This window comes from Scomber japonicus, chromosome 10 (assembly GCF_027409825.1).
Source record: "Scomber japonicus isolate fScoJap1 chromosome 10, fScoJap1.pri, whole genome shotgun sequence".
Taxonomy (NCBI): Eukaryota; Metazoa; Chordata; class Actinopteri; order Scombriformes; family Scombridae; genus Scomber; species Scomber japonicus.
In genome coordinates, this window is record NC_070587.1 from 28011528 (window position 1) to 28083384 (window position 71857).

The 71857-nt window shown below is 39.2% G+C and overlaps 5 protein-coding genes across 5 annotated transcripts in view; 3 read left to right on the forward strand and 2 right to left on the reverse strand.

Moving 5' to 3' along the window:
* The first annotated feature begins 3979 nt into the window (after positions 1-3979).
* On the forward strand, positions 3980-20115 carry wdr26a (WD repeat domain 26a). Its single transcript, XM_053327448.1, has 14 exons — positions 3980-4626; positions 5630-5729; positions 5901-5957; positions 8673-8809; positions 9361-9458; positions 11612-11768; positions 11946-12084; positions 12194-12334; positions 13985-14104; positions 15243-15388; positions 15890-15968; positions 16078-16207; positions 17856-18050; positions 18908-20115. Exons 1-14 carry the CDS (start codon positions 4334-4336, stop codon positions 18928-18930), a joined length of 1815 nt encoding a protein of 604 aa, XP_053183423.1. The 5' UTR covers positions 3980-4333; the 3' UTR covers positions 18931-20115.
* Positions 20116-24029: 3914 nt separating this feature from the next.
* Positions 24030-26786, reverse strand: cnih4 (cornichon family AMPA receptor auxiliary protein 4). The gene is made up of 5 exons (XM_053327457.1): positions 26714-26786; positions 25101-25169; positions 24836-24948; positions 24610-24750; positions 24030-24515 (listed from the first exon to the last, which is right to left on the reverse strand). The coding sequence occupies exons 1-5, from the start codon at positions 26780-26782 to the stop codon at positions 24488-24490; spliced, it is 420 nt and encodes a 139-aa protein (XP_053183432.1). The 5' UTR covers positions 26783-26786; the 3' UTR covers positions 24030-24487.
* A 1002-nt stretch (positions 26787-27788) lies between these two features.
* Positions 27789-37333, forward strand: gprc6a (G protein-coupled receptor, class C, group 6, member A). The gene is made up of 7 exons (XM_053327651.1): positions 27789-27991; positions 28855-29149; positions 31821-32582; positions 33474-33689; positions 33977-34100; positions 34503-35561; positions 37287-37333. Exons 1-7 carry the CDS (start codon positions 27789-27791, stop codon positions 37331-37333), a joined length of 2706 nt encoding a protein of 901 aa, XP_053183626.1.
* Positions 37334-42218: 4885 nt separating this feature from the next.
* On the reverse strand, positions 42219-58328 carry kpna5 (karyopherin alpha 5 (importin alpha 6)). Its single transcript, XM_053327449.1, has 14 exons — positions 58250-58328; positions 54891-55024; positions 50083-50184; positions 49473-49572; positions 49108-49202; positions 48848-48979; positions 48589-48677; positions 48402-48501; positions 48110-48273; positions 46494-46572; positions 46261-46386; positions 46050-46177; positions 45665-45843; positions 42219-44281 (listed from the first exon to the last, which is right to left on the reverse strand). The coding sequence occupies exons 2-14, from the start codon at positions 55017-55019 to the stop codon at positions 44094-44096; spliced, it is 1611 nt and encodes a 536-aa protein (XP_053183424.1). The 5' UTR covers positions 55020-55024; positions 58250-58328; the 3' UTR covers positions 42219-44093.
* Positions 58329-59339: 1011 nt separating this feature from the next.
* The window catches only part of zufsp (zinc finger containing ubiquitin peptidase 1), a 12812-nt gene continuing 294 nt past the window's right edge, over positions 59340-71857 (forward strand). The window contains exons 1-10 of the mRNA XM_053327458.1: positions 59340-59373; positions 60884-61412; positions 61503-61604; positions 64182-64277; positions 64415-64527; positions 66417-66585; positions 66920-67108; positions 68459-68624; positions 70166-70326; positions 71581-71801. Coding sequence (XP_053183433.1) covers positions 60893-61412; positions 61503-61604; positions 64182-64277; positions 64415-64527; positions 66417-66585; positions 66920-67108; positions 68459-68624; positions 70166-70326; positions 71581-71801 — 1737 coding nt within the window. The 5' untranslated portion in view covers positions 59340-59373; positions 60884-60892. The remainder of the gene's footprint in view (positions 59374-60883; positions 61413-61502; positions 61605-64181; positions 64278-64414; positions 64528-66416; positions 66586-66919; positions 67109-68458; positions 68625-70165; positions 70327-71580; positions 71802-71857) is intronic.

Here is a 71857-nt window from a genome sequence, read left to right on the forward strand (position 1 = left end):
CATTTATGACCTATTTAATGTGTTTAGAAGAAAATGTCTGAATTCACTTTACACAGTCTTTAAGGTTGTGGTCAGGCTGCACAGATGCTGTTTACATCTGGCTCAGATCTTATTGCAATGTAAGGCAGATGTGCATTCTGTCTACATGTATACCTGCATTAACAGGGCTTTCACCTTGTCTAGATAAGATATCCAGATGTAGATCTCATTTAATACCAGATGGAAATGGGGGGTCAGCTTAATCTCTGTCTGCTTGGTCAAGTAAAGGGCCACATATACACCAAAGTGGACACACAGCATATGCGTACAGGGTTGTGTTTGTACTACTTTGATGGTCTGTATATGCTAACGTGTTCACACATGTGCAGTTGGTGTATATGGTTTGTCTGCCAAAGGTGAAAATATGGTGGAAAAGGGGTTGTCACCTCAAATAACAGGTACATTAGAAAAGTGTGTCAACAGCTACTTTAACCTTAGACAGATCAGATGTTGGCCTAATTGCATAACATTTTGGACCAGTTGCAGGCAAATGGTGATCATCAACAGGTGTGACTAACCAGTCTTTCATTTTGCTTGTGACTAGACAACAAATTGGATTGATTTTGGGGAACTTGACTGACATCATTGACAATGAAGTTTGTACTTGGAATGTGCCAACAGTGACATGCAGAATGATAGGAAGCAGTTGTATGTAGGCTCCGGAGGAAAGGATTTAAGGAGCCACTGCTCTTTCCTCTGCTGATTGTAAAGCCCATTAGTGTCTGTGTAGAATGGGATTAAAGTGCAATAGTTTCTTCTTCTACAAACCTGATGCTCTCCTCTCTTAAGGAAAGGTTTAATCATTCCTTCCCCTTTAATTCATATTTTTATAATGTAATGTACAAGTTTTGTTCTATTTAAAGAAAGGGAAAGAGGACTGATGGTGTCCTCGTTGTACATAGAGTATAGACTGTGTTTATTGGTCAGATTTATTTATCGGAAATGACAGGTACACTTTTTTTTCCTCACATAGAAGTGAAAGTGCCAAACATAAAATAATGGCTTTGGATGTAAAAGCCAAAAGATGGACCATAGTTGTTTCCTGATTTGTATTTCAATCTCAGGCGTGGGAACAAAATAGCACTTCAAATAATGTGTCAGTTGTGTATTTGATTGAAGGTTTTGGCTGTAACAGGAGGAGTCCATGCCAGCAGGGCTAACTGACAGCATCAAATGAGTTTTTTGTTGTTCTTAACTGTTAAGATTTAGAATTTGATTCCAAACTTTGATTCTTCTTCACAGTTTATGTGGATTAAATTAGACTTACTGTAGGTCTACTCAGCCTGTTCTTGGCCCATGGTCCCAATCCTGTTTTTTTTTTCAGTTGAAGAATTTCTCAATCAGTGTACCCTCATGCATTTCAGTTGTCATCATAAGGTGAGTTGATTAAAAAATCTAATAAAGATTAGCCTCAGTGTCATGATTACAGCAGCATATCTGGAAACTACAGTAGAGTGATTGTGGGAGAGCTCCTCATCTGTACAACACACATCACTGCAGGATGACATCAGCTGACTAACCAGTCACACTTCAGTTTTAAGAACGGGTCCCGATCGAAGGTCCTTTGCTGCGTCTTGCACCCCTCTCTCTCCCCCATGCTTCCTGTTGATCTACTGATAAAAAAGGCGTCCATGCCAACACAATCTAAAAAATAAAAAAAGAACGTATAAAGACTATTGCTCTGCCGTCACAGCCTTCATATTTCTGTCAAATTGAATATCTTTTAGTGATTGTCCTAAATTACCTGACACGTGTTCTAACACTCCTCGAGTTCATGCAAACAATAAGATACCATTTAAAGTAAAAAAAGGCACTGGCAGTGTATAAAATATATTAGAACAAAGGGAGAAGCTTTTGCTTAGTAGACATGATTGTTACGGACAAGACCCCTTAACCCAACCACAACATCAAAGTAAAGATAAAAAAGATACAGTTGGGGGTGGAAACGAATTTGATTAAGTAATAAAATGAGTATAGGTGTAGTGTATGTCTGTGTTTGTGTGCTACTGTAAATTAGTTTGTTTACAAAAGGTTTTAAAAAAGAAAAGAATGATGTGAATCCAGCAGCTATGTGCAGGTGAAGAAGCCTCCTCCCACTAATGAAATCTTTATTAACAAGCCTAAAAAGCTGATCACAATGATTGTCCTTGATGATGTCACAATTTATATACAAGCAATGAATTAGTGTTGATGAATAAGTTGGCTGTGCTTTTTGGAGCCAGGAACACTGCTTACATAATGTACAGTACTCTACTGTCCAGTTGGAAGTGTTTCACTCTTAGCATAGGTTAGCAGGCAGGAACGCTCATCATTCATTCATTCTTCAAAGGTAGACATTTTTTAACTTAGAAATTACAATTTGATACAAATGTATTTCTTTATAAAACAAACAAACAGAATGTTCCACAGATTCAATGAATATTCATGAAATTATTGAAAGGATATATACTATAGGCCTAATGTGTCTTTAGATTAGATATATACATACATTATCTGCCCTTTGAAATAAGAAATAAAATACTGTGAATTCAATTCTAATGTGCACATTAAATAAAGTGAAGAGATATTTCTCATTATTGACCATTGAATAGTAATAAATGAAGTGTCACTGAAACATTCTGATAATAATCACTGGACAGACCTTTGTCTGCACCTCATTCCTCATTTCCTGTCCACAAATATTCTGATACATGAAGCAAAGACAGTTAGTCATGACAAAGTCATTCCAAAATCTAGCAGCACAGTAATCCAGAGGAGACTGACTTCTCTCTCATACATGAAACCATATGTATTTTGGGTTTAGACTATTTGTCCTGATGCAATCTTTCATATACAAGCCTCACACATTTATGGAGTAAGTGATGAAAGACAGCATAACTGGGCTGATTATTCACTACTGCTGCTGTGCAGTGTAACTGTATTATAATGTGTTGGCATATTTCCCATTGTGGATGTTTCCACTGAAAATGTCAAAATGATCTTAACTCTGTGTGTAAATGTTTGGATGTCATGTTTTAAAAGCATGAAGGTTGATAGTTTGTGAATGCAGCTGCTGTTCCTGTGGTGTAACTCATAGACACCGTTTGAGTGTGTAGGTCAGGTGGAACCATGGAAGGCTACAGCAGTCACTCATGGCATTGATCAATCTTGCTTCGAGAGGTCAGCTATACCCGGAACACCCTCTTATTCTTATTCTTAATATTATTATTAGAAATTGTTATTATTATGTAATAGTTTAGTGTGATGATGCCAACCTTTGTTCACAACACACTATGCTACTAGTAGTTGTATCAATGTGTTCCTCTAATTTAACATTTTAAGAAATATCTTTATTATATTATTGATTGATTTATTTTTAAGAGAAAAAATATCTAATAATAGCTGCAGACCTGCATGTCAGCCTAATCCCATCAAGGACAGAAAAAACAAGGACACTGAAAAAGTGGCAGATAAATAAACAAGAAGAAGAAAACAACCTAAAATATAATCCAGTGACAATATGGATACAGGTATATGATAAACAATTAAATATATGAAACAATAGAGTTACATTACAATTCTGGTGTGGAGATTAGGCATGAAGTGTGTATATGCTGTAAAGAACAGACCAAAAACACATCATTTTAATTATTGTTATTTATATATTTGGTAACAGCAGTGGTATAAAAGGCTCTAGACAATGAAGATGAATAAATCACAGATTTATTGACTATAATAATTATAAGATGTTTTAACATGTGTTTGTGATCATATGATGCGTGTGAAATTAAACGTGCTGTTGTTGTTGTTGTTGTTGTTGTTGTTGCTGCTGCTGCTGCAGCTGTCATGTAATTGTAAGACTATTCTGAACATAGAGGCGGACAGCACCCCCTAACGGCGACGCAGCTGCACAAAAAGACGTGAAGGAATTTCCGCTGACGTCACTGCGTAGGTCCATAACAGGGCTGCAGCTGTCTGAGAGCAACAATAACAAGCGATAACCAGCAAGTCAAACGCGGTGGAAACGGTGCCTGACATCGCAAATTATCACCGACATTCGCAAAATGAGGTTGTCGATATAACTCCGGACTCCGTGGCTTCGTCCTCCGTGTCGGAAAACGGCTTTTCGTCGCGGTCATCGCCGCGAAAAAAAACACGAAGAATCGGCCGCAGGGGAACAGGGCAATTCGGGGCTGCATCTGGGTCAGTGGGCCCGTCGGCGGCTGTACCGGTGCTTTTCTTTTCCCCGCAGTGTCCCGTCGCTCCTGACAGTCGTTTACATACACACCACTTCACCCGTATTAACCGAGAGAAGATGCAGGCTAACGGGGCAGGACAGGACACAGACTCAGAAGTATCCTGCCAAAACGGTGCACAGAACGGGGAGTCTTCCTCCGCCGGGGCAGCTCACTCCAACGGACTTGTGTCAGTCACCAACAATGGAAACACTGTCAGCAACAACAACAACGGAGTGTCAGCACAGCCTGCGTCCAACAACAACAGCCCGAACGATGCCAACTCTGGCGGCAAGAAGAAGAAGCGACTGTCTCAGTGTGAGGAGGACGTCATCCGGCTCATAGGACAACATTTACATGATTTAGGTCTCAAGTAAGTGAGCGGAGCTGTTATGTAGATATGTATCTCTGACAGAAAGCCATCATACAGTCCGAACAGTCACGATGACCTTAGGACATCTTTACTTCTCTCTACACCTCATTTCAAATGAAATTTGATGCTGTCTTGTGTGTCAGCAATGTACTGTACACTGTATCATTGCATGTCATGAAATGACATGTTAGGAGTCTGTAGGCCTCGTAGGTGTAATCAGCCTATATTTAACCCACCAAGCAAATAAGTTTTTATAGCCGTGTTTGAGACGGTGGTCCGCAGTGGACACACGGAGTTCAAGCTTTTAATAGTTTTTAAACCGTTTTTCTTCCTGATGCGTGACTGTTGTGTTTGTTCATGAACACACTTCAGGAAGGAAACAGTGAGCAGGTCATTACAGCCAAATGCGACTTTGTGGATATTACTGTAACAACAACAAACTGCAATCATACTGTAACAACAACAACAATAATAATATATTAATAATACCATTAATAACAACTTTGTATGTACTTACTGTATATTCCACACAGTGAAAATGAAGTCATTCGGCTCAATATGGCTTGTTCTCTCCCACTGTTCCTTGTCTTTGATTGGTTTTCTATCTGGCACATATGTAAATATCAAATATATGGGTTAAAGTAAACTGAGGTCACTCACCTTTTATGAAGCAAATCCATGTTCTTTGTAGTTCATACTACTGTGTAAGAACAATCAAAATAAGGGATATTTACACACATAAATAACCAAGTGTCTAAAATCACAACTTTCCAGCAGTAAGTTAATGAGCACTAAAGAGCATCATGAGCAGTTTCCTCTCCTCTTTATCACTGCTAACATCTCTATTGCAGCTCAGCCCATTCTGTGCATGGCTGTCAGATGTTATTTATGAGCTGTTTACATGACAACACACATGTTTCACTTCCAGTCACTGTATTAAAAATGAATCATGAGACATTCTGAGCTCATTGATTATAATGTGATTTTTATATATTGTTTGCAGTCAGACAGTGGACCTCCTGATGCAGGAGTCTGGCTGCAGATTGGAGCACCCCTCTGCCACCAAGTTTCGCAATCATGTCATGGAAGGAGAGTGGGACAAGGTTGAGCCAAGTTCTTTGAACTACATGTCCATATTCTCAGGAGAGCCTTATCACTTTATTCAGGCCAAGTAGAGGAAATCATACGGATTGAATTTGCAAGGACAGATACTTTAAATCACTGTAAAAGTATGTAATGGATCGTATCTGTGCTTCCCCTCTCTCTTTATTTAGGCTGAGAGTGACCTGAATGAGCTGAAGGCATTGATGCATTCTCCAAGTGCCATAGTGGTAAGCAGTCCTCAGGCCACTGACACACACTTTCATCTCTAATCATGTATTGTCTCATCAGCAAATCAACTTTTTAAAAGCTGCACACAAACACAACATTTGTGTCAGTACCACAGGAATAAACATGACGCAGGTTCACAGAATAAACGGAAAACGCAGAACTTCAAAATCCTGATTTAAACGAGTACTCGTGTGTCAGCAGTGAGTACAAAAGTCTATGAAGAGTATGAAGTTCATACAATCATTTAGATGTTTGAAGGCATCCTGTCTCAGTGATGATTACTTCCTTCTGTATCTGCTCTTAGTGTGTTATTGTTTAGCAGGACAGACTTAAAGGACCAAAGCAATGCACTGCATCACATATACTAAGCAACATACCATGTAAACCCTGCTGCTGTGTTCTAGAAATAACAGTAGAATCCATTTTCCATCACTCTGTATCCATTGGATTCCATTCATGTGTGTGGAAATGTCACTTTTGCAAAAATGAATGCAGACTTAAAGGCTGATTATTCTCATTGTTGACTAATCAATTTTATTATTATTATCATTATTATTATTATTATTATTATTATTATCATTATTATCATTATTGATTATTTTCTCAATCATTTGGTCCATAAAACAAAAGAAGTGAAAAAACATCAAACACAATATACTAGATAGTAGTGAGGTCATGTATCGATTTGTAAGATGAATGTGATGTAATGTGATGTAATGTGATGTAATGTGATGATGGTGAAGCAAAGTAAACTTTGTTTTTGTAGCGTTCATACACCAAGCTTACATGCAAGGCTACATTCACACCAAATTCAGAAATGCTGCACTTTCCCTCTTTATGTTCCCTTGGACCTGGTCTCAAGATGCCCCTCTGTCTTCAGTGTTGTTGGGGTATTGAGCTCTTATTATGTTAGTAATGTAACACAAATCACACAACCCCAGTGAAATGACTCATTTCACTCTCAGAATTTGATCTCTTTTGTCCGATAATATGTGGAAAGTCTAGAAGAGCAGCACAATGACATGATTTGACCCCCATTCAAGTTAGCAGAGGGCTAAGCACAAGTGAACAAAGCAAATGAAAACAAGCAGGCTTCGTACTAAGATATGACCAAATGTTCTTATTAAACAGAGGGAATGAGTCTCTGATGGTATCCTCTGCAGTTGAGGTAAATAAAGGCCCTGGCTCTACTGGAGGAAATTTGCTCATTTCACCATCACCATTCATCCATTTGGTCTGATAACATTTGGAAAGTCTAGAAGCACTGCACAATTAAAATAGTTTATCCCTATTCAGGTTAACACAGGGCTCACTGGAAGTTAGCTGCCTCAGCTGGTAGAATCCTCTGTGGACATTCAAACAGCCAGAACAGGAATGTCCCGCCCAATATGACATGTATAAACTATACACTGTGAAACACAGAGAGATGTATCTAGTGATGAAATGCTAATTATGTGATCCATAAAGTGAATCTACCTGCATAGTGTTCTTTGATGCTCTTGACATTTTAAATTAAACTACACTAAACAGTTTTTTTCTGACCGTTTACACAGACTCAGTTCAGCCTCTGTCTGAAATTGGCCGTTACAGCCATGGATTTATTAAAGAGAACTGGATACTGGACTCAAAGATACTTAGTGTCGCTCAGTGGCATATGAAGCCAAAACAAATCAGCTTCTGGCTGTGAAGACGATGCCCAGTTGTTGCCCACACCTCCTGATGTTTGGGCCCATAGAGACGTCCACTGGCCGAGCTGACACTTCCATTAGCTCCACTCACTTGAATGGGGTTAAAATAATTCTAGACTTTCCAAATGTGTAATGTGAATGGATCAAATTCTGATCTTATTTACAATGATTGTGTGCCAGAAAAATACTGGGCCAGTAAGCATCACGTGACAGACACAAAAGTTGTAATTACACAGTTTAGCCACTATGTCAAATAGGCCTCACAGCCCAGCACTCTTCCTAAAATGTCAAATATATCACCACCATAAACCAGATGAACAGCAAGCTTGAATCTTTTAGGGCAACCGGCACAGCAGATTTCTAACTGACCATATTTAACATTATACCATATAAAAATAAGCACTTCAATCAACAAACACACCTCAATTAAATCACCACTAAATATCAGATGATGAAGCTTTTAGGGACTTTACCCAATTAATAATCCAGCCTGCTGACAGGTGAACATGAGATTTTGTAGGTTGCATAAAAAAACAGATGTACTGTCTTGAAGAATGCACAGTACTGTGAAGTGTTCAAAATGAGACAGTATGAAATGAATCATCATATGAATAAATACAGGCAAATATCTAATATAACATGACATTATGACATAATCTGATAAATATATTTTTTAAAACTCATTAGTATGATTATGAAATTCAGATTTCAGAATAACACTCATCTCAAAGTCTTGTTAGTTATGACAATTAGGACAGAGACACTGACTGCCCGTTCACACCTAAGACATGCCACTGTTCTCTGGTAGAGTACCACAGGTTCCCTCTGTGTTCAGTGAGAAGCAGAAAGAAAGGCTGATTGTTCTTCACTATGGAGACTGACTGATAGGATTCTTATTGGTAATGAAGTATTCAGTTCAGATTGATTATAGAAAAGGAGTAAGTAATGGACAAACATGCAGAACACACAGCATGTGGACATCATGATGACTAATATCCTTTGTCCTCTCTGTGTCCACCTGTGCAGCGTATGAAGTTCCTGCTGCTACAGCAGAAGTATCTGGAGTATCTGGAGGATGGGAAGGTCCTGGAGGCCCTGCAGGTCCTCAGAGCTGAGCTCACTCCTCTCAAGTACAACACAGAGCGCATCCACATCTTGAGTGGGTCAGTTCCACATTGATTCATGTTGGTGGAAGCAGAATTTATAGAGAATGTTGCTAAAATGTTTTCAAGTTGAAGTTTAGTTTTTTTCCATGTTGCAATAAAGTTCTCTGTTGACTGTGCTTCATCCAAGTGTGAGAGCAGAGGACATTATAAAGAGCAGTGTGGGACGGAGCTAGAGTAATGTCACTCTGTCACCATAGACAATTCAAATGGAAGATGTATATGTATGTTTGTAAGGTTAGTATATTTGTATGGTTAGATCTCACAGTATATTTTGTTCAGTCTAATACTGTTCAGGTGATACTGATGAAAAGTGTGTGTTTCTGCTGGCTGAACACTCACCTGTCACACCAGTACCAGTTAAAACAGCTTCCCATTCACTTCAATGAGAAAATGACACTGGTAGTCTGATAGTGAACATTTTATGTAGTAGTTGTGAAAGAGACCTTTTCTATATGTGAAATGAACAATAGAACAGACCCATACATGTGCTTACCTCACTGTAAGCTTGTCTGATAGTGGGTGAGAAAATGTCACCATGTGTTTTGAAGGTACCTGATGTGCAGTCATGCAGAGGACCTGCGAGCCAAAGCAGAGTGGGAAGGCAAAGGCACGGCATCCCGAACAAAGCTGCTAGATAAGCTCCAGAGTGAGTCGGTGTTTAAACTCCTCTCAACACTGTCACTGTCCTATGCTGTATATCCATATACTGACCTGTAAGCATTAACAGCAGTGAGTAATCCTCATCGCCTTCTTGCCCACACTACAATCCTGCAGCTGCTTCCTACATGACATTAGCATTAAGTTTCCTGTCTAGATTATATATGGACATGATTCATTTGGATTACATGTACACCTTATGTTAGTGCATCTCTAGTATACACACTGCAGTCAGATTTTCACATTATTATGTGAAATATTTTTAGTTGTTCATCTTTGGTAAAAAGGGTCCTAGTATGTCAGTTATTAAATTATGTTAAAAAAATTAATAGGTAATATCAATTTAATGTTATAATAAAACCTCCCTCATTATTCTTCTAACAGCTGGGAACTGAAGAAAACTATAAACTACTTGATAGTATTTGTGTGTGTGTTCCTCAGTGTGTAGTGCACTGACTCATAGGTTTGTTATTGGTCATTACAATTATGACAATAAAAACAATAAAAAAATATAGCTGCAGGTTCATACCTTTTTGCACAGACAGAAGAAAGCAGCAATGAGCAGGTTTCAGGTTTCACAAAGGTGAGCAAAATAATTCTGTTTACAAAAGAAGTGAGACCAATCACACGCTGCCGTTAAGCAAAGCCTGCAGCACGCAGAGTCCTGCCATTAGTCCCTTCTTCATTGGAATTGAACAAAGCTTGGTGTGTATATTCAGGAGTTTGGTGAAGTTTAGATTAAATATGCCAGCAGAAGCAAAAAAGCAAAAACCATGATATCCAAACTGGATTGTTTTTCCAGGCACTAGAATAGTGTTGTAGATATTCTATTGTATTCCTGCATGTGTCACACTGATCTAGTCCTGTCCCTAATCAGAATCAGAAGCAGATTTAATGGCAGGTGAGTTTTTCTTAGTTTTATGGTAAGTGAAAAATACAAGTACTACAAAGAAATATATTCTAAATTGAAAAGAACTGTTGAGTGTTTCAAAGTCAGACCTGCCAACCTTTATGCATTCTGTGTAGCAGGCATGGATTTGGACATCAGAGTACGCCGGTACCATTTGTTACTTTAAAAGTACTCAAAAAGCTCTGTGCTTTATTTACATATACTGTGCCAACTTGAGTGAGCGTGCAAGCAGAGTTGAGACACAGGACACATTTTTGTTTGCTCAGATGAATATTTTCTGTTCAATATATAAAGTGTGAGTGTGTGCTCTCGATGGTCCTGCTGCACGCTCACTAATGTGGCTCAAAAATAACGCACATAAATAGAGAAAAGTTATTGAATGATGAAGTGCCTGATGAAATTTGACACAAAGTTGAGTAGTTTAGCTGAATCAGAGACAGTGTGTTAGGCTCTATTGGGGGTATAAACAGGCCATGCCCTTCACTCACTCCTCACAGCAGCATATTGGGCTTTAGTGAGATCCATGATATATGAAACATGACAAATGGCCAGTTAAAAAGGATACAATTAGCCTACAACAAAAATGGCAAGATCTATATTCATGTTGGCCAGAAGGGAGAGAACATCCCAGGGAAAATACTGCTGCTGTGCTTACAGCAGTAGTGACTTTGTCTTGCAGATATAAAGTAGCTCTGATTTAAGGATGATAGAATTCTGATATAAATAAGGAGCAAGAGAATAGAAAAACTGTATTTTAAGATCTTCAGTTTAATTGAAATTGGACTTGTACTGAAACAAGAGGAAGGCTATTTCTTAGGAGTGGAAATTTAAGATATACAAGAAAAATGTAAAAATCTTACTTTGATGTTAAATTGAGCTCAACTGTATCTGGGAGAAATGGGCTAGCCTACAGTATATATTTTTTGCTGCACATATGTACATGATCCGATTTCTTTTTTACAATATAAAGTGCCACTCAAAGACTTTCTCCCAGGTTGGAAGGTGAGAAGTGAAGTGAAGTGAAGAGAATGGAATGTACAGAATGTGTAAATGTCCATAATATAAAGAATATATGCAATGTACAGATGTACACTAGCATGTTAAGTAGCACGTCGGGTAGTGCTGGCTCTAAAGGGTTAACAGATGTGTGTTTCATTTGGATTTGAGTTTGTATACTTAATATTAGCTGCTGTATGTTGTGAACTAAGTGGAATCTTTGTGCCTGTGTGCAGCGTACCTGCCTCCGTCAGTGATGCTGCCTCCTCGCCGCCTGCAGACTCTGCTGAAGCAGGCGGTGGAGCTGCAGAGGGAGCGCTGCCTCTACCACAACACTAAGCTGGACAATGGACTGGACTCTGTGTCCCTGCTGCTGGACCACGCCTGCAGCCGGTAGGAACCCACACATACTGTACTATACCAGAGCTCCACTCTGACTCATCAACACAGGCTTCTCATATACATTTTATAATGATCAGGTCTGCAATGAATATGTTCATCTGTCACCTGAGCTATCATGTATCATACATTATGAAGCTGGACATGTGTTTGTGTGTAACTCATCTTTAGGAAACAGTTCCCGTGCTACACTCAGCAGATCCTCACTGAACACTGCAATGAAGTCTGGTTCTGCAAGTTCTCCAACGACGGCACAAAACTGGCAACCGGCTCAAAAGACACCACAGTCATTGTGTGGCATGTTGACACGGTAACCTATCATTCACTGATCATTCCATTTCAGAGCAGGACAAATGAAGAGCTGCTGTTTGAGAGTTGAAATAACTGCTTTATTCATAGTTTATTCTGTTGCTCAACAGGAAACCCAGCAGCTGAAACTGATGAAGACTCTTGAGGGTCATGCTTATGGTGTCTCTTATCTGGCATGGAGCCCTGATGATGCCTATCTGATAGCCTGTGGTCCTGATGACTGCTCTGAGCTGTGGCTGTGGAATGTACAGGTACAACATCTCTCACACAGCTATCCACATTTAGTCAAATTCAACAAGCAAAACAACAACAAAGCTGTTTGTCCTGGAATAGCTGAGCTCTTTCATGTTTGAAACTGTATCAAATCAGTTAGGATCAGGTGATGTCTCTGAAGCTTTAGACCACAGTTCAGTCACGAACCCATCATCAACTTTATTATAAAAAGAAAAAATATGTATAATATTGTTTTTCATATTCATATTCTTTTACTCCTGCTGCTGTTCTGTCACTGTATGTCATCCATACCCATCAGCTAAAATCATAAAAAGAGTGAAGACTAAATATTAAAAATACTTTAGTCTGGTGAAATGCTCAAATGTATTTCTTGCTTCTAATTACCAGCAGTGGGTTGTGCAACAACCAGCCAACCAACTTCTCCATGGCAACCAGCTGTCAAAGCCTATCCATCTGCTATACACTTACACAAACTCCACAGCAGAAAGTGTATTTCACACAGATTCTTCATGGTCAAACTAACTCCCATGCAAGTCATACTCATTCCTCATAGTACAAGACACACCTCTTGCAGCTTCAGTAGAATCTTGTTGTTAACAGTATTTCCATCTTCCTCTTCATACTGGCCATGAAAACATCTCCACTGAGTGTGACTCCAATATAAAAGTTGGAGGATAAAATCTAATCTACATTCTATAGTCCAACTGAAGCTAATATAAAGCTGAAGCAATCTGAGTCAGACAAATCAAGTGGAGATCTTCCAAACATACTGTTTTAAATGAGCATGTGATTGGTGTAACACTGTTGCTGAGCAGGTAGTGTACAGTGGGTTTATCAGAGCTCATCTGTCAGTGCTGCTGCTGACAACCAGGCTAATGAGAAATTAAAACAATGACTGACAGATGCTAAAAGGCTCAGTAGAGCTGAAAGAAATCTCAATTCATGCTAAAAAAACATTAAACTGAGTCATTTGATTAATTGTTTATAAAAAAAATATGATTAGTGCAGCTTTAACCAAGCATGGCTTCACACGCCTCTCATGAATTGACAGGCACATGATCTCCATCCCCAGTTACCACATGAACAATGTAGCATCTGGCAGTACAGTCAGACTGACAGAAAGAAAAACATAGCATGAATTGACAGGCAGATGAACTCCATCTGCAATTACTAGATGGACAAAAATCTTCAAAACTTGATCTTCTTGTAACTGACAGTAGGGTAAGACTGACTGGAAGAAAAAAGGCTCCATTTTCCCACTATGGTAAGTAGAAGGTAAGAATTAAGTATACCAAGTGATACAAAATAATACACAAGACATACAAATAAGTATCAAATGTATGATAAATATAGGCTACTGGTCTGGTAAGCATGATGATGATGATGATGATGATGATGATGATGATGATGATGATTTAGACCTGCTCTATGTGTAAAGTACCTTGAGATTACTTTGTTGTGATTTGGCGCTATATTAATAAGATTGATTGAGATTGATTGATTGATGTAATGCAGAGTCTCCTCCAAACCTCTTCAAACATGATGAGAGATGTGTATCAGTCAGTATGAGACTGTGTTTCCCAGTAATTAGGAGATCACATTACATGAACCTGTAAATCTGAGTGCACTTCATTCCATTGTGTTCTCTTCTGTGCTCTGCTATGTAGACGGGGGAGCTACGAACAAAGATGAGTCAGTCTCATGAGGATAGCCTGACCAGTGTGGCCTGGAATCCAGATGGCAAACGCTTTGTCACCGGTGGCCAGAGAGGGCAGTTCTACCAGTGTGTGAGTATCTTTTACAGCACACACTCTGCTTTAAGCATTGTATGGAAATACACACAAAAAAACACTTGTAATAGATATGCATTGATATTTTAAGCACTGTCGTCAGTGCCAGTCCAGTTCCCAGTTTGCCTCATAAGGCTGTTCTGATAATGATATGGAGAAGTGTTCCTGACTTTAACCTGACTTCATATAGTACATCAGTTTACTGGGTTTCATGTTGGCATCTAAATGTTGACTAATGAGTTAAAAATATAAAAGCAGGACTTTTGTATAAAGAAACTAAAAATAATGTTTAATTGTCATGTGTGCACTGAATAAGCCAGTAGCAGGACTCAAGAAGTTCTGTGTCAGGGTTTCATGCAGACCTCATCATGAACAATCCCTCTGAAAGGACATTCACAAGACATCACAACTTCCATAAAACATCAAATAACATAGAATGTATTTATCCTTTCATTATCAATCCAGCTTTCAATGATGAGTTCCTATACCAAATGGCTCATACCATTTTACACATAGCTAACATTAGCCAGTACATTATCTGATCAGCTACAGCACTACTGGTGCAGCTTTCAAAATAGAAGTTATTTGAATAAATTGAGCTAATTTTGGGAGTGTATGTGGTTACTTTCCCAACAGTCCTATGTCTCTGCCTTACTGGGCAGCAATACTGCTACAGTGACTCATTATTGCCCCTGTAGTACAAAGTGGCCTTCACATTCTGTTGATCATTTTAGTTAAGTTGGTAATGATTAAAACTTACACATTATACCTTTAAAGTTAAATTAATGATAAACTTTGAACATAAAACACCAGAAAGGGGGAGGGAGGGAGGGAGGGAGGGAGGGGGGGGGGGCTGTAACCAGTAATCATTTCATCATCATCAGTCATCAGAGCTGTCTTCAGTCACATACTCCACTGAGGGACTAATTCATTTCTGTGCAGAGAGGAATTCATAATGTCTCCTCTGCACTGCTCACTGCTTCATATCTCAGCATCACTCACAATCATTGACATTGAAACTACAGACTGTTGGACCTGATAATGATTTTTCTCTCACTGGGTGTGAGAGAAAAATCACAAAGCAAATAATGAGCCTAAATACTGAATGAATCCAGATGTTTCCTGTGTCTGTCAGGACTTGGATGGAAACCTGCTGGACTCGTGGGAGGGAGTGCGGGTGCAGTGCCTGTGGTGTTTGAGTGACGGCCGGACCGTCCTTGCTTCTGACACCCACCAACGAATCAGAGGATACAACTTTGAGGACTTGACTGACAGAAACATGTAAGTCAGGAGCATGACTTGTCCTCTGCACAACATGGAACCTAAACTCCAAAATCTGCTTTATCTTTTCATTTCACTGTGCCAAGACAAGGATGAAGTTATAAAGCAGTCTCTAACCTTTTTGACTTGTCTGCCATTTATCATCACAGAAATCCAAATAGACATGACATTTGTTTCACAGTCTGCTTGTGCACACATTTTTCTTTAGCTTTGGTAGCTTCCGAACTTGAGAGTTTCTGCTAACACAGATGAGCCACAGAGACACGAGTTTCACCTAAATCAGATAACATTTCTCTTCTTCAACAGCAGCAAATTTAGCAACTTGAATGAATGAGCCAAACAAACGTACCTCCACTGGAGAATAAACAGAACAAGCAGTGGAATACAGAGGCGCTATAGACACATCTGGTTAATGAATGGATACTGGCAGAAAACAGCATGTGAGCCTGTTAATTACATGAGCAATATGATATAAGTGTTATATGTGTTACTGGGTTCCAGAGTGCAAGAGGACCATCCCATCATGTCCTTCACTGTTTCAAAGAATGGAAGATTAGCTCTGCTCAATGTCGCTACTCAGGTGAGCAGCTTTTTACTTTTACAACTCACTGTCCTCTCATTTTCATTTCAGCTAGTTGCTGCTAGTTCATAGGTCAGAGTTGATTTTGGAATGTGTTGTGTTTTTGTAGGGAGTGCACCTATGGGACCTGCAGGACCGGGTGCTGGTGAGGAAGTACCAAGGGGTAACCCAGGGCTTCTACACCATCCACTCCTGCTTTGGAGGGCACAATGAAGACTTCATTGCTAGTGGCAGTGAAGGTAGGACAACATGACACATAACAGAGTAATCCACATCAGAATGTTGATCAATCCTATTGATCAGCTAGTCTTATTATCACAATTACAATTTGTAATGAAGTTACTTTTTCTTACACATGATGTAATATACAACAAAAATATACCAATACTACATGTTTAGGATACTCTTAGTATGACTAAAGAGTCATTGGAGCTAGAACATGTTGCACATGATATGACATTAAAAGGAATGTATCATCTGAACACTAGAAGTTGTTGAAAAATGATTAAAGGATTAAATGTCACATTATGCTCCACAGTGTTTGTACTGTGGCCATACTCTCATCACTGTGATGTTGGGTATGAAATTGGTGTGGCTCACCTCATTGAACATACAAGGGACTTGTAGATGATACTTGTGCATCTGTTATAAATGGAACCTTACTAAAATATCGTAAAGAACAGCTGTAATTGCCTTAACATATTTCAGTAATGCGTGTTCAGCACAGTTAATCACCTAATAGGTGTTTCAAATGTCAAATTAAATGTCACATGTTGAACTTCATCTAAAATGTCTTGGTGATGATCCAGATAACTCTCAGTAAGCTGCACTTTAACAGGCTTGGGCTTTTTATTTATTCATTCATTAATGTATTTATTCATTTGACAGGGCCAATACATTAGGCATTGTTATATTCATATTAAATGCAACAGATGCAATGTATATAAACCTTGTAGTCATAGCTAATATGCAGTCCTTGTACCTGGTTAGGCTTTTAAGAGATAAAACACATAGCTGTTCATAGCTGACTTGTATGTATAACTATGTGATATGGAGGTGAGGAGGGAAATGATTGTGTAAAGTGGACTAGTGTGGAAGCATTTGAACTGAACACTATTGTAGTATTGATTTTTTTTCTTTATGACTCTAGCAGGTTATATTATTATTGTTATAATCATTTTACTAACTAGTTCACAGGTTTGAGTTCAGGCCTTTCACAGGTTCTTGTAACTATTACCATGCTATTCACATTTATTGACTTTTTTATTGCCAACGAGTGAATGGGTGTTAACATAATATATGATATTATACATCTTTGTTGGTTGTGTGTATCAGCCTGTAGATTGATTATTATTGGAGCGTCCTGGGCCAGAATGTTTTGCACCTTACTTCTCTCCTACTAATGTCAACAAACAAGCAGCATAACTACACAACACAACAGTCCAAATACAAACACCTTAGTCAGACCTTTATTAGCTCTCCAGATAGTGAGATGGCAAGCTGCAGTGCAAACACCCAGCTAAGCTTTCATTCTTCAACAAAGGACCAGGAAACAATAGCAGAGTATAACTTAACCCTTTTATTTCTTTTGTTGCTTGTCCAAAGGTATAATAATCACCTGCAGTAGTCATACAAGCTTAATATCTGCAGGTGTTGATATTGAGAAGGAATTTCTGATATCTACACAGAAAAAGCTTTAAAAAGCTTTATAAATGAGAGGTTTACATTCTAATCTAGATAAACTGATTATCCACATATGAAGAACACTGCTCTGCTCTGCTTCTCCTTTGTTGTGAACTGTGACACTAACCTTGATGACATCACTATTACATCATCAGGATTTTCTCAGATAAGTAAATAAACTGGTAGTTTTCTGTCTCCTCACAGATCACAAAGTTTACATCTGGCACCGGCGCAGTGAGTTGCCCATTGCAGAGCTGACTGGTCACACCCGCACTGTTAACTGTGTGAGCTGGAACCCCGTCCTGCCCGGCCTGCTGGCCAGCGCCTCCGACGATGGAACTGTCCGAATCTGGGGACCTGCCCCCTTCCTGGATGTCCAGGACTCAGAGGGGCTCAATGGTAAGTAGATGAAACTGTGCTTAGTTGTCTATAAAAGGTTTAGAAGATTGAGAAGCCAGTCCTTAGAAATCTGCAGGTCATCATTGTATGAAGTAGAGTGAACACCCAAAAAGTTGTTACCAACAGACCAGTTACACATGCAGACATTTTGGGTTCTAAATGTTGATTAAAGGACCATTTTTCTAGTGTGTCTTAAAACAGTCAGGAGCCCAAATGAATGATTCCTACTGTTCATACTGACCATTAGAAGATCTCTTCATAATGTTTACAATGGAAGTGATGGAGGACTAAATCCACAGTCCTCCTTCTGTGTAAACATGGATTTAAAAGTTGATGTGAAGCTAATATGAAGCTTCAGTTAAATCTTCATCTTCTATGTTTCAACGTTACAGTGTTTTGCCTTCACTGGTATTTAATATTATTTTGTGCACTCTGTGTTGCAATCTGAGTACCAACTGACCACATTTAGTGTAATCTGCTGCACTTCTGTTCTGGGATACCTCAGTGCACACAGCTCAACACACCCAAATTAACATCTTTAAAATCACACGTGACTTCATTTAGTCTTTGCTTGTCTGTTACATTTCCATTTTACATCCTTCAACTGACTGACATATGATTACACACAAAACAGTGTATATAACAGAATAAATGAACGATACTTACCATTGTCTTTCATCTATTTCATCCAGCCTGTTCATATCAATGAGGAGGGACTGAATATTAGAAAAAGTGACCAATAGAACTTTAAACTGGAACCTGAGTATATAGAAAATAGTTTCACACTGCTGTCAGTAAATTAGCAGTAGTGGACTACCACAGTATTTAAGACCTCTGTCCTCTTCCTGTCCTGTCAGAATGTTGCAGCATGGACAGCTGATGGTCTGCTGCTGCTGCTTGTAAACCTGAAGAGCATTAAGACTCTGTAGACACTTGAATGGACAAAGCGAGGAAAGCTTTGGTGATTGAACAGCAGCTTCCTGGAGGCAGGACCAGCAGTGGCTGTGTATCAGGACATCAGAACACAGAGAAATGATTGAGAGTAGGGCTGACCAGGTGATGCTGGACTCCAGGACCTCCTCCTGTCGGGACCCGTACCCTCACCTCCATCCAGGAGCACCCACCTCCTCTTATTTATTATCAGCCACATAATTTATTGAGTAGTTGACTGGGCTCTAGGCTGTTATATAGCAGCATCTGGAGCGTGTGTGTGTGTGTGTGTGTGTTCAGTCCTGCATCTGAGCTGCTCACATGAAGAAGCCTCAAGCTCTTTTGCTCTTTCATCCCTGGAACCTTTGAAGAGATTTTACCTGCAGGAACATTTGATGGATGTGACACCCACTTGAAGAGAGTCTTTTAAATACAAAATTCTACATTATATTGTCTTTTTTTTTAAATACAGAATTGTTTTCCTGTTTTTTTTCCTTCACCTTCCCTGCTTATAGCCAGAGAAAGAATAGTATTTGATGAGCATGTTGCATAGAATTGCACAGGATGATGTGTTTGATGGCTCTCCTCACTATACCTGTTATAATATACAGCAGCAGTGTGGAGAGGTAACCTTTTTATCTGTATATGGATTGTCTGACTATAGTTTCCTTCATGCCTTCAGTGTGGACTTCCTGTTTGTTTTGCTGTTACAGCTTTGCTCTGGTTTCACTGTTTGCTCTTTATGAATAAATCATGGTTTGTTTGCAGCATGTTGACCTGTCACCCTACATACAAATAGCACTCTGCATATACATTTCTTTTGGTTTGGTTTAGTTGTTACATGTTTTGAAGTTTTATTTATTGCTGTTTGCTTTTTATTCACTACAAATGGAGTTGAGCATTAAAAGAGAAACTCCCAGATATCTTACTGCACCCACTAGAGCTCCCACTGTTTAAAAAGATGAGGCTGGTTTTACTCTATATGTGTCTTATTGTCAACAAACCTCATGACAACACCAAAACCAACAATATGTTCATCTGTCTCTCACTACGTTGTGACTTTGCAACACTCTCTGGCAAACAGCCTCAAGCCCATTGGTTCTGAGTAATGATGTAAATCTTAAAAAAAACAAAAACACAAATGTATAGTTTCGGGTTTTTTAAGTCTCAGTCATTTCCTAAAACAGCTGGTCACTGTAGTGTTTAGCAAACGTTACTCAAACAGGAGAACATAGTGCATTTGTTGGGGATTATTTTCAGTAGTGGATGAATCCATATTTGGTGTTCTAGTGAGTATTTCTGGCAGCGGGACGGTGTGTGTGAGACTCAGTCAATAGAAACTACAGTGTGTGTGTTCATGGTAATGAAGGAACATGTCATTCAGTGCAGCAGTGTGGACCCTTGATGTGTTTTTAATAGTTTTTGGACAATGGAGTTCTATGGCACAGAGGAATGAGATATATAAAGCTTGTTAGTAGATGGTTTAGGTTTTGTTGGTTTGAGACTGCACTTGAGATATGTTGATGGTAAAAAAATCAAAAATAAATGGAGCATATCAGCAGAATGAGACTTGAAGTTTGAACACATCACCAGTGAGCTGAGAGGACACAGTGCATTTTTAACAATCAGTGTGTAACACATTTGTACACAAGTGTAACATAAAGTTATTATGAACTTGTACAAAGTGTTTCTTTTCAGAGTCAAAAGAACAATCTTGCCTGATATGATGTTCTATGTAATATGTGCTGTGTATTTGTATGTAATGGCATGTATTATGAGGCTGTGTACCAGACAATTGTTCACTACTGTCAAACTAAAGAAGGTTTCAGCTGCTCTGTCAGAGCTTCACACCTTCACACCAAACGTTGACTGCACTACTGTTGTAATATAAATCAGCACATTTAAAACTCCCAGCTTTATTTACCACAGTGCAGCTGAATTTGCATTTCAGTTTGCACATTTCTGTGACATTTTTTCAAACTGCTTCTACAAATTCTGTTTAAAGTTTATTTAAAGAAAAAAAAGTTTATCAGTTGTCCAAAACATTTCCAGTCCTGGCAGATAACTGCAGCAGCCATCACCAGCTTTAACTCTCCCATCACAGAACACACACACTAGTGGTGCACAACATTATATCTATCTATCTATCTATCTCTCTCTCTAGCCCCCCCCCCCCTCTCTCTTTCTAGCCCCGCTCTCTCTCTCTCTCTCTCTCTCTCTCTCTCTCTCTCTCTCTCTCTCTCTCTCTCTCTCTCTCTGTCTGTCTCTCTCTCTCTCTCTATCTCTCTCTCTCTCTCTCTCTCTCTCTCTCTCTCTCTCTCTCTCTCTCTCTCTCTCTCTCTCTCTCTCTCTCTCCCATCCTCCCTTGAGTCAATCACAGATGTAGTGTTCTAGATTCTCCTTCTGCAATTTTCTTTGTTTATTCAGAGTATTTCAGGCTTCTCTTCTGTTCTCTTCTTGCTGTAAGAAGCCAAAGTAGGAATTTTGTTTGCTTGCAGGCAATTTCTGCCAGAAACCATTTTACATTTTAAATGTGTTAATACAAAAAGTGGTTGTACTGTTCTGTATTGTTCTGTAGGAGACGTGTTATGTACGCATATTTTGAATAAAGAATTCAGGGTTTTAAAACATAATGTCCTTTTTAGTGTCTCTTTTTAGTGTCTCAATGTGTGTCTTTCATCATCTGTCACCAGTGTGATAACTAACCAGAGCTCCATTCATTAAGGTTATGGACAGTTTCAATAAACAGCTATCATTTTTGACTATTTTTCATATTTACTGTAACGTTGAGAGTAAGAAGTTGTCTTCATCAGCATGTTTATTTAATGTTCGGTCTATCAGAGATTTGTTGAAAAGAGGCTTTTATTATTTATTTTGTACATGAGAGACATGCATCAATATCTGATCATTTCTGGAAGAACCAATGGGGAGACAATATTTGAATGTCTTATGGTAATAATACGTCTGCATGTGTTGCCATGGTGAGAGGGAAGTTTAATGGTAGAGCTTTTCAGAGTAAGCTTCATGTTTCTGGTAGATGGTCCATCTTAGTTGTGGAGTTAAAGGTTATTTGGGGAAATATTTATGTCACTAATAATAATTCTAGAAACAGAAGTCTTTTACAAGAGTTTGGGGAGGAAATAGTTTGATTCCCGAGAACTGATATAAAATGAATCCTAGGAGTAGAGTGATCTGACATTAAATATCCAATATTGGATTATATTACTCCAATTCAGTATCCATTAAATTACCTGACAGAACCACTCCTACTCAGGTCTAACTTTAAATATTAAAAAATGTGAATGGTTTGGTGGCATTCTCATAAAAGATGTATCATACTTGGGTATTAAAATAAAATGATGATTCATTGATTGAAAAAATGAAAAAGAAATGATGTAGATATTTGGTTATTGGGAGACTTAGCATTATGGTCATTTATTGTTATGTAAAAGTGAAGGTTAACAGTTTCCTAATGTGACCCACAGTTGCTGAAATGAAGACACAACTTGACTTTCAGATTTATTTATGAAACTCCACATCTCAAAAAAGAAGAAACTGAACACTGCATAAGACAGTTTAGTGTGAATCAGACATAAACTTAATGACCAGCAGCCCTGTAGTTGAACCACACAGCAGAGAGAAATGGCTCCAGAATCATACCTGTACATACTACTCATGCAAGAGGCTTGTTAACAATGCAGAGCAGTGATGGAGTTACTGCTCTGTCTCCATCATCCCAGTGACAGGTGGAGACAGCTCCTGATGCAGGGAACTTTCAAAACAGGGATGTCAGATTTAAATGTCATACAGTCAACAACATCAGTGCATGACTGAGGTCAGATCCAAACTGTCGCTCATACAGTCAGAATATAACAGCAACATGTCAGTTCTCTCCAGACAGAACACAACAACTTATTTATGGCAAAACACTTTGACCCGGAGTTCAGACAGGATCCAGCTGTGTAGTGTGACATCCTCCCAGCACAACACACTGGAGACTTTGGTGCAGACATGGTGAAAGGGGGCTTGTGTGTGTGTGTGATTGTCATTCATTCTACCCACTGTGGTCCAACACCACATCAACTAACAGCAACTAACTAATCACATTTAGTACTGAACACACACACACTCATAGTTGGGCACATGTGTCTGGAGTGTCAGTGGTGGAGTGTGATGCTGGGAGTCTGGCAGAGTGTGTGTATGCATACTACCTCTCAGAACATAAGTAGTGATCTAATGTTCTCACTACACTTCAATACCATCATTAAGCAGTTCTGTTCCACATGTGTCTGTTACTGGTGGAGGATGAGACAGAGTGAGAGTCCTGACACACCAAGCTACAGCAGGAGCTCCAACTGATCACAGCACAAAGACTCTAAGCTGACAAAAAAAACTCCAAGAGACTAAACAAACTAGTACCATATACACCACTGTGAGCCTGGTGCAGTCATCTTCATTACTATGAATTAAAATGAGGATGTCAGATAAATTATAATTTAAGTTTGACTTTACTTGTGGAAAAGAAGGCACGAGTGAAACAAGTAGGAAGTGATGGCTGAATGTGTGATGTCATATGCTGTACAGCCTGTGGATCCAACTTTTACTCCCAGATGTTATCTTGGTGTTTCAGAATTCTCACTAATAAAACAGTTGAACATGAAACAGTCCACTATGTGTTGAACTGTGCATCTGAACAGAATCATAAACTGATGGCAGGAGCCAAACATTGAGCTCCATGTGTCACTATGTGAAAGAAGCCCTGTACAACCTGATGATGTCATCATTTCACAAGAATGTAATAACTCCCAAAAATGTAATTTAAAAAAAACTTAGGTTAACCCAATAATGTAATAACCTCCTGTTCATTTAATAATTTGTTACATCATTGGTGGACAGAGATTATTACATTACTGGGAAATGCACTTTATTACATAATCAGTAAGTTATTACATTATCAGGTTCTACAAGCCTGACATGAGCAGAATAAACTGTGAATGTTTATAGCTGCAGGGTTTTATTCAGCCTGTGTCCTCCTCACATTCACCTGTTCCACTCTGTGAGCTGCTGCTGCTCTTCCTGCTTCCTGTTAACTAACTACAGAGGCTTGAACATCTTTCAGTCATCAAAGTGAAAGCCTTTGGGATCTTGAGATTTAACGTAAAGTGAAGTGGTAGAACATCAAGTGGAAGCAACACTGGCAACTTTCCCCAATTTGGCTTAGTTGGGTACTGTGATAATACCCAGTATGGAGCCTATTATAATATCTTTACAGTAACTAGAAACAGCACACGTGCTGTTGATTGGTTGTTATGGGAGATTTATTTGTTCTGATGGCATTGAAGTGTTAATTGGTTAAATATTAACCTTTAAGTATTGTATCAAAGTCTAAACTCTGCCGTTATTGTGAGAGGTTGTATGCATACAGTAGGAGCAGGATGAAAGGGGACCAACAGCAGACCCAGGAGTCTGAAATTTGGCAGCCGGGGTCAGAGAGTAAGCTGGGTGCTTCAGTCGTTGATCAGAGCCAGGATCATGCTGGAGAAACAGTGGTAGCAGACAAGTGTGTGTTAATAACGCATAGACAGTGACACAGCCAGCACTATTAAACACTATATGCTATGACTCATACCTGTACAAATAAATGAAGAAGCAGAGCAGGTGGTAGCCCAGTTTGATCATGGCCTCCTTCATGTGGGACTTGAGCTGACCCCGGTTGTGGATCTCAGTGGGGTCAAACACGCCCATGTTCCCCATCGGAACCTTCACATACCTGCAGGGAAAACAGGGATGAGCACAGTAAACCACATGAACTCTGTGTTTCTACCTGCAATATGGATCAGATGTGGACAGTATACCTATAAATGTTCCACACTGCTACAGGAAGGTTGAGGAGGAAGATGAACCAGTGCATGGAGACCAACATCAGCATAGTGGACAGACACTGTCCAACCATCTCTGGAATGACCCACTGAACACACAACACATCAAAGATCAGAATACTGACATTAAACAGCTTCTGTAGTCAAACAGAAACATGCATAATATATTAAAACAACGCATCATAAGTTTAAAAACAAGTAAACATCTCTGAGGAGCATATACAAGCTTCATTTCACTTACTTTGTTGAGTTTGGAGCAGCAGGCTCGAGCATTGATGTAGTCACATTCTAGATCAGACAGAGTGATGATCTGAGCTTTAAGTCAAGGTGCATGTAGTGTATAATGAAACACAATATATCAGGATCCTGTAGAAACAGGAAGGAGGTGTCTGGCACTTCACCTGCTTCCAAGGTGTATGGAGAAAAAAAAAGTCTGTTAATAAAGTTATGCTAAACTACGAGTGTTGCTGGAGCACAATATATCAGCAACAGTTGGCTTTTCATAACATTGTTAAAAAAATGTGGTACCAGAATTGAAAAATGAACTACATTTCCATGGTTACCAACACCTGTCCAATGCAGGTACATTTGCTAACACACAAAGCAATATTAGATAAGCTAGTTTTGTGGATTTGGGCCAGAGAAGTGAGCACATCACTAACCTCACCTGGACCCCTCTCCAGACTGTGTCTCAGGTATCAGCAGACATTCAGATGAAACCAGAAGGTTGTTTAAACATGCTTACTACTCATCTGACAGCGTTCCCAGGATCAACAAACACTTCAATCCATCTGGACGAAAATAACATTTCTCCTGCTGAATCATAAGAAAGGTTTGAACCCGTTTCTCAGGTTGCTCCTCTCTGTCTGTGTCAAAACAAACATGTGTTTCGGTTTAACTGGTGACCGTGATAACTGATGACTTTCACGTTACAGGTGTCCTCTTAAAACCGTAAATGTAGTATAATCTATATTAAATACGTTATGTAAACTAACTATTTACGTAGGTTTAATTGTGCTCAGCAGGACTCATTCACCTCTACTAACGTATTTTGTAATGTAAAAAACAAAGCGTTTATACATTGGCAGTGCAGATGTGGCCCATTGTGGGATTATATAGTTTATATAGCCTACCATAATCCTCGCTCGGAAGAAGGTTCATATTTAATATATTATTCTGTACATTAACATTAGACGGTAACTGCTCTATATATATTTAATTGAAAATTCAATTTCAACATAATCTAGGGCTTTTCGACATCTGCTGTCACCACGACAACCACGGACGCATTGGGCTGAAATGGTCACCAGTTAACACGGTCACTGGTTAGAGCGAAACACCGGCATAGTCACTACTGGGGAAACAGATTCCACATCTCCCTTGTTGTGTAGCAAAGTGATTCTTGGTTGATCCAGATGTTTAGAAGAGTCTTTGAAGGATGTGGAAATATTGTCAGAGTAACAGGAAGTGTTTTTAAACGAGCTCCTGGGTTTATACAACATTCATTCATGATGAAACTTACGTTTTGCTAAGAAATGAAGCTTAAACCCGGGGCTAACCTAGACCGCGTTACACGGCTCAGAATGGTTTAATCTCCATATACAGCTGTACTGATGTAAAACCTTCAATGCAATGATAATGATGTGTTACGGTCTCTTGTCCACACTGTATCACATAGTCCCACTGCTGCTAAACAGCTTCATCTACCACACACTTATAGCAACCGGTTAGCTCGGCTGCTAACGTTCATTTGCTGATATAGAAAACCATTTCGACCAGATTACACATTTCGCGAACACGCACCACACACACGCACCACACACACACCAAATAACACAGTGCTGTGAAGGATACAAAGTAGACCGAGAGAAAAATCAGTGCACAGCAGTCGACAAGTGACAGAATGAACACTGCCGCCTCCATTTTTCTTCTTCCTTTTCCGGCCACTTCCCGAGCCAGTATCCGACCCGAGAGATGATATTATTTTAGTATATTACTGCCACCTAGCGGACTGGAGAGACAGCGCAGCACCGTTTATCACCAACATTGGTGATCATGTGCTGCGGGGGTTATTTACTTATTTTATTGTTGTTTGATTTGTGAGATAAGATAAGAGGTAACTGTGCATAAATGTTTGCTGTAAATATTGTGTTTTCCATATCCTACAGAGACTGCCATTACATGTTTGTTTTCAGTTTAAAAAATCAACAAAACATGAAATATACCATTAAAGCATCATTTGGTATGGAACATTATAGTACCAATATATAGTTAGCCATAGCTTAGTATCAACAGTTAACTCATAATTTATACTATACAGCTTACAGCTAGATGTGTGTGTTTGTGTGTATAGTAGTGCTGCTATTATTATCAGTCATACTTCTATTATCTTTAATGCTAATATAGTTATTATTGTTATTTCTCTCTCTCTCTCTCTCTCTCTCTCTCTCTCTCTCTCTCTCTCTCTCTCTCTCTCTCTCTCCCTCTCTCTCTCTCTCTAATGGAATAATGTTCCGTCTCTTTAAATTAAATTAAAGAGTATAGTCCAGACCTGCTCTTTGTGAAAAGTGCCTTGAGATAACATCTGTTATGATTTGGCGCTATAAATAAAACTGAATTGAATAATCATATTTTCACTCAGCTCATTGTGAGTCTAGGTGACTTACACACAACAAACATGAAGAGAGCTGCTTCTGCAGGATAGTGACTCATCCTGCTGTCACTCATGAAGAAGTGGGCAGGGCTGCAGGGGAGAATATGAGAATAGTACACTATGAAGGCGGAAACAAGAGGGTTTTTTTTAGCCCAGTAAGGATGCTTAAAAAGGAGAGTATCACTCTGCCTGAGGTGAAGAGGCACAGAGAGGAGAGGAGAGAGGGAAAGAGAGTTTAGAAAACAAACACAGAGGGACAGCAGAGAAGACAGCAGCATGGCCTGGGTTGCTCCTTGCTTCTATTTGCACATCATACATTTCTTTATTATTCTGGAAAGAGGACATGCCACTGAAAAGGATATCAGGGTGCCTGGAGCTACAGCCCCAGGAGATATCATTATTGGGGGAATCTTCCCTATTCATAAAGCTGTAGAAAAAAACAATGACTCATTTGTACCCCACGATCAGCAGTGTGTTGGGTAAGTCCATTCACTCTGATACAATCAATGATAAAAAAGACAATGTTTTGACTTTTTTTACTCTGTTTTAGTCTGTGTTTATCATTTTGTCTTATGGGAACAATCACGCAAGCTCGCAAAACTTTTACATAAATTGAATAAACTATCATAATAATTCAGTTAAGTCCTGTGAGGACTTGAATTTTATGATAAAATTACCAGATATAATTATAAGAATAATAACAAACCAATCAAAAATTGGTTTGTAGTGTGGGCATGAAATGGAAATATTCAACTAAACCAAACATTAAGGGTCAGTGACAAATGCAGTTTGGCAAGATGACAAGTTCAAATATATCTTTAAAACTAGATTTAAAAGCAGCATCAGGTTTGTTAAGATGTATACTTGGTATTTTGGTTGGTTTTTATGACATTTGAAATGACATTTGCAACATTTTTTTAACCAAAAGTAAGACTGGGTGCTCCTGAAAGTGTCCCATGGTGTAACCACAAAGAATGATAAATATTAAATATTTGAATCATCTACAGTGTATAAAAAGAATGACTTCATTTTAAAACTGGATTCATTTCAATGTTAATGCATTTTTTCAATATTGAGCAGGACAGATCCTAAAAACAACCATTTTTTCTAAATAAATTGGGGCAATGATGTAAAATGTGTTAAAACAAATAACAATCTCAAATACATGAGAAAGGAAAAATATTAGAAACCATTTTCAAAATAATGCACACCACCAATAAAGTGGCCAGTGAGTGTGTATACAATATATAATGATAGTGTGTTTTAATATTATATGTATATAGTTAATCCTAGTATACACTGTATATTGTATTGTATTAACAAAGGATACTGTTTAACACAGGTTTGATGAAAGTGGCCTGACAAAGGCTCTGGCTATGATCAATGCAATAGAGATCATGAATAAATCCCCTCTACTGGCTGCTCTTGACATCACACTGGGCTACCAGATCCAGGACTCCTGCGCTGATGTCAGCACATCTCTGAGGGCCACAGCATACTTCACCCAGCGGACCTGCTGCCACACACAAAGCAACACCTCCACATGTGGCCAACCAGTCATGGCTGTCATAGGATCCTCTTACTCTGAAGTATCTATTGCTATTGCCAGGGAACTGACCCTCAACATGATTCCACAAGTAAGTTGAAAGAAGTATTCAGATCCTTTATTTCATTAAAGTACCAATAGAACAATGTAAAACATACTCCATTATGTATGCAGTATTACAGTAAAAGTACTACAGTATTATAGTGATGTAGTATGCAGTATTACAGTAAAAGTACTACAGTATTATAGTGATGTAGTATGCAGTATTACAGTAAAAGTACTACAGTATTATAGTGATATAGTATGCAGTATTACAGTAAAAGTACTGCAGTATTATAGTGATGTAGTATGCAGTATTACAGTAAAAGTACTACAGTATTATGAGTGATGTAATATGCAGTATACAGTAAAAGTGCTGCAGTATTATGAGTGATGTAGTATGCAGTATTACAGTAAAAGTACTGCAGTATTATAGTGATGTAGTATGCAGTATTACAGTAAAAGTACTGCAGTATTATGAGTGATGTAGTATGCAGTATTACAGTAAAAGTACTGCAGTATTATGAGTGATGTAGTATGCAGTATTACAGTAAAAGTACTGCAGTATTATGAGTGATGTAGTGTGCAGTATTACAGTAAAAGTAGTGATATATTATTATATATGACATCATTAGATTATTAATAGTGAAGCATCAGTGTTAGAGCAGCATGTTACTGTTATAGCTGCTGGAGGTGGAGCTAGTTTATACTACTTTATATACAGTTAGCTAGTTTACACTACTTTATATACAGTTAGCTAGTTTATACTACTTTATATACAGTTAGCTAGTTTACACTACTTTATATACAGTTAGCTAGTTTATACTACTTTATATACAGTTAGCTAGTTTACACTACTTTATATACAGTTAGCTAGTTTATACTACTTTATATACAGTTAGCTAGTTTACACTACTTTATATACAGTTAGCTAGTTTATACTACTTTATATACAGTTAGCTAGTTTACACTACTTTATATACAGTTAGCTAGTTTATACTACTTTATATACAGTTAGCTAGTTTACATTACTTTATATACAGTTAGCTAGTTTACACTACTTTATATACAGTTAGCTAGTTTATACTACTTTATATACAGTTAGCTAGTTTACACTACTTTATATACGGTTAGCTAGTTTATACTACTTTATATACAGTTAGCTAGTTTACACTACTTTATATACAGTTAGCTAGTTTATACTACTTTATATACAGTTAGCTAGTTTATACTACTTTATATACAGTGGTTCCCAGCCTAGGGGTGGGGTCCCCCCAAAGGGTCAGCAGGCTGGTGAGATGATTAATTATCCATTGTGTCAAATCTTCATCTGAAAAGTAACTAAACCTGTTGAATAAATGTAGTGGAGTAGAAAGTACAATATTTCCCTCTGACATGTAGAAAGTGAATATACTACAGTAAAGTACCTCATAGTTGCACTTAAGTACAGTAGTTGAATGAATGTACTAAGTTACTTTCCACCACTGGTTTTGTGGACTCAGTGAGTCAGCAGGAGGGACTTCAGACAGATGATGAGCACAGTGTTGACTGTCACAGGTCACTGTCACCGAAGCAGCAGAACAGGTTTAGATGGCGGCTGATAAACATCAACCAGACTTTTTATGCTGTTGCATGACTGTGTAATTAAAATGAACCGCGTTTAAAAAGGCTGGACACAGCTTCGAGGTGAGGCTCAGAGATGAACAGGAACTAAACTACTTTGTCATGTCAGAGTGGAACTATAAATGTGACAATTCAAACAGGAACTATATATTTTTATCTAGTTATTAACACGGCCATATCTGTCTAATTTTGGGGAAATGTACAAAGATATTGCAAAAAAGTATTTTTCTGTCCAAACACTTTCAGACCAACATCAACAACTACCTATTAGATCTACTTGCACTTGAACCATACCTTTATCTTTTTGGAACAGTATGTATAACATGGTCTAAGCTCAAAGGTTCAATTACTAGCTAGTATGTAGAAATGAACTAGTCACATGATAACAGATGATCATATATGAGGAGAGATGTTGACTCCTGTCTCAAAAATGGTCTCTGGTGTCACATGTGAATGTCCACCTTGAACTTTCTCTGGCTGTCCACTGGCCATCAACAGACTGAATGAACAGCTCAAACAGACATCAGCTGTCTGTGAACAGCAGACCAAACCATATACTCATTCTGGGAAGAGGTCAAAGGTCTTCAACCATAAAGACAAATAACGCCATTCACATCATCTTTTCTCATTACAAAATCATTTTCTCACTATAATGTTAACAATTGTCATAATAGTTTGTGCTTTTATTGTGACAAACACATCCCATGGTTCTTTCTCCAAATGAGACGCAGAGTAGATCATATTCTTTAAGTGTCTGCATGTTGAAAATGATCCCATGCAGGCTGTTTAGTAATAGCAGAGATTCATTATGTGTTAGCCGTAAAAGAATTGATCAGTCCATCCAGATGTGTACATGCATCCATCACTGCTGTTTTTATAATACAGATGCAATCTAATATTTCAATATTTAATATCAAATATATAATATTTTAAATACTGTTCTTGTTAAGAGTATTCTTTCACTTTGTAATGAGAAAACGTACTTGTTTTAATGTGAATAACAATATCATTATAATAAACTTTTTCCCGCTCTTATTTTTCATGTAATTAAATGGGAATGAATCTCATGAAAATAACATCATTGGTTTTCTTTCCTCCAGATTAGCTATTCATCAACAGCTGTGACTCTGAGTGACAAGAGTCGCTTCCCTGCCTTCATGAGAACCATTCCTAATGATGAGCATCAGACAGCTGCCATGGTCACATTGATCAAATCCAATGACTGGAACTGGGTAGGAATAATTACCACAGATGGAGATTATGGACGATCCGCGCTTGACAACTTTGTGTCCCAGGCTTTGGAGAAGGGAATCTGTGTGGCCTTCAGATCAGTCCTTCCACAGTCTGAAACCAATCCAGTTGAAGATATCAGTCGGACAGCCAGAACCATTTTAGACAATCCCAACGTAAAAGTAATCGTGTCATTTACCAAGCCATCTCACATGAAGCATCTTTACCAAGAGCTGAGGAATCAGACGCTGACAAAAGGAAAGAACTTAGAGTCATTGAAAAGAGTGTGGGTGGCCAGTGACAGCTGGTCCTCCTCTGGCGTTGTACTGGGAAACTTAACTATGGAGGACATAGGACACATTGTAGGCTTCACCTTCAAAAGTGGAAACATGTCATCTTTTTGTGAGTATCTGAGCAGGCTGGAGGCAGCTAGACACAACTACACAGGGAATAACTCCTTCCTGAGAGAGTTCTACAATCAGGGGTCTAATTCTGTGAAGACCACCACAGAACATCTTCATGCTGACACTATCTACAGTGTTGAGATGGCTGTGAGTGCCATCGCTCAGGCTGTGGCCTCTATCTGCAAGAGGAGAAACTGCAAAACACCAGGCACAGTGCAACCCTGGGAGGTATTCACATACTAGACTGTGTGTGTGTGTCTGTGTGTGTGTGTGTGTGTGTGTGTGTGTGTGTGTGTGTGTGTGTGTGTGTGTGTGTGTGTGTGTGTGTGTGTGTGTATGTATGTGTATGTATGTATGTATGTGTGTGTGTGGACTCTTGTATTTATAAGGCTGACAGGGTAAATTAACCCTGTTATTTGTTTTAGGTTACAGACAGGGTTAGGAATAGGTTAAATGCATATAACAACTGAAGATAGGATTTTGACAGTTCAGAGAGATTATTACCACATTAAATGTGATTTGCATGATTTGCATGATTTGCATGATTTGCATGGTTTGCATGGTTTGCATGGTTTGCATGATTATCATAATAACATGAAACTAACACCCTTCTCACGCCTGGGGAACTGCTAAAACCAGTTTTTTCACCTTAATTTAAAAAAAATTAAAACATTTTCAGGTAAGTAACTAAACTAACTAAAATAGACATGTTTCTGAGTTGATGTACAGTAATTGTGCTGAATTTATGAGCAGCTGTTGATTCCAGAGGGATTTCCTTGACAACTGATCAATTTAGAACTGCTCAATCAAGTCAATATTTATCATTCATTAAACTTTTTCATGTATGTTGAATTAATTATATGTTTGCATAACTGAGCACTATCTCTATCATCTCAGTACTCTTGCTAGTAAACTTTAGGTCAGAGCACATTGTTTACAGTAATTATGATCATTGTGCCACAGTCATTGTGGTAATAATTTCTTGATGCTAGAATACTATGGTGCATTAAACATTTGGGCCAGAGGACAGGGAATTCATCCTGTTAACTGAATGTCTTCTCAAGTCTGGTCATACAGTACATACATTTAATATGCAATAAAATGTCATTCTTTATGTAGGTGGTAAAAGTTCTGCGGGAGCAGGAGTTTAAGCTAGAAGGGAAAAGGTACAAGTTTGACAAGAGAGGAGACATCAACCTGGGCTATGATATGAAGATGTGGAGGTCACATGAAGGGAACATTACCGTTTATAATGTTGTGGCTGAATATCACCCAGACAAAAAAAACTTCACCTTCATCAACCACAACACCTCTGAACAGCTGCCTGAGCTGAAGGTATGCCCATTGCCCTCATTCTGATATCATTGTGTACATATACAAACACACAGACACACATGTACCCACAGCAGTGTGTGTTCACTGAAAACATGCAGATTATTAAAGCTAACATAAGCATTACTGAAAGACAGGATTTCTGTTTTAATATACAAAAGTTTTGTCATGTGTGGAAAGTGAAGTGGCTGTGTTGTGTTCTAGCTGCAACAACTGCTGGAGCTGAAACTAACAAATCACAATAGAACAGAATAATTCATTGTTATATGGTCTCTCCCTGCCTTCCTTAGAAAGTCACCTCAAAATGCTCCAAAAGCTGCAACCTTGGACAGTCCAAGAAAACAGCAGAGGGTCAACACACCTGTTGTTACCAGTGTATCAACTGTACGAAGAACCACTACTCTAATGAAACAGGCAAGATACCCCCCCCACCCACCCACACACACACACACACACACACACACACACACACACACACACACACACACACACACACACACATACACACACATACACACACATACACACACACACACATACAAGCCATTTACAAGCCAAGTTTGTAAACTATTGGTTTAATCTTTAACATTTTTTTTTTTGTATTTTTTTAACTTATCACACATAACTAGAATATTCTGCGATATATCTGTAGAAACTGCATGTGAGAGCTGAGAGCAGATGCTGCCAGTCTGCAAGACTAAAACAACTATAGAAACCAGTTGCATTTGACATTCTCACACCAAAAGCACACACAATGCTGTAAGAACATGTGATTAATAGACTGAGTCATGTGTCACTGTGCCTGTTCTCCTGCAGATATGGATCAGTGTCTGAGCTGTGACACAAACAGAGAGTGGTCTCCTGAAGGTAGCTCCAGCTGCCTGCCCAAAACCCTGCTCTTCTTCCACTGGGAGGATGGCTTTGCTGTGGTGCTCTTGATGTTTTCAGCCATAGGTATCCTCCTGACTCTCCTGGTGTCTGCTCTCTTTCTGCGTCACGATGACACGCCTGTAGTGAAGGCTGCTGGAGGACCGCTGAGCCAGGTCATCCTGTTCTCTCTGGTTGTCAGTTTCATCAGTGCCATGCTGTTTGTAGGCCGGCCCAGCGGCTTCCGGTGCAAGGCTCGACAGGTGCTCTTCGGCATGAGCTTCACTTTATGTGTCTCCTGCATACTGGTCAAGACCCTGAAGATCCTGTTGGCCTTCCAGTTCAACCCTGAGCAACAGGAAGTTCTACGGAGGATCTACCAGCCTTTTGTTATTGTCACTGTCTGTGTGGCCATACAGGCAGCCATCTGCATCTGCTGGTTGGTCCTAAAAAGCCCATTTAATAACACCGAGAAGCTTGCAACTACTCTGCTGGTGTACTGCCATGAGGGCTCATATTTGGCCTTCGGAGTGATGTTGGGCTATATAGCTGTCTTGGCCTTTGTGTGTTTCATCTGTGCCTTCAAAGGGCGTAAATTACCACAGCAGTATAACGAGGCGAGGTTCATCACCTTCAGCATGCTGCTTTACCTCATCTCCTGGCTGCTCTTTATTCCTGTTTATGTCACCACTTCAGGAGTGTACCTGCCCGCTGTGGAGATGGTGATCATTCTCATCTCCAATTATGGCATCCTTAGCTGTCATTTCTTCACAAAGTGCTATATAATCATTTTTAAGAAGAAGCAAAACACAAAGAGCGTTTTCAGGAGGAAACTGTATGAATATTCCAGTGAAACCACAAAGTCATATTCTGTGTTTCAGAGTTCAGTGTCATGGCAACAGAGCAGCAGTGAATGCAGCATCATCAGTTCTCCATCTCTCTCCCTGCCTGCAGCCGATTCTCTCAAACCTGTGATGGTGACAAACTGCGGAGTCTGCAACTGCACAAGTTTGCACAGAAGTTCAATCACACAACACAATTGCCTCAGAAGAAGGACCAGCATATAAACTATCACTACTGTGCCTCAGTAACTCACTGGTTATTCCAGCTGTGGACCTCCTGGTCACTCTCTCCCTCTGGTTTCCTGTCTACTCTCTACTGTTGCTGCAATAAAGGCCTACAAATCTACAAATACACCAAAAATAATGAATATTATTTATATATATATATATAATTTATATTACATTCTTCTGTGTTTTATGTGCATTGTTTGTATGATCATACAGTCTGTTAAGGTAGACAGAGAGACTGAGCTGGGATCTCTCATCTCTTAAGGGTTAGGGTTATCATGTAACGCATATGTGTGTGTGTGTGTGTGTGTGTGTGTGTGTGTGTGTGTGTGTGTGTGTGTGTGTGTGTGTGTGTGTGTGTGTGTGCATGTGTGTGTGTGCATGCACGCCATGTACTTGTGTGCTCGTGTACATACACTGAAAAAAATGACTTTTTTGGTGCATTAAACTCTATTAGAGTAACTGTCATAATTTCTACCTTGTATTTTTAAGATTCAGTAAGAACTAGAGTTTCTTAAGTAAAATTAAACATTTTATTAATGTAATACATGAATTATGGGGGAAGAGTAAGTTTTACTTCGGTTTCCTCATACTATTTAAATGTTTAATAGTTGTATGTACATAAACCTAGAAATACTACATAAACTTTATGTGCAGTGAGAGTTCAGGTGTAATGTTCCTTTAGAATGACGTCACTTCCTGTAGGGCCTACTGGAAAATAAACAAATGTCCGACTGAGCTGAAAGCGTCCGAGTGATTCTATTAATTAATAGTCTATTAATGTATAGTGACATAACACTTTACTGTGAAAGTGTAGCATTTTGAAACGCATGCACGACGCATGCGCACAGTATAACAGGACTGACTGCTCCGGACGTTACAGGGTCACAGAGCAAGGTGTTGCATGTACGACAGTCATTTCACAGGTAAGTTATTACTGTTCTGTTTTAAATTTGTGATAATCTATAAGTCTGCATGTAGTTTGACGCAAGATATGTCACTGTTCATAAGTTAATTAAAGTTAGCATAGCACACGACGCTGAAGTTAGCTTCCGATTCACCAGCCTCCGATTCGGCACTTAATTTAAAATGAATGAATCATAAAAACACAGTCCCTGATTTGTGAAACCCTTAATCTAATTGTGAAAATGCTATAAAGGCACATTTCACAGTTTGTTTTTTTTGTTTTTTTGGACTGTAGACCTCATTAGACCAGGTCCAGATTAAAAACCACTGACCCTTGACTTCTCAAATCTGGACTAGATTATCCTACAGACCCGGTTTTTATGAATCTTCAGGGTCTGTTTATTATTTTACTCAGGATTCATGTTTTTGTAGAATCAATTGTTCATTACAAGTTCTATAAATCTGTCATGTGTTAATTGTTTTATTTAGCTAGACAAAACAAAATGTTCATTTGTGTTTGTTCATGATACAGTTTATTTCTTATGAAGTCTTATTAAAATATTTTTCTATCTATCAACAGGAAGCAAATCAGAACCGAACATTATTCTCATCATTCAGGCAAGTAGAAAATAATGTATGCATGATATGATGATATGTTATTTTCCCTTATTCATCCATTATAACGTAATATTCAAATTGTGACTGAATATTTTAGACCATTGTTTTAATACCACAAATTATGTCTCTTCGTTTTCAGGGTGCCCTTTGGAGGAGCCAGTGGACTTTGTGGACAGTTGGAGTTGAGGTCTAGGGAGAGGAGGTCGAGGAGAAATTCATCAGGGAGAAAGAGTAGGCCTCTTGTGATATGAGATGGTCGTGCAAAAGATGCAATTTTAGGTCATCAAAACGTTTAGAGCTCATAAAACATTCTAGGTTGAAGCATCCACACACTGGTCAAGGCCGCTCACTACCCTGCTTGTACTCAGATTGTCCTTGTTTATTTAAAAGTTGGGGGGCACTTCATGCACATGTGTCTAGAAATCATACACAGACTCAACAGTCAGGGCAGATAGTTTCATTTTCGTGTCTTGTATGTAATTCATGTAGTTTTAACACAGAAGCAATATTTTGAACACCTTAGGACTCATCTGAAAAAGCATGAAACTGTTAATTGTGTTTTTAAAGATTGTGACTACAGTACGAATATATATATTCAACTTTTGCTTCAGATAAAAGTAGGAAGTACAATCCTCACTGCATTGAAGATTTTAAAAATACTGTATTCCAGACACATTCAAGTCAGGCAAGTGAGGTAACAGAGGATAGTAGTTTGATTGAAAGTGAAGTTAAACGTTAAATGTTCTTGAATATCTGAGTATTATATTTCTGTAATGAACGTTTTTCACTGCATATTTGAAAAGCACTATTCCAGATCTGTACTACATGTACAAAAGTATTGGGACACCTGCACAGTCTAATGCAATATTTATTTCCAGTACAACAGCTCTGCCAGCTTCTACTGTTGTTAAGCTTCTACATGCTCACTTTTTATTTACATTGTCAGTAAGGTGATCATTCCACTTTATGTTTATTACTCAAGTTGTGGTGGATGGTGCTGCTCTACCATTATAGTGCATTATATTGACAGTGTTCCTAATATTTTGCCCCAGTAGTGTATATTGGATGTGTATACTGTGTAATACTGTCTGTTTGTTCTTTTTATGTCAGTCATACCAATGTTACATTTACGGCTGCCCCATTAAAAGATTGGGCCTATCCCTAACCCTTTTCAAATATGCAGTGAAAAACGTTCATTACAGAAAGATAATACTCAGATATTCAAGAACATTTAACGTTTAACTTCACTTTCAATCAAACTACTATCCTCTGTTACCTCACTTGCCTGACTTGAATGTGTCTGGAATACAGTATTTTTAAAATCTTCAATGCAGTGAGGATTGTACTTCCTACTTTTATCTGAAGCAAAAGTTGAATATATATATTCGTACTGTAGTCACTATCTTTAAAAACACAATTAACAGTTTCATGCTTTTTCAGATGAGTCCTAAGGTGTTCAAAATATTGCTTCTGTGTTGCGTGCATGTTACACTGTGTTATATTTTCACAGCTCAGTGTCAGTAGATGTTGTACAGTTCGGGTTAGACTGCAGGAGAGTTACAAGCCTTCACAGGTAGAGGTGTGGTTCCAGAACTTGTGCATGGTTGGCGTGACTTGTGTGTGGTGGTGGGGCCCAATGTGATATCTTTTCATGGGGCCCAAAATCCCTGGCGGCACCTGGTAATACCGGTGTATAAGATAGACCTAATAAACACTAAGTGACTGTAGCCAGGAACAACTCACTTGAATTGATGAGTAACAGTGAAGCTTCTTCTTAGTATTTCAGCTGCAGTCTCTATGTATTTACCTTCTTATTACCAGTAGTAATTAAACTGTATCATATATTTACATTCATAAATACTTAATAATTAAGGGACAGCAAAAGACCATGGCCAATGTTTGACTGTCCATGCCTCCAAAACCTGATCTCAATCCAACAGGTGAAGGTGACTGCAGTATAGGCTTGTATATGTGTACATAGAAGGCTTCAACTTTAGGTCACCTCCAAAGTGCATGGTCCCATTCTCACATCTGTCTCTTAGTCTGATGTCTCTCTTTTCACAGCTTGACAAATGGCTGTAAAACCAAAGGTTATGTTTGTTTTCTCTTTTAAATGTGTTCTGTCTGCTTCTCTGCTTGTGAAGATTATTTAACCTGTTACCACATTTATGTACATATAGGTCATGACTTCATGGTGGCAGAGACAAAACAAAGACATTATTTAACTAAGTGCTTCATTGACCACAAATGAAAATGACATCTACGACGATGAGTCCCTTTGCACGAATATGTGTGTGGTTAGCCTGTAAACAGCCTCAGGTCCTGCTTGTCATTGAATTTCCACACTGAAAATCCCCGTCTCTGAACCTGTCAGTCTGGTTGAGCAACAATAAATAAGACAGGAGAGCAGAGGAGAACCGTGACAACTTTAAATATTAGATTGCACCACAGTTTCCTTTTCAGTTTGTTATATCATTTTTCTTCTAATGTTTTTCTGGTAAAAACACAGTAGGATAATGCAAAGCTGACAATTAATTGTTCCCAAAAAAGGCCAATTCTGAAGACTGCAGGAGAAACCTAAAATTGTTATGAGGAATGTAAACTGTAATAAGATATAAGCACTGCAATTCACAGCAATGTCATCTTCTGTCACTGATACTCAAGGATATAATTACGTTCAACAATGAACTAGCCAACAGGGTTTTCATTGTTTTACTGGACATGTGTATGTATAAGTGAGATGTCAACAGCTGGACTCCTAAAATGCATTAAGTATGGCCATGTCTTTTAAACATGTAGCATCTTGTACTGTCTTATTGTTCAGTTATCTGTGGATCCTACTTTCACACATGCAGGACTCCACAACACCTGGAAACACATATAGATGTGTAAACGTGGAAAGCTCCTGCAGTTAAAGGGATCAATGCTTCATTTCTTCAAGCAGACACTTGAGGCGATGCATTCACTGATCTTTTGATAACATCTAAAATGGATTAAAGAATCCAGACTAGTCTAATGGTCCTCTTATAAAGCACTAAGGAAAGGTGAACAGTGTAACTTTTAGAACTAGGGATCTAGAGGGATCACACAAGGAATGTTCAATGGAAACCTGATGAATAGAATTGACAATTCTCTGAACCTGAAGTGCTTGGAATATATTTCACAATACAATATAAATAAAATGCACTTGATGTAATATGACTGTTCATTATAGTGGGAAGTGCAGAAAGACAGGACCAGGGATAGAGAAGGTTATAACATGTAACAAAAGTCTGTGGCTGGAGTCAAACTACAGATGTTGCAGTCATGTGACCTGCTTCTTAACTGCTAGGCTACCAGTTTATAGATTTTGCAGATGATATTGTCCTGTGTATGTACGTATATGTTTCATCACACATTTACATATTCAAGGACAGAGAGACCGAGAATTATTATACTGAGATCATCCAAGAACACTATCTGCATTAACAGCATATGACATCAACATCACATCATGGCAACAGTAAGAAGAAAGGATGCCATCACTGTGCAGAATGATGTACATGCAGAGTTTAACACTATAGAGAGCTGTTTTCACATCCATCTGCTAAACTAGGAAGAAGTTTCTCTGTGCTCAATGAAAATCTGATTTGAGATATTGGCTGGTGATCGTGACAGGTGCATGCCTGTGCCAGGTGCATGTTTGTTTGTTGTTTTTTTTTTTGGGGGGGGGGGGGGGGGGGGGGTTGTGAACAAAGTGAACAAACGAAAGGGTTTAAGGGAGGGGCCTACAAGCATGTTTGTGATATCACAACTATCACAATCATAGTCTAGTATGTGATATGGACATTTAAGCTTCCAGTGCACAAACACTGAGGATGTATTTTACAGTGAAGGAGGAGACATCAAGATAACAAAAAATGTTCACTTCTGGTGGAAAACCATATCATCTTATAACATGTCTGGAGCAGATGTTTAACAGAAAACATTTGCTTATATTTGTGTTTTGTTCTGCATAGTGTTTAATGTGCAGAACAAAACACAACACTATCAATACCGTCTCACACTGTGGTTGGAACTGGATTAGATACATTGTAGCCAAACACAGCAACTACTTTTCCATCCAAGTCTAACTACTAGAGAATTATGAGGGGTTTGAACTCCTCACAGACAGAAGCAGCAGGGTAGAGAACGTGGTTTAGTGTCAGCTGACAGGTCAGTGCATCCAAGTGTGACAGCTTTTTATTTCAGTGAGTTGTTTCAAACTGAATGGTTCTGTCAAAGCAGATTAGGACTCTCCCTCCTGTTAGCATGGACAATGAAGAAGCTTGTTCATATGCTGTATGTTTTTAGTTGTGGTGACATCAGTCTACTGTACATAAATATTTCTTCTAAAAATGAATTCTATTTTGTTTAAGATTCATATTCTATTTAATTCTTCCCTTGAGTTTTACATTTGCATAAAAAGTCAGAAACAGGGATACATTTTAATTTCCTGTAGTTGTGCCTGTACTAGAACTCAGTATGTAAACCTGGATGGTGTTTGCTGGGACTTTGAAGGCTCCAGCTGTACCTCTGGAGAGTAGACTTCAGAGTTTCATGCAACTTTAAAGGAAATGACAATTTGTCTAGTGATACCAGGCAGCCTCTTAGCTCATAAACCAAAAGAGACAGTGGATCTAATACTAATGGGTAGTCTAATGTTCCAGTGGGATCAGCCATGACTAAACTAAATCAAATGAAATGCACTGATGGCTGGGACTATTTCAAGAAATCCAAGCAACCAAAGCCAACATATAAATTGTTAGTATGATAAATTTACTGTTGATTATGGTATCTTCATTGGCTGGGAATAATATGAAAGCCAAGCTCATTTATATTGATCTAATGACTAACTCTATCTATCTATCTATCTATATGAAGTTCATTCAAGTGTTGGATCAGTGAGAGACTTACGGTAGTACACATTACTTAATAACACTTTGTATTTATTAGCAAGAGAGGCAACAGTGAAGCATCAGATAATATGCAAAGTCAGTCAGCGTGTGAATGTTTGATACGATATAACAGAGCAGCAAAGAAACAAGTAAAGTCTGTATCCAACAGATAGATTTATTAGTTCTTGTTACACAATATCACATGTGCATCCCCACACAAGGGGGCCAGGCAGCACTACAGGCAGCCTAACCCAGCTTCACTGCCAGTCCTGTGTGGTCCAGTCAGTGTAAGTAACTTTAGACTGCAGCTGCATACAGTCATTCCCTCCTCTGTGCACAGGCTGCTGGTCTTCTAACAGACGATTTCTACTGAGAGCCACAAGCACACAGCAAATTAATTCCCTATCGGGAAAAAAACAATTACACTACAAAAACCTAAAAATGATATACAATCATACAAACCAGAAATATTAGAAAACTATACACGATTGAATGTGCTTGATGTAATTTAGGCATTATAACTATTTTCCATTTCATGTAAATATAGATCGACTTCATGTTCGGTTTTCCACCAATAATGTTGCTGTGCTCAAATGTGCACGTATCGAAAAAATTTCAGAGATAGACCCTCAAGTAGGAAAATAAACACTGTGCTTCCATCCTAAGACTTCAACCACAAATTCAGAACATGAAAAAAATCTAAGTGGAAAAGTTGAGACGAGACAAACCTCCTCAAAATCAAACAGAAATGATGGGAGATGCATAAAGTAGAAGCAGTGATGGACTGTAAGTACTGCAACGGTATATCACACCTTCTCACAGCCACTTAAATACTTTGACACTTTCTAACATGTATATATAATATACAAAACCCTCCAATTCAGTCAACTACTCCCATCACATCAAGGGAAACGATTGCAGGCAGAAAAACTAAATAATTTAAGATACATCATGCTGCTAGTCCAGGGTGACAAGGTAGAAAACAAAGCAAACATCTCATTAACTAGTGAGACTGTTGTGCACACTGCATCATGTTGCATTGCCCTGATACTGCTTTCTGAAATACAGAACATTTAAAATAAGCAGCAAAAACACCAGTGAACAGCCAACACAGTCACAGATTTCAAACTAACTTGTGCCAGTTGTCCAATTACATAATTCAGGAAGCAGTTGCCTTCAGGCTGAGCTAAAAGGAGGGGGGGGGGAGAGAAAGAACGAACGAGAGAGAGAGAGAAAGAACGAACGAACGAGAGAGAGAGAGAGAGATCCTCCATGGATCTCAGAAGACAAATAAATAAAGACCACTGAGTCCCCAAGTGATCATCAAGTCCGTTTAAATGAACAGGAGAGGAGAAAGAGTCCAGAGAACATGTACAGCTGCTTCAGAGTTTTAGTATGCCAAACCCAGGATGTACAGTAGTAATGTATTTACTTCCACTACCTGCTTCCTTGCTTCTGGCAGGTCAGCCACCAAACCCCAAACTGAACACCAAGAGTGGATTTTAGCTATAATAAAAGAAAATGCTCCATCTGTTCATTCAGGGCTTTTCTGTCCTTCCCTTCTTTTTCTTTCTCTCTGAAGACTGAAGAGGTAGTTTCACATTCAAAAAGGGATATGGATGCTGATTTGGAAAAACAATTTCTAATTGTAACATCATTTAGAATGATAAAATGACAGGAAGTCAAAAGGAAAATCATACTGTAGCACAATTCTTTCTTTAACATGAGTAGGCCTTCAATGGCATAGACATCTGATCAGTGGGAGGGACACCAGCAGAGCTCAGTTCTCCATGCAGGCCCCCACAGGTTCAATGAACCACATGTGCTGTCACTTGTCATCTCATTATTCACAAATCCCTCTGTCTCTCCAGAGTTGGTGGTGAAGGCATTGTAGAAGTGAAGGTCTGGGGGAGCTGGCCCAGGAGAGACCAGGTGAGGACCCAGGAGAGTTTGTGGCCCAGTAGGCCGCTTTCTCCAGCAGGGGTTTTAGAGAACCAGGAAAAAGGAAGGGCTGACGAGGTGAGGTAGGGTTAGAGCTGGAAACCCTCCATGGGTCCTTCCTGCTGCTGGAAGATGAACTGGCCCTGGCTTTGGTCCACTTGCGGTGCCAGGCTGGCATCCTCCTCCTCCACACCAAAGTAGTGTTCAATCAGGTCAAAGGCCTTCTGGTAGATTTCCTGGTTCTCGTGGCTCTGCAGGAACTCGATCTTATCCAGACCTACACACACACACACACACACACACACACACAGTTTATACAGCTATACTACACTTCACACAACAGGAACTAATGATCTGTAGAGTATGAGCCTTAAGTACTGAGTTTCAAAAACTGTCAACTACTGCTCTGATGAGATATTACATGATGCACACTGATATTGTTTCTTTTTTAACTGTATTTTTCTGGAAGGTCACAACACAGAGGTGAAATAAAAACCATGTTATTCTGGGAAATGTGCCTATCTGTCTGTTTCCCAGCTTAAGACCTGGCAACATTTCAGAGAACATGCAGGTATGGCTGTGTTGTGAATGAAAGCAGTAACAGTGCAGGAACAAACATGTGAAGGCTGATGAAAGACTCCTTCATGTTGAGTGAGTGAACCAATCACAAGACTCTGCTGATGACTTGCCGATGTTTTCACACATGATTTGATGACTAACAAACAATACAAGTTATTTTGTCTGCAAACAAGCTCCTTTTTCCAGAACAGCTGGAAATTGGACACATTGTGAAATACAGGAGCTCCTCATAGTGTGGTTGGCATCCAGAACTGTTGCATGACTGCCATCTACTGGACAGTCCTTTGTCCAGCTATCCCTGCATTGCTGTGTGAGAAGGTGCAATACTGATATGTTCCTAAATGTAGCTGCATGTGCAAATAGTAAATCACTAGTATTCCCAGTAATTAACTGACAACTATGTGAAAGAAGCTTAAATGATTGTTCTACCAAACACTGGTTTGTTAAATGAGCTGAAATAATATTTGTACTGGGAAGTATTAAGAATATGGGCTGAACAAAGCAGCTGTCAGCTGTTTGTAACACCCTCCATTTAATGTGAGAGCAATGTGTTTGACACATATCCACTGGTACTTACACAGTAGAACTGTGTGTACTCCAGATGTTCCTCACAATATAAAAGGCTCTGTAAGTGGAAGAGCCTGATTCAACAGATTCTTTAACCTTTCTGCCACATTCATTATATAAAGTGAGATGTAAAGACATGTACTTAAAAGAGCTTGTTGGCTTTATATTGGTTTTATATTTTTTGTGGGGAAGGTGAGGAAAAAACATTTGTGACACTGATCCAATTTTCCAACAGCACATCAAATGATGTGGATATTTAACTTTTCATGTATGTTTAATACATTTGGTAAACATTGCTTTATAAGTCATTAGATGAATAAATAAATACAATGGTCTCAACCACAAACAAGATAAGTCTTCTGTAACAAGAGACCTATTCATTGATAGGCTAATCAGATTATGGTTGGCCTGCTCACAGATGTATTTCTGATAGTGAGCCAGTGACAAAATAAGGAAATTCCTCTTGTGTGTCATAAACGGTGCCTGAAGGTGTGGGTGTGTTGCAGAGCTGTACCGTAAGCCTCCTCGATGAGAGCACAGTAAGGGTTGATGCCAGTTCCGTTCTGTTTGGCTTCCTGTTCTCCCAGTCTGAGGATGTTCTCCAGACCGTTTAGAGACACTTGTACAATCTTAGAGTCCATCACTGTCAGCAGGTCACACATGGGCTTAATGGAGTTCAGAGACACCAGGTACCTGTTCATACAAGAGAGGAAATATCACTGATTGATTAGTGTCCAGTGCCAGTCTGAGTCACACCACTGAGTTCACACTGCAGTTGAGCTAAGATGCACAAGTGTGCTGTGTTCATATAATTACTGGTAATGTTCCCTGTTATCCATGAAAAAGACTTGATGTAATGTTTTCTCTGCCTTCAGAACAGAGAAGTATATTAAACATACTTGATCTGTGCAGGTGTGCCTCCAGATGTGGCATTGGTGATGGCCCACGCTGCCTCCTTCCTTGTGCGGAACTCAGCCTTCTGAAGGATCTCAATCAGTACTGGGAAGATGTTGGCATCGATCACATTCTGACGAGAAGAAGTAACGTCAGCTACACACACAAGCACTTCTTCAGACATGACACACTGACGCTGTGTAAAACAGTCGTTACCTGAATCTGAGCTCGGTTTCCTGCTGTGATGTTGGACACAGTCCAGCATGCCTCCTTTTTGATGGACTCCTTGGGACTGCTGAGCAGGTGCAGTAAACATGGCAGAGCTGAGCAGTTCAAGATCACCTGAGATGATAGTAGTATAAGAGGGCAATGTTTATATTTCACATTACATGTTCTCTTGTATATACACATGAATGAAAAGTCAACGTGTGTACATTATATATACACACCTGTGTCTGAATGTCATCTCCTGTCACAATGTTGCCCACTGCACGTAAAGCAGGAGAAACCACCTTGTAATCACTGTGCCTGGAAAAAACATCCACGTAACATTCACACAACATACTATGCAAGTTTTGATTTATTTTGGCTGTTTTCTACTTTACAGAACAACATGGAAGACATCAAAACTATTAAATAACACAAGAAATGATGTAGTACTAAAACATGTAAACAAAGCAACATACATGTCATATTTTAGATTACTCAAAGTATGTATGTATGTAGGAATAATGTTGGCAGCTTCATGAAGTCATCACCTGGAATGCTTTTCAATAAATGTTATAAGTGTTTTGTCAAAATTAAATCAGTGGAACTTGTTGCCTTCTTAATGTGTTTAAAAGCCCAGTAGCTGTGTTGGTATACAACATTTAGCCCCATTCCACTACTCTAGTAATCAATATTATGACAAGAACCAAGTCACAGGAAGCAATATTTTCATTTGTTCAAGTGTATTAAATAATATGTTAAGTTGTAAATGAAAAGCAAAGTTTCAGTTACATTCAATGTGAAATAAAGAATGACAGATGTACTGTAAAATAATGATGATAGCAGTACCAATCCAAGAACCCTTAAAAGTGATACTGATACCAGCTAAGTACTTCATTAGATAACCATTCCACATTCAGTGCATTGTCTTTTATCTGGTGTAACAGATGTGTAGTGTAGACACACTTTAGAGTGTTCAGGTAGCGTCTTGGCTGCTGAACTCCTCAGTGTGCTAACTCAACTTCACTACGACTTCACCACCACAGACGGGCTGTAGCTGTGGTGGCAATGGACCAATTAAATAAAAGAGCGCCTGCATTGATTGGCTGTGAGCAAGTGGATAAGATTAGTGATATTTTCTAGCTCTGGGTGCACAAAGGATGGATTGCAGGTATCATTTAACAGACGTTTCCATACTACTTGGTATGTATTTATTTCAGTTGATAACTTGAGAGGTATCGAGTACTGACACCAAGCTGTAACGGATACCATATACTTCCCTTAGGTTTAACTTTACACAGAGAAAAATTAGTTTAAATAAATAAATAAATGTAGAAGGGTACCAATATTTTCAGCCACATCTGTACATGTCAGCTTGATTTTGAAAATGTAGCTTGGCCTGCTGTTCCTCTACTAAATCATCTAATAATAACAACAACAACAACAACAACAACAACAACTACTACTCCTCTCCTTTCTGTAACAGCTTTCTTTATCAAATATCATCCAAAGTTCTGAATAAACTCCAGTACATGCAGAGCTCTGCTATTAACCTCCACTGCCTCCATGACATCCTTCTCATTTACAAAGCCCTCCATAATCAGACCAACCTACTCCACCAACACACTCCCTCCCACAGTCTCCTGCCTCCACCTCTCAGGACCAAGCACTGGGCCTGGGGAGACACGAGCCTTCTCTATAGCTGCCCCCCCCCCCCTCTGTCTGGAACTCTCTCCCCAAACATCTGTGACTGACACTGAAACTCACCTTTTCAGAACTGCTTTAATGTGTATGTGATGATACGTGTCATTTATTTTTCTAGTATTTCTCTTGTAACGATCTGTTAACAGCTTCTTACATGAGCAGCTCCACCAGCCGGCGGCAGACTCCAGAGTCAATGACTGTCTGGATCTTCTCGTTGGGGCCATCAGACAAGTAAGACAGAGCCCAGCATGCATCTGCCAGCACATCTGGATCACTGCTGAACAGAAGCCTGGACAATACGCTGAGACAAGGAGACACCTAACACAAACCACAGACACAGGGACAGTTTACTGTTAAAGCTGAATAAACAACTAGAGAAATCTTGCAAGTAAAAATAAAGACAGTAGGCCCCAGTATTCCACTTCAGTAATGAAACCTGGACTGACCTTGGCAAAATCAGGTGGTGGGTTCTTCCCCCGGCACAGGTTAGACAGTGCCCACACTGCATTACGGGTTGTTGTGAGACGGTTGGATTTAGCAAGCAGTCTGGATGTGACAAAACAGGATATAGATGTTATCACATCAGATACAACACATTCAGACATTATGTAGAGTGAGAGGCAGAGCACTTACTGTTGTAGAGATGGCAGGATGCCACAGTTGAGTACGTAGTCTCTGCACTCAGCATTATCTCCAGCTATGTTCCCCAATGCCCACACCGCCTGACACACAACACACACACACACACACACACACATATATTGGATAGATGCACTGGACCAATCAGCTGCAGGGCCTGTTTTCTCACATCTAATTTATTCATTTATGTGCATTTCAACATAGACTCATTTCAAATGAATACAGTCTTATGGTTAACAATAAAGTGTCTCACCTGTTCCTGGACATCCTCATACTCAGAGTTCAGCAGTTCAATGAAAATGGGCACAGCTCCTGTTTCAATCACCACCTTGGTGTGCAGGAAGGTACCTGAGGCAATGTTGGTTAGAGCCCAGGCAGCCTCAAACTGACACACACACACACACACACACACACACAGTAGGTTAGGAACGTTATTCTTAGTAGGTACATTTCTGCTGTGTCACTGCTCACATCACATGATGAGCACAAGATGAGATGAGTGAAAACACGTACCTGTAGTGTACAGTTTTCACTCCTCTTCAGAAACTCCACAAAACGATTCACAACACCAGGAGTGGAAATGACCTCATCTATGGGAGGGTTGGGCTCTACACAAAAGCACAACAAAAAGCTGTGACTCTCATCAACTATGAGCAAAAAGAGATTTAAAAACCAGCAGGAAGTTCAGCAGGAAGTGGACTTTTCATTTTCCTTCAGCTTTTAATTGCTGTTTATTATTTGTTTCTATCTTATGTTGTCATCACTGTGGTACTTTTGTGGAGATTGGTTGTTGGACAGTGTGTCTTAGTGTGATTAACATAAACTGACATACATAAATCTTCATCATTACATATGTCTTCCAGGGATGCAACACAAACCTTTGGAGAGTAACTTCCTGAACTTCTGTGTAGCGATTAGCTGCTGATCTGGGTCTTCAGAGAAGATCATCTGAATCATATCTGGAGTTATGACCCCATCCTGCACAAAAGTCACAATTAGAGAATCATAACAATAACTATTATCATCATCATCATCAATATTACTACTACATTTAATCATGATCAGATCCTGCACAGTGTTTAATAGCAGTTGTTACTGGGGCTTTAGCTAGAACTACTACAACACATAGAACAATTGAATACAGTCCATGTGAGAGGTGTGTGTTGGTATATAGACCAACAACATGAAAGACATTAACTTCATACACACATACCTACAGATGTTATAAAGTAGGCTACTCTAATAGTAAATTAATGTTCTTTTGTCATTTCAAGCAGCCTAAAATAAGAGCTGCATTTAAAACTACAATAATGTTCACACTTTAATGAAGAGGATCTATCAGCTCTTCAATCGCTGTGACATTCTGTGCCTCCAGTTCTGATTTGAGTGGGTATGTGGTGATACTTCAAAATTGTGTTGAGGATAACACACACACACACACACACACACACACACACACACACACACAGAGAGCTGAACAACACTTACACCAGCAACAGGTACTGTGGAGCTGATGTCTGGATCCTGGATGGGACACTCCAGCATTGATTCATCACTTGAAGGTACACATACATTTCTCCTCTTGAACAGCTGTGGGCACAGTAACAGTCACATGATTAAGCTGCTGTTTATATTTTAACAACCTTGGTATGCAGACTATGCATAACCATGAATTACACAAAGACTATATGGAACATTTTCAGACTTGCAGAGACCCATTTAATTTAAATAAATACACCAACATGATAATCACATACTATTGATCAGTCATAGAGACCCTACTGCTGTGAAATGTGTTGAGTTTGGGCTGGACAGGAAATTGAGCTTTTGAGGTGTTCTATGGTTTGGCTATCATTTGAATTTCAACAATTCCAATTGTGTGTGTAATAAAAAAAATAAAATAAATAAATACATTTTTTTTAAAAAGTGGTCAAATGTTTAGGTATAATAAAAAATATCCTTGACTTCTATAGTGTCATTTAAGTAAGTAAAGAGTCTTTTTAACTGAACATTCACAAAATAACTCCATCGTCATTTAAAAAGGTCTGATCCAGTGTGAGTACATAAATGGTGTTGTGGGTGCTGTGTTATGTGACACTCATCTTTCATCATCAGCACAGAGAAGCATGTAGCACAGCTCTGTATCTGTGGCTCACACTTCTGATAACATTCTTATAGCCTGATGCTGTGCTGCCTTAAATGTTTGATCAAATCTAACATACAAATTCACTTACAGTATCAGTTATAAAAATGAATATACTTCCAAGAATCAACTTTTTATTTTCCATGCTACCACTCCCTCCCCTAATTCATTTCTTCAAAGAACTTAATGTTCTTTGTAGGATATTTATTTGGAGGGATAAACCTCCCAGGATTAGTTTTTCCACTCTGTCTCGTCCCAAACCTTAAGGTGGCCTTTCCCTTCCAATTAAGAGCCATTAACACTTGGGTAGATACCTCATCAGATGCATCATGGCGCATTTTAGAAAATGCTTTGTCTGCTCCAATCAGAATTCAAGACTTACCTTTCTCTGCTATTAAACAAAAAAATGTAGAGCGCTATATTATATCCAACACACCATCTGTCTGGTGTTTCATCGAAAAATATTTTTCCATAGATCGTAAACTTCATAAACTTTCACCTATCTGGCATAATAACGCCTTGCTGTCCGGGTCCATACCCTTGAATTTTCCACAATGGTCTAAACGAGGTATTGATGTGTGACATTTTTAACCATCAAGGACTTCGCTCCTTCCAAGATCTGAAGGACTCTTATTCTCTTCCAGGCAGTTCTTGTTTTTTTTTATCTTAAGCTTCGCACTGCACTCAAAACGTATGGTGTCCCTTGGGCTGTTTCTTTATCTCAGCACCCCTTGGTAACAATAATTACAAACAATTTATAAGAAACTCTCCTTGGTTGGGAAAATGATCTTAAATTCTATAAGTTAGAGTGGAAGTGGTCTGTTATTTGAAATACAATTCTTTCTTCTTCTAAAAACCTAGCCCATCAGATCATTCATTATAAATTCACACATAAGTTTTACTTTACTTTTACAAGCTTTACTCCAGAGCGTAGATATAAAATGAAAGGGTTCATTTGAATGTAGTAACCTCCCTCCATCACCACCATCCCTTTTGTTTTGTTCTCTTGTGTTTTGAAGTACTTAATGTTGTACCACTACCAGTAGGCTACTATGAGGAGGTTCCAGTATAGTACTGGCCTCTGGGTTTACCTTCTCTTTCTTACTTACGTTATCTATTTACTCTATTTTTTTTTTAAATATATTGGTCAGCTGTGGATCGCTAATATAGCCTTTTTGCAGCTTGGACACGTATCATGGTATCAAGTATTTTCTCTACGGATTATACATCATTCACTTTTCTCTTAACCTGGAATTTGTGTATACCATCAGTCTCGCCATATTTCTGTTCGGGCTAATTCATGTGAAAATATGTTTGTTTGTTTTTTGTTTTCTGTTATCTGTTTGTTTTCCTTTTTGTCCCTTTTGTGTGGTTTTGTATTGTGGTACTGTCTTTATTGTTGTTGTTGTTTTCTTTTATACTACTCACGTAGGTCATCTGTGTAAACCATGGGTGCTCAATACGTTGATCGCGATCTACCAGTCGATCGCAAAGGTAGTGTGGGTAGATCACATGGCATTAGAAAAATAGACCTCAGCCTATCATCCATCCCATCACTTGATTGATATGCAGGGCAGCCAGTCAGATGACATCTGACTTTTTCTGACACTTAGGTCACACGCTAAGAGCAGCAAAACTAACAAGCTAGCTAACGAGTTACCTCCAATTTTTAGCCCTCAGTTTTTTTCTCTTAAAATTAAGAAAGGATATAAAAATGAGCGGGGGTAACGTATCACTTTCATACGGAATGGGAGGAGGACTTTTTTTTCCACAATGACATTTTCGGAGTGTGTTTGCCTCATCTGCCAGTCTACCATCGCAATACCGAAGAAGGGAAATGTGGAGCGGCATTTTCAGACTGTTCATAGAAAATATGACACCGACTTCCCGCCGAAAAGCGAGCTGAGAAAGAGAAAGGTGAAGGAACTAAAATGCCAGTTGTCCGGACAGCAGTCATCTCACAGCCAACTTCAAAAGCGAAAGCTGCCACTGAAGCATCGTTCCGGGTGAGTCACCTCATTGTTAAAAACAAGAAGTTCTCTCCAAGACGGAGAGATGGTAAAAGAGGCATTCGTTGAAGCAGCTGACTCATTGTTCCGAGATTTTAAAAACAAGGCAGAATTATTATCTTCGATCAAAGCTCTCCAGCTGTCAAGAAGTACAGTTACACAGCGCAGTGAAGCCATGGCCGAGGATTTGACCCAGCAACTCTGGAAGGACATCACAGATTGCCAGTGTTTCTCACTGCAGTTGGACAAATCTACGGACGTGAGTGACACAGCCCAGATGTGCATTTTCATTTGTATGGTGTTTACTGATATCACTGCAAAAGAGGAGCTATTAACAGTACTGCACATGAAAGAACAGACGTGAGGAGAGGACATATTTCAGTCGTTCAAAAACTTTAAATCGAGAAAACCCAGCTCCCAGTGTACAAACTGGTGTCCATCACCACGGATGGGGCACCCGCAATGGTTGGCCGCTTGAATGGATTTATTGCCAAGTGCAGGCAGGACGATGCTTTCCCGGACTTCCTGAATTACCACTGCATAATCCATCAACAAGCATTATGCGCTAAAATGCTCAACATGAAAGAGATCATGGATGTGGCAACGAAGATCGCCTGTTCTATCCGCACCAGATCTCTTCAAAGACGGCTATTCCGTGCACATCTGGAGAAGGCTGACTGCGACCACTCTGAGCTGTTGTTACACACTGACGTGAGATGGCTTAGTCAAGGGAAATTCCTGCAAAGATTTAGAGAGCTCTGTCCGGAGATTAAGGAGTTTCTCTGTGTAACTGGACATGCAGAATACAAGCAACTAAATGACGGTCAGTGGCTGTTAGACTTGGCATTTTTAACCGATTTGACAAACATGTTGAATGACCTTAATCTAGAGCTGCCAGGAAAAGACAAAACGGTGATCAATATTATCAGCTCAGTTAATGCTTTCAAACGAAAGATGCAACATCTCTCCTCAAAGCTACAGCGCCATGATTTGGCAAACTTCCAGAACCTGGCGTCAGAGCTGGAGATGCAAGGGAAGGTCTGTGTGCAACTTGACAGTGGACGCTACACAGAGCAAACGCTTTCAAGACTTTTCTTTGCTTGAGCCAATCGCTACATTCATGTGCTATACTTTTCTGGAAGATGTTGAGGTTGATTCACTCACATCAAAAATTGCAACACTGTTTCACCTGAACTCTTCTGGAGTGGAAGATGAGATTTTGACACTACAAGCCGACATTCAGCTGAAGTCCAGAGCTCATGGACAGTTCTGGAACTTATTCACAGAGGAAAAGTACCCCAACTTGAGGAAATGTGCTACCTCCTTGACTGCATTATTCGGCTCAACTTATTTATGTGAGTCAGCCTTTTCCCACATGAAGATCATTAAGTCCATGTACCGTTCCACCATGACTGATGATCATTTGGAAGTGTGCTTGAGGCTGGCTGAGATCAGAGTAAATTCAGGTAATGACAAAAAATGTACATAGTTAATTGTGTTGTGTTGTGCAATATGGCCTCATGCGGTTATGCAAGGTACATCAACATATATTGTACATATAAAGAATTATCAATATTTATAAATAAATATATGTTTTGCATTTTTGTGGTAGGTAGATCATTTTGACTTGGTCATTTTATAAGTAGCTTGCATGCTGAAAAAGTGTGAGCACCCCTGGTGTAAACTTTATGGTTTTTATGTATTGTTGTCATTTATAATTGTAAGTGTTTCAGTGTTCAGTTGTCAGTGTGGCTCCTAATAAAAAATAAATAAATAAATTCACTTACAGCAAAATTAGCTTCCCAAATGCTGTGTCTTTCATTTTCTTTAATAAAGTGAAGCCACACTTTTGAGTGTTTACCATGAACCGTCTTTCACACTCTTGACATCTAAATACATCTATATTCTGTTGCATTGACGCATGGTGTAGATAGGCATATGTAGCCTTGGTTTGCAATAATACAAAGTTATCATGTATTGATGAGCAGAACCAAAATTCTATCATTCCATTTTTTGAAGGGTACCTAGTTCTTGACATTTTGGATTCTGTTCTAATTTGGAACTGGTTTTGGGTCCCAACCCCAGTGTCAGGAAGTCTGGATTACATACATGAATCAGGTGGTTGAAGGTGAATCAGCATTTACCTGCTCCTCTCTTTTCTGTTTGCGTAGCTGGATTCCTTCTTCCTCTCTCCTTCGACGCATCTCCTGAGGATTCAGTGCTTTGTTCTTATAGCTCTTCATCCTGTAATTCTCTTTTCCTGGACTAGCCATCGTGTCTGCAGAGTCAGGATACAAGACAGGCCGTTCTTCAACAAAAGCAAACATGAAGTGTTGAGGATCTATGACTCGGACATGGTTTAGCCGCGGACACAAATATACAGGCAGGGAACAAATTAAAGTTAAAACTAATGTTGAGTCTCCATGTGCTGCCAGAACAGCTTCAGTGCTCCTTGTTATTGATTCTACAGTCTGTGACCTCTAGATATGGTGACTGTGATCATTTTAATACTCTAACCATTCAGTGTCTCCTCATGCTCTGTGGATGGAAGAGACCAATCTCATCAAGATAGAAATGTCATTTAGAACTTTGCATTCATTTGCAGTGACCCTTCACTGTAGGAGGTCAAGTGGTCCCAAACCATGCCAGTAAAATGCCCCCCACCACATAACAGAGCCACCAGATCCCTTCACTGTAGGGGTCAAGCATTTATAACTCTGTTGGTTTTTTCCTTTCATTTGTCATCCTCCTATAGAATGTGGGCTTGATCACACAGTTCTCTAACATCATTTTTAATAAGCTGAATCTGCATTTACACTGGGAACATTGGCTGAGTATACCTGCTTCTTCTTTTAAAAACAGCAAAGCTGTTTACTGCTGCACTACTGAACAGAACAAGAAACACACACAAAAGGACACAGGCTCTTTAACAAGCTGCCGTGGGGCAATTATTGAAAATGGGCTCAACAGGAATACAAGAGTTGGGACTGTAAGTAGATTTAGAGATTACTCCAGTGTTAAATTTCCACCAAACATGTTACAAGATCTATAAAAACACTCTGCTTGTAATAATAATTTGAGTTATTATTATTTCTTAGAGACCAGGTGCAAAAAACTAACCTATTCAAACGATGAAGAGAGCCTTTGTAACAGAGCTAACAACTACTTGCTTTCAATCTGCAATCTTTGTGTATGGTGACAGAAACATTACAAACTAAATACACAGACTAAATACACAGACTAAATACATCAGTCCCATACTCATAAATCATCATCATCATCATCCTATGGGCTCAAATCATGGTCATAAGTATTGTAGCTGTGTGCCACCATATCACCACATTTGATCAAATTAATATTTGTACAGGTTTGCAGTTACACATCTGTCTGTTTGTGAGTGAAAAAGTTCACACTGAACTTAACAGCTACAGGTAAAAGTATGTTAATTCCACATTTGACACTCCCTCCTGAAGCTGCCTAGCCAATGAGGATGCTCTGAAACACTGGGTATGTGTCCCATAAAGGCACTGAAAGTGTGTCCCAGCTGAACAGCCTCTGAACTTAACGCTCATGCCAAACTCCCTTATAAAAATACATTGTTTAAAAGAGGCCTTGTTTGTAGGTTAAAACAAGCAACATGGATAATTCTGACTTATTTCAAATAGCTCTGTCTGTCACAATAATCATGTTATCGGCTTATAGTAAAAAACATGGACGATCAGTTTTGCTGACCTACTGACAAAAAAAATGATGTTAAATTGTATATTTTTGTAAGGGAGTTTGGAATGGGTGTAATTAAGTTCAGAGGCTGTTCAACTGGCCAAAGTATGAGACATTCCTATCTTGTTATGTTTGTGGTGAATGAAACATGCAATACTTTTCTTTGATGGAGCTGATATTAATCCACTCTGATGCCACATGGATGTAAGAGTGTTAACACGTATACTATTCATTATGTATTTCCTGAGCAGTTGGTAGGTCAGGTTGGGTCAGGGTTTTGGGAGTGTTTTTGTTGGTTGGGCGTTACTGATTGGCTCTCAGGACAGGTCTGGGGGTTTCATGTATTAAAAGTGTCTGACTTGTTTGTCAGTGCTAAACAACATCATACATTCTGCATATCAGCAGCAGCTCAGCTTTTAGTTTCTAAAAAACAAATACAAATATCATCAACATATTTTACACATTTGGATGTAGTCGTACATTGTACAATAGTTATGATCCTAATTTGAGCCCACATCACAAACCCAACAACTTGCAATATAATCCCATTAAAAAGGTCTTTGATCACATGATGCAAGGTTTGTGAGAGGCATCATCAATCACCAAACCAATCAAGAGTCCAGAGTTCCAGAGAAGCAAAGATAGATACAGCAAGATGAAAAGCAAAGGCTCTGTAGATAAATAATTACTAATATGTGTTTGTCTGGCAGGGGAAATGAACTGACTGATCACAGAAAATGCAGTGGTGACTATATGGAGTTATACTGAAAATATATGATCTGGTCACTGTTTGATTGATACTTTGCACAGGGTTTTAGAAGGGTTTGTGAAGTTAATTCACCATTATGAATTAAATTTAAGACTGACACGGAGTATGCAAGTAAGAAAAAAATCACAGTCCCAGAATTACTTTCAAAAGTAACTAAACATCTGATCTTGAGAGCGCTTTCACACCAACTGTGCCTGGAACCAATTCAAGCTGACTGGTGATCATGAAGACAAAAAAATGATTAACTAACTTTTGAAAAAACTCTGAATATGGAGGAGTAATGTTTCATATCGTCAAAACTAGCAGGTGTGTTTACAAACAGAGGTATGAGCTATGACAGTGCAATGATTGGCTTAAACATTTCATCCACACTGATATGAGTTTCACGACTTTCTGATGATTAGAGCCGATCTCATCAGGATTTTTGACAGACAGCAGAACTTGAGAATAGGACTTCCAACATTCAACGTCACACAGAGAGAGCACACATTAATTTCCAAATATGGAACGATGCACGTTCATATCACACACCTTCATTTTAAACCGTGCAAACATCACAACAGGTTATGACGACATCAAACTAGTCATTTGAATATTCCTAAAGATCCCGCAGGTTGACTGATTCTCATGTATGTGTCAGTGTGAACAGTTACAGCATCCCTGCTTTAAATACATTTCTCCCACACAGGAAAGAGGAGGTCATGCTAAGCTCCGTGCATGCTAACGCTGCACTGCTGACAGTTAAGTTACACCAAAGCATGACCTGTTCAAAATTACACTGTATACACACAGCTGGCGTCAACCCAACCAGCAGCACTAGGTTTTATTTAGTTTCAGCAGCATGTCTCTGAGTAACACAGCTACATGTTGTTGGGCTATTCCCAGGCTTTTCTGCACTAGCACGCTAGCTCCTCCGCTAATGCAACGTTGGGTCAGATCACGTTATCTCAGGTGTAGTTAGTTTCAATAACAACAACGTCAGATATCATGACACATATCAGCACTGATTCTTACCCACTGAAGCTTTGCTGTACCTGGAACTGCGTGTGGATGTTTGACAGTTACAACCTCTCCTTCTTCCCCTGCTTCTGCCTCTGATAGCAAAATGGCGTCCTATTAAAACTTTCCCAGCAAACCCCCCGCGTCAACAACTCCATACGTCACGTCCGTCAGCTGTCGGCCGGTGTTCCTCTTTCTGAGCAAAAAGCAATTTTCAAAACATTCATAAACATCTTTATTAACACGTATAAACTAATCAGATACGAACAAAAGTTAATATATGGTGGATGGATGTAGAGGGATACAAAGAACATAGCTTTTATAGCAATGACTTTGTTATGAAAGTTTGGTTTCACCATAAACCTGAAGCTTGGCATACCAGATATTTTGATAAAAGTACAACAAACAAAAAGAGAAAAAAAAATATTCAAATGATGACTTTTTATGTATACAAGCACATATTGGTGTTAAAGGAAATGAAAAAGCAGATAATGTTGCAAATGAAGCTGAAAAAAGTAATAAGATGGATTTGACAGAACGCAAAATAGAAATCAAGGGCATTATTAAGCAGAGATTGAGAGTGAGGTGGCAAAATCAATGGGAGGAATGGCTAGGAGAGAGCAGGACCATGGTTTTACAGAGATCAAAGGAATGGGAGGAAATGATGTGTGCAGGAAGGAACAGGAGAGATGAGAGATCATCATTTCAAGACTCAGATTTGGACATGAAGGATTAAATAGCACAGATATATAGATATGAGCATGTTATGGTGCACTGTGAGAAGTATGAAGAATAAAGAAGATATGCAAAAGCTCAGAAAGGAAAAGTACAATTTGATTAGATACAGAATAGAATAGAATAGAATACAATACAATAGATAAAAGTTTGAGGAGTGAGTAGGCTATTATCAAATGTGATTTCATTGTCTCAGAATACCTCATTTGATTGAGAAGATAAGAGTTGCTATTTTTGTATGATTTGATATTCTGATCCGCACTCCATACCAGTTGGTGGCGGTAATGCGTTTGTCAACTACTAATAAACATGAAGAAGAAGAACCCTGATTCTTTTTACAGTCTATGGTTTCGAAGGTAAAGCGAGGAGAACACAGCTCTGTCTTCTTTTTGAATGCATTTATCGTGAGTAGCCTTTAAAACACATTTACAAATTGACAAAGCGAAGACAGTCTGGCCGTTTAAAGCGAAGACAGTCTGGCCGTTTAAATGTGAAAGACAACAATTCAAGTGGCCATCAGTCTGACCTGTGTAGTATATCCTATTCTATTCTATTCTATTCTATTCTATTGGTGCACAACAGTTTGGCAGCCATAGCGTCCATAGGTATAGGATAGCACTGATAATGTAATTCGTGCCAAACTCCATTCAAATATGTTCTCATTTAAGATGGTAAGGCTCATGGCAATTTAACACAACTCGCAAACATTCTTCACAGCTTCTTTTCACACATTTTAAGAAAGCTACCTTGAATACTTATATTGTATTACATTATAACGTGATATATCTATTGTTTTTCATAAAAAGAAACTCGGTATACATATTATCCATGAGAATGCACACAACATAATGGATCATGGTACCAACAGCCCCACCTTGTGGTCATTAAAAGAACATATAGCTCTTCAACGTCAATGTAATATTCCATGGTAACAAAGTTTGAACACGTTTGTAGCACTTGATTTCACCTGTAGGTGGCGCTGGAGCAGCAGCTAACAGCTTCCAGCTCTCACACACATTTATTCCAGAAAATATTCTAGTTCTTGTTACAGCTGTTTTTAAATTCTGCTTCAAAATCGTTTGGCCAAATGTGTTTTTGTTAGTAATTGCTTAATAATAGCTTTGGCAACTTCAATTGTTTCCTGTATTAATGTTTGTCTGCTAGAGAAATATCATAAACCAAGAACAACAATGTTCCCAATCTTAGACTTTTGTATTTCTGTGTGCATCTTTTAACCTCTGTAACCCAAAAACAGAAGAATGGCCAACCAGAAGATATCCTGAAGCATTACTCGTGATTTGTCAACTTTTAATTTTTTTGTATTATAATTCATTCAATCAATGTTTTCTACTGCATTGTCTTATGTTGACCTATTGACATGTTTTTTTTCATAGAACCTTTTTTTCTTAAATAAACCCAAACTTTAAATTTGTTTTCCATGTCTTTAAGCCCCTGTTATCTAATTTCCTCTGCACTTGGGTCCTGGTCAGAGAGCTGCACACAGACATGTGATATGGCAGCTGTTTCTTCTCACTTGGCAAATAGAGTTTAATCAGAAGCTTCACAGCAGTTCCAACCACACTGTTCAGGCCCAGAGACCAACGTGCTGTAAGAGACACTACTAACAAGGACAAGAATCGTCTCCAGCTTCTCTCATGCTTCTTTGCATTTTTGTTGTTGCCTAAGCAAAATACACCACACGATGAACATAATAAATTATTTAAACCTAATTAATGATTTTAAAAAAACAGGTAATATATAGGAAATTGTAATAGAGAGATGCATTTGGTGCCAACTTTCAGTTCTTGACAGGTTTCTGTATTTGTGCCTCAAACTGAACTCTAATAATACTTTGAGGTTTGCGAACATGTAACTATGTAGGAAAATAAAAAAACAACTTGTCTGTGAGTGCAGGCTGCAGTCATGCTGACCTGTGAGATCTGCGGTGAGGAGATCCTGTTGGAAGAAGACATGAAGACTCATCTCCTTATCAGTCACCTGGAGAATGACATGCATTGCCCGCTGTGTTCCCTGTCTGGAGTGTCCTACAATGAACTCTGCTTCCACATCAGCTCTGCACACTCAGAACACACGGCCAGCTCAGACTGTTCTGCTGGAACAAACACTGGTGGAACTAAGCGTGGTATGCCTCAAACATCTCAGTCCTGCTCCATTGGCTGTAGCTCTGCTGCAGCTGGTGAAGCAACAACCTCTGGAGCCTCTAGTGTCAGCAAAGACTCAGTGCAACCTGAACACAATCATGGTTTAATGCTCACACCAGATAGAAGAGCTCTAACACATGTGGAGACTGTATCAACTACTTCAACAACACTAAGCTCTAAAACAAAGCCAGAGTGTGTCAGGAGCTGGAGTGACGCTGCTGCTGGAACTATATCTGAGCACAACAAAGCCAAACAGAAGAGGCTGTCCTCTCCAGAAAAAGGTAATTCATCTTTTTTTCTGAATGCCAAACTTTAAAGTCCTTACCAGAAGTATAAGTTACAGTTGTTGTCTTTGTAACTGTTTGTTACAGAGAAGCTCTTCTCCTGCCCCATGTGTGCACTGGTCTGTAGCAGCTGCTTCATCCTGCAGGAGCATGTTGAGCTGCATCTGCAGGAGCAATGCTCAGCTGAAGGTATCTTTCCTGTCTCTTGAGATTTGCAATTTTGCCCTTATATACAGTACACTCACATACATTACACTTACCTTTGTTATGAGATTCATGAACATTTCTCAAGCAGCATGTACAAGTTCCACAAATTTCAAAATGGTCACTAGAAGGTATTCATTGTTCCATAAAATGAAAAGTCTTTACTGATGGGTGATTGTTTGTTCAGGGTCAGGACTGGAGGTGTTTTCATCAGCTGTGGCATCATCATCAGCTGTGGCATCATCATCAGCCAGCAGTCTCTCAGGTGTGTGTCTTCACAGCACTTTGTTTTTTTAGCTCATAGTATGTTAGTTATGGAGGTGGGTAGTATGGCACAGTGAAAAACATTTTCTTGTCATCCAACTAAAGAATAAGGTGTATGTGCACATATTTAATTCGTTCAAGAAGTCACAGTGTCACTCTGCAGAAAGCTGTTCTAGGCTTTTCTGTACCAGTGACACAGGAGCAGCATGGCTCTATGGATGGCTCTATGGATGGCTCTATGGATGGCAGGCAGGCAGTCAGTCAGTCAGTCCACCATTTTGGTCCAGACTGAAACTATTGGATGGATTGTTATGAAATTTGGTACAGATATTCCTGTTGCCCAGAGGATAAACCCTACCGACTTTGGTGACCCCTTGATTTTACCAATAGCGCCACCAGCAGGTCAAATTTTTGCACTTGTGGTTTCATTGAAATGTCTTAACATGTATTGCCATGAAATTTGGTCCACACATTCACATCAATTTAGTGATACTCTGAACTTTCCTCTAGTGCCATCATCAAATTTAAAATCTGTCCAGTTTATGACTAAGAGGAAGTGAAGCCTCAGTAGACTGGTTTGGGTCGGTACACTATGGAAATGATTCCGATCAGAGAATCTTTAGGAGGAGAGTGGTTTTATTGTAATGCAATGGGACATACAGCTGGTGCAGCATTAGATGGGCATTTGTGTGTGGTCTGAAATAAACAAATGAATAAATTATATTAAATCTAACATAAATCCAAATATAACAAAGTGGATCATTTCTATTTACTACAGTTACACTGTGTATTAAATGATAATAACAGGAAAAAGTATACTCTGATAAACAGCACTGATAAATAAAGCAGTACAAAATATTAACACAATAATATATTTGCCTTCTAATTAACAGTAATACACAATAAACAGTATGGTTACATCCTCCTACATAACGTATCACCTACATAATCGACATGAACAGTATGGTAACATAACTCTCATCACACAGCAATTAAGCTAGGCGGTCTGATGGAAATGTGCTAACAACACTGTAACATAATAAAGTAAGATAGTTAAATAAGGTCCACTCGGTAAACAATATTATCCCAAAATAACAGCATACATGTATTTTCATTCACGTACACATCAGAGGTTGATAACTGTTCCAATGACTGCTCCTCAGCACTTTGCGTTAGAAGGGTGTTGGGTAGGGTAACTACTTAAAAGGCGAGTGCGTGAGAGAGGGAGCAAGATAGTTTGGGTGTCTAACATCACCTTACGGAGAGAACTAGTAGGCTTTCGCACAATGACCAAATAGCAGCAAGGCACAAGGAATCATTTCATGGGTCAGTAGGTATTACCAGATCTCTAAGCATATATACTTTTATACAACTAGAATGCATGGATGATTGAATGCATTAATGAACGGGTAAATGTAATTAACATGTTATTGCTGAAAGAATAAATTAATTAATAAAAAATAAGACAATACAAATGTATTTTTGAGTAGCTCTTTGCATCAACAGGAGCATGACAGGTGCTGATCAAGAAGAAACAGACTCTGTGATCCTGGGGTCACTGGGGTGACAGCCGATGAGAATCACTGCAGCAGGTTCAGTGAGGCCCTTTGGAGGGTGGATCCAGTCTCAGACTCAGCTTAGGCCGCACAGTTGACTTTTCTTCTTTTAAATGATTGCTTATTTAACACAGTGTTGCTGCATGAGGCCTAATGTTTATGAAGATTACTACTAGAAACATTTTACACACAGAGCTGGGCTGCATCCCAGCTTTAAGATGGTTCATATCATTTCTATGTGGCATTAACTGTTTGCCTGTTATCTTTCCCTAAAGGTCTATGACAGGGGGCAGTAGTGTAAGAGGTGCATTAGGAAAATAAAGGGGCTCATATAAATGAAACTGATGGAATCAACAGATAATGGAGGGGAGAGTAAGATGTGAAAAGTGAAAGAGGAAGCAGGAACATACCTCTGTATTAACTGTATGCAACACAAGTCTTTTAGAAATCTTTTCCTTAAAGCTCTCTTTTAGCATCATAGTGCCTTAGTAACTTGTGGAATGGTACTGATTTTTATGTAGATGTTTCATCTACATAAAAGTAGGGGGGCTTTAAGTGGAATTTCCTTCTTATGATAAAACATTGTTGGTTCACATAATATGACTTGACTATTAACGAATAACACAGGTTGGACCAGAGATGACTGTAAAGAAAAGGCCATCATTAGTCCCACAGTTCAACCTTCATATGAAATATGTTTGTAATAACTGGACTTACATGAAGTTTCCTAACTATTTTGTAGGAGAGAAGAGATTTGAGTGCCCTATGTGCTCTTTCAACTGCAGCAGCAGCTTCTCTCTGCAGGAACATGTGGAACTACATTTAGATGCTGGAGCAGGTGGGAATATTTTCATACCTTCCTGTAACATGATTCCCTCTCTTGACCCTTTTAAATGCATTTTTTTTCCTTTTTGTCTTGTATCTGTATGATCAGATGTACACTCAACTTATGACTATGGTTTGTCTTTGTTGCAGCAGTGAGTCCTGGCTCAGACCTGAAGCTGGCCAGAAAGCTTCAGCAGGAGGAGGAGCAGAGGAGGAGGGAGGAGGAGTCTCAGCAGGAGAGAGAGGAGTTTAAGAAGCTGCAGGTATGAAGGTTAAAGAGCAGAGGATCTACATGTTGTTGGACTGTGACACATGTTTGATAGTTTCATTCTAATCAGTGATCAAGAGGGTAAAGTGCAGACTTTCCACATTAATTACAGGCTTTTCATTCAAAATGTGTGAACAGTGCAACACTGTAACACTATCATTGTCATGCAGCAGTGTTTAAACATTTGGGGTTCTGTGTATGTAACTACAATTACCTTGGTACAGTTAACCTATTATGTCCACCTTTAGACCCCAAAGTCAGCACTTAGTCCTCACTCTCCCAGTTCCTCCTTATGAGGGGGAATGACACGCAGGATAAGACCGCTTGGTACAGGATTCGAACCGGGGTCACCTGCAGCGAGGACTGTAGCCTCAACACATGGGGCAGGTGGTCTACCCACCGCCACGACCAGCCCAGTTTTAAACGATGTCCAGTGAATGTCTCAACCACTGCTAGTTAAATTAAAGGTTACAGTAATTTGCACAAAAAAGTATTACGCAACAGATCAGCTCTATTTATAGTGACAAAGTAATGCATGTGACAAGTTATAAATTATACTAGTGCAAAATGTTAGAATATAGAGGAAAAAATGATGTTTCATGTCTGTTTCCTAAAGTTACCTCAAGGCACTTTACACATAGAGCAGGTCTAGACTGTATTCTTTCATTTAATTAAAAGAGACTTGGCAACAGCAGCATAGAAAAACTCTCCTTTAACAGGAAGAAACCTCAGGCAGAACCAGGCTCTAAGTGGGCAACCATCTGCCTCGAGCAGTTGGCGTTGAGGGAGAGAGAGAGAGGGAAAGGGAAAGGGAGAGAAGGAGAAGAGGGAGAAAGAATAAGTAAAGAGGATAGGGAGAAAAGGAAAAGAGGGACAAAGGAGAGAGAGGCACAATGACAAACAATAAACATTGAAAATAATAATAGGGCTCAGGACATCTGCAGGTCCAGAACACTGCTCAGGGCCCAGGGATCCCACAGGGCCCAGGGATCCCACAGGGCCCAGGGAATCCACAGGGCCCAGGGAACCCACAGGGCCCAGGGCACTGTCCACTGTGAGACGAGAGAGCACAGAGAACTCTGGGGGAAAAGTTTAGGTTAGTGAATGCATTAATAATACTTGAATGTAAATGAATAGAGAGAGAGAGGAGGAGAGAGGAGGTCAGTGCATCATGGGAGTCCCCTGACAGTCTAAGCCTATAGCAGCATAAACTAGGAGCTGGTCCAGGACAAGCCTGGCCAGCCCTAACTATAAGCTTTATCAAAAAGGAAAGTTTTAAGGCTACTCTTAAATGTAGAGAGGGTCTCTGCCCCCCAGACCCAATCTGGAAGATGGTTCCACACGAGAGGAGCCTGATAGCTGAAGGCTCTGCCTCCTGTTCTACTTTTAGAGATACTAGGAACCACAAGCCTTCATTCTGAACACAAAAGTAACTTTCTTCTCTGTTCTTAACCTGACTTAGGAGTGGTGGGAACCATTCCACACCTTCATGGAAGAGTCACCTTACCTGTGTGCCATAAAATCTAATGTCAGAAGTACACAATGGGACATCTGTACATTTTGGAAGCTAGTGTTGTGGACTGATGAAGTTAAAATAGAAAGTTTTTTGGGTGGTTGTGTTTGGATTTTATATTCTAATATTCTAATTTTATATACAATTATTTGGTGGATAATTTTATTTATAGAATCGATAATGATATGTCACTATCTGTCAACCACACTGGACAAAACTTGAGAAAACCTGGTTACAGGCCATTTATATGTCAGGTTATGATATGTATGTGATACAGTAGTGCATGTTTTGGTATCTGAACATTTTCACTCTTGTGCTTTCTCAAGACTCCGGTCTATTAAGCTGACCTGTGTGCTATGTTGACTGTGCAGAGGCAATTTGGTCTGGATGGCAGTGGGGGCTACCGCAGGCAGATGGAGAGGACCATGGAGAGGGATGTTGCTAGGGGTCGCATGGCCCCCGCAGAGTTTCACTGTAAGAGGGCTGAAATGATGGAGTCTTTAGCCTCTGGGGTTGATGATTACAGGAGCAGAACTCAGGGTATGTTTATGTTTATGTAAGCCCTGCATCCACACCTAAAAACAACACAGAGAAACTGCAGATGTTAAGAACACACTGATTCTGTAGATTAGGTCAACTCAGTCATATGTTACAGTCATCCATGTGTCCCTTTGATATTTCATGCTACAGTAACAATACTATGTTGACTGATGGAATAAGATAATTCCACAATTATTTATTGATTTTTAAAATCAGTGTTCATGTAGACTGATGAAAGTCAGATCTGACTTCTGCTTCAGCTGTCGTTACCACTGCTGAACTACTGCTGGAATGAGCATAGTTTCACATGCACTCTGTTCACTTCTCTGTGTAGGTTTGGTGAGAGCTTTGTATGAATACTACCAGACTGAATGCAGAGACTGTGTGCACGTGTGGTTGAGCACTGACACCGACCACTTCAGCTCCTCAGCGGGGGACAAAGGCTGGGGCTGTGGATACAGAAACCTCCAGATGCTGCTGTCCTCTCTACACACAATAGAAACATATGATCCCTTCCTACAAGGTGCACTACACACTGCATGACACCTTACCTCAATTCTGCACTTTGTGCTCTTTCTTGCCAAGTATACTACACTGGTTTTATACTTGTAATGTCATTTGTGGGAATGTTCTTTGTGAGAATTAAAAGTAAACTATTTGTAGTGTTTATTATCTATCAATATTTATTATTTATTTAATCAATGAACACAGAAAGTACTGTCTGATCAGTTGACAGATATCTGTTATAATGGGACACCATAGAGTATCTTTAACTCTTTCTTTTTTTAAGATTTATTTCTTGGGCATTTCAGCCTTTATTTGACAGTATATGGCATAGATGACTTGCAGCAAAGATCCCTTACTGTGATTGAACCAGGACCTTTATAGGCATGCACAGTAACTGCTTGGCTCCAGAGTACCATCAATTCTTAAAATAAAAGCCAGAAATCACGAGTCCAGCACCAACAAATATTACCTGGTTGCTGATGAAGACTGAGAAATTACATCTACTGGATGGTTCACATGGTAAAAATAAAATAAATTATTTTATTATTTAATTATTCCAATTTCTTTTTCTTTTTTCAGCCTAAAATCTTTTCTGTGAGTTTCTTATAAAAGTTTCTGTTTACATCCAGTGTTACACAGTCAGTGTCCTTGAGGTCTAACTAACATGTTAAATGCATTTTCTTCCTAATAAAACATTTATAAATATAAATGCATTTTCTTCCTCATAAAACGTTTATAAATATAAATGCATATTCTTCCTCATAGAACATTTATAAATTTAAATGCATATTCTTCCTCATAGAACATTTATAAAGCCATTTCTTTCTTAAAATCCTGTATTGTTTGCATCCACACTTTCTAGCAGTCTAATCAGTGAGCCTCTTCTTGGTGCTTTTCAGCCACCTGTTGAACAAGAATGTGTATTGCTTCACTGCTGGGATCCCTAAAAAAGGAGCCAGCCGCTTGGCTGCTAGCCAGTGCTTATGGGAAACACACACACTATACACACTGACCACAATTTGGAGAGCAACAGACAAGGATCTGAATACTTTTGTAAATGGGATATTTCAGTTTTTGAGTTTTTGTTTAATTTGAAAAAAAAATCTACAAAAATGTAGAAATCCACCACTGTGCAACAACATAGGAGCAGAGAGACATGTAGGTCCAGAATAATGTTATAGTGTACATATCTCCATTAAAACACACTGATCATGTGATAAACTGAGAATAAAGTAAGCTATGACAGATAACAAACTTTGTCTGAGAATACAGTACAGTCAACACTTTTCTAAAGGTTAAATGTTCAGTTGTACACATTTGTTCTTTTTGTCTATTTATTTGATCACCTTCTCACATTCTCCTTCAGAGAAAGAGATACCTAGTATCCCGCAGGTGCAATGTATGATTGAGGAGGCATGGAAAAGAGGCCTGGATCCACAAGGTGCATCCCACTTCAACCAGAAGCTGCAGGGAACACGGGCCTGGATTGGAGCCACAGAGATCTACTCTCTTTTCACTTCTCTGGGAATCAGGTGAGCAATACTACACTGCTGCAGCACATCACCTCAGGCTACGTCATGCAGCACCAACAGTCCAACTGACATGACTGACATGAGTAAACATTTCTGACTCGTTTTTCATTTTGTCATCCAGCATTCAAGAATAGAAATTGAGCAAGGCACAATATGCACAGTTTCTAAAGCAACTCTGTCCTGCAGTAAACATGTTGAAGTGTTGAAGTGTTGAAGTATCAAAGTTCCCCTGCAGAAAGAGAGCATGTACAGGAAAGGGCATGGTGTTCCCACTGCTCAAGAACTCCACACACTAACTTCATTTTTTGTGTTTAATTGGTTACTTTGACCAGTCAAAAACCCTAATATTCCATTAACATTATGAAGTGATAAAATTTTTAAATACATTTTAAAAAACAGCAGAAATGAGGGCAATGAAGTGAAAAAGAGATGAAGATACTTCCCCATAAGGCCACAAAACCAGCAGCGATACTTGATAGCATACAGGTGGTTGTTGTGAGCCTGCTGACTTTGCAATCCGACACCACACAGTGTGTGCTTTTGTGTTCTCTGCAAACATGTTGGTTTGTTTACAATATACAAATTATCCCTGGCCCTTTAGATGAGAAGACAGCAAATACATAAGGCAATGGTTGAGGGATGTTCTATCTTTTCTACCTTTAGAGAAACTGAGATACAAAATATGTAAAGCCCACAGAAACTTCACCCTTACCTGGAGTCCCTTTATAGAATTTGTTGAAGGTTTTCCCTTTCAATGATACAAGTTGTATTGGATAGTTAGAACCACTTTATAACATGCTCAAAACATTAATTGATTGAACTTATGATAAGAAGTCACTGTCTGACTATTTTTGTATTTGTTTTTGTATTTTTAATTTTTGTTTAAGAGCCTTGGGGGAGGGAGGGGGTCTATGTTTGGAAGTTGTATGTCTGTTAATGGAAAACGGCAAAATAAAGTTTGGGAAAAAAACAAAACAATACACAACAGCCTCTGAATTCAACAATGATTTGTTTCCCTGTTTGTCAATCAATCAATATATGGTTGTCAAACCTGTTGTTAGCCTGTGATGCTTGCAGCTCACTATGCTAACAGTTAGCTGCCATGTGGAATATAGTTGGCCTATTCTAAAATGCCCCAGGAGGTTTACTCCTTCCTTTGTAAAGTATTCTCTAACAAATATGCTGCAGTTTGCACACACTGTAAAAGAGTATATTTTCAGTCAGGCGTGATGGAAATGCTGATATAAAAGATCATATTAAGACGAGCAAACATAAGCAGAAAAGAAAGCATCATTCTAACAGCATCATGTTTAAACAGCTTTGGTGTGGACCAGTAGTGCAAACAGTTGACTGACTGGATCAAATGATAAGACATGTTGATTAAACAGATTGTTTGTGGCCAATCTGTGATTTAGTGGTTTAAAATCCTGCTGTAATGTTACTATTTGAGATTTTGGTTGTGACTTTATGTCTTCATTATGCTGGTCTGGGTAACATTCTGATTAAATATAACACATCGGATCGTACTGTGTGTTTTTTAGTGCCCGTATTATTGACTTCCACAAGCCGACAGGCACGGGAGACACCCACCCCCGACTGTTTGACTGGGTGAAGGAGTACTTCTGTCAGTCCAGCAGGAGCAGCAGACTGCCCCCCAGACTCATCCAGACCTCTCTGCCTCCACTTTACCTGCAGCACCAAGGTACACAGCATACTTCATAACACACTGTACAGGACTCATGACTCATGACTCAATTGCTTTCTCCCACTGAACTGATGTTCTCAGACCTTAGCTTAAAGCTTGACACATTGGACATTATCATCAACCAATATTCAGAGACATTTACAGGTCAAAGATTTTGATTACTGATAAGAAATTCAAGACATCCTGTATACTTTCTACATTTCTAATATCTATGAATTATTGTGCTGAACTACATTTGCCAGTATCTTGTTTATGTTTTATGTTCTCTAATCTCTCCACCTGAAAACAAAGGTCAGATTTGCTGGTGGAGCTAGATGGAAAATCAGAGGCTCAACAAAGTTATTTCAGTTCATCCTAAGGGGAACATGAATGTGTGAACCACATTTTAGGACAATCCATCCAACAGTTTGTCAAGACGTATTATTCAGGAGCGCCCTGGGAGCCCAATGGTTACTGCGCATGCCACATGATGGCAGGTCATTCCCCTCTCTCTCTCCATTTCCTGTCAGCCTCCCTGACACCTACTGGCTAAAATAAAGGCAAAAAACCCAAATAAACCATTGAAACCAATCATCCATTTTCTATGCCACTTATCCTCTAGAGCAGGGATGCCCAAACTATTCCATAAAGGATCATGTGTCTGCAGGGTTTCATTCTAACCAAGCAGGAACACACCAGACTTGACTTAAATCATGATTTAATCAACTGATCTCAGTGTTCTGACAGTTGATTGGTCTTCTCCATTGGTTGGAACAAAAACCTGCAGGCACACGACCCTTTATGGAATAGTTTGGACATTGCTGCTCCAAAGGGTCGCTGGAGCCAATGTCAGCTATACATATAGTATAGACAAACAACCCTTCACACCTATGGGCAACTAAGAGTCACAAATTAACGTAAGCTACGTGTTTTTGGTCTGTGGGAGGAAGCTGGAGTACCTGGAGAGAACCTCCACAGGCATGGGGAGAACATGCAAACTCCACACAGCCGGTCAATGGGTTCACAACCCAGAACCATCCTGCTGTGAGATGACAGTGAGCACCACTGTTGTGCTCAAGGAAAACTCTGGGATTCATCAAAATCATAAGTTTCATTGTCTCAGTTTGTCAAGTAGTTGAGATATTTCAGTCTGGGCCAAAGTGGTGGAACAACCAACAGACAGACATTGCCATCCGTACAGCTGTATTATGCTTTATTCTTTGTATCTATTAAATGACCAGCCTTTTCCCTTCACCCTGTGCCCCCCTGCAGGTCACAGCCGTACTGTTGTGGGTTTGGAGCAGAAGAAGAATGGGAGCCTGTGCCTCCTGCTTTTTGACCCTGGTTCCTCACCATCAGACACCAGGAAGCTACTGAGCAGAGACAACATCTCCAGAGCCATCCGCCACATCAGGAAGTTCCCCAGCAGCCTGAAGCAGAAACAGTTCCAGGTGGTGGCAGTGCAGGGCGTGTTGTCCACTGAAGAGAAACAGGTGAATTTGTCCTTCCTCTGAGAAGGTTTCTTGAGTCTTTAAAGGATTAGCTGACA

Coding starts and splice junctions, on each gene's coding strand:
- kpna5 (XM_053327449.1), bottom strand. CDS start 55,019: ATGGCTAGTCCAGGAAAAGAGAATTACAGGATGAAGAGCTATAAGAAC. Junction 50,185..54,890: donor AACAGAAAAGAGAGGAGCAG/GTAAATGCTGAT, acceptor CTGTGCCCACAG/CTGTTCAAGAGGAGAAATGT. Junction 48,274..48,401: donor CACCACCTGATTTTGCCAAG/GTCAGTCCAGGT, acceptor GGTTTGTGTTAG/GTGTCTCCTTGTCTCAGCGT.
- wdr26a (XM_053327448.1), top strand. CDS start 4,334: ATGCAGGCTAACGGGGCAGGACAGGACACAGACTCAGAAGTATCCTGC. Junction 5,958..8,672: donor ATTCTCCAAGTGCCATAGTG/GTAAGCAGTCCT, acceptor CCACCTGTGCAG/CGTATGAAGTTCCTGCTGCT. Junction 11,769..11,945: donor CTGGACCACGCCTGCAGCCG/GTAGGAACCCAC, acceptor ACTCATCTTTAG/GAAACAGTTCCCGTGCTACA.
- cnih4 (XM_053327457.1), bottom strand. CDS start 26,782: ATGGAGGCGGCAGTGTTCATTCTGTCACTTGTCGACTGCTGTGCACTG. Junction 25,170..26,713: donor TTTTTCTCTCGGTCTACTTT/GTATCCTTCACA, acceptor CTTAAAGCTCAG/ATCATCACTCTGTCTGATCT. Junction 24,516..24,609: donor TTCTTCATTTATTTGTACAG/GTATGAGTCATA, acceptor CTGTTTCTCCAG/CATGATCCTGGCTCTGATCA.
- gprc6a (XM_053327651.1), top strand. CDS start 27,789: ATGGCCTGGGTTGCTCCTTGCTTCTATTTGCACATCATACATTTCTTT. Junction 33,690..33,976: donor AACAGCTGCCTGAGCTGAAG/GTATGCCCATTG, acceptor TGCCTTCCTTAG/AAAGTCACCTCAAAATGCTC. Junction 34,101..34,502: donor CCACTACTCTAATGAAACAG/GCAAGATACCCC, acceptor GTTCTCCTGCAG/ATATGGATCAGTGTCTGAGC.